The sequence below is a fragment of the Electrona antarctica genome, assembly GCF_951216825.1.
Source record: "Electrona antarctica genome assembly, chromosome: 15".
Taxonomy (NCBI): domain Eukaryota; kingdom Metazoa; phylum Chordata; class Actinopteri; order Myctophiformes; family Myctophidae; genus Electrona; species Electrona antarctica.
In genome coordinates this window covers 39,751,855-39,814,581 of record NC_136796.1, presented here as the reverse complement: position 1 = coordinate 39,814,581, position 62,727 = coordinate 39,751,855, and the positions used below count along the sequence as shown (strand labels likewise).

The 62,727-nt window shown below is 45.3% G+C and overlaps 2 protein-coding genes across 2 annotated transcripts; both read right to left on the bottom strand.

The window, feature by feature from the left end:
* Positions 1 to 8,301: 8,301 nt before the first annotated feature.
* On the bottom strand, positions 8,302 to 19,526 carry LOC306938527 (fibronectin type III domain-containing protein 5b-like). The gene is made up of 5 exons (XM_079522752.1): positions 19,472 to 19,526; positions 17,353 to 17,551; positions 11,551 to 11,640; positions 8,867 to 9,050; positions 8,302 to 8,687 (listed from the first exon to the last, which is right to left on the bottom strand). Exons 2-4 carry the CDS (start codon positions 17,534 to 17,536, stop codon positions 8,920 to 8,922), a joined length of 405 nt encoding a protein of 134 aa, XP_079378878.1. The 5' UTR covers positions 17,537 to 17,551; positions 19,472 to 19,526; the 3' UTR covers positions 8,302 to 8,687; positions 8,867 to 8,919.
* Positions 19,527 to 33,732: 14,206 nt separating this feature from the next.
* On the bottom strand, positions 33,733 to 34,593 carry LOC306938085 (mitochondrial basic amino acids transporter-like; the record flags this gene model as incomplete). Its single annotated transcript, XM_079522101.1, has 1 exon — positions 33,733 to 34,593. The coding sequence occupies one exon, from the start codon at positions 34,591 to 34,593 to the stop codon at positions 33,733 to 33,735; it is 861 nt and encodes a 286-aa protein (XP_079378227.1).
* Between the last annotated feature and the right edge of the window lie 28,134 nt (positions 34,594 to 62,727).

Here is a 62,727-nt window from a genome sequence, read left to right as displayed (position 1 = left end):
AATGCTTAAAACACCAAAAGGGGTTCCCGTACTGAATGGATTAATCCTACCCATCATCCATAATGGAACGGAGCAGCCGGATGGAGGAAATGGAGTGACATTGATTTTGTATTGTTCACAGTCTGGAAACGTCCGACCGATCTATTGAATGAGCTTTCAGAGACGCAGGCGACTGCCAGGCCTCATTTGTACTTCATCGTACAGCTGTGTTGCACGCCAATAAAAACAGATTTGCAGTTGAACGTCGTTTTCTCAAGAGGGGACAAAAGGATTTGAAGGACAGAGTGAGTGGACACAGGACACACACGCTCACGGCCCCATTAGCGTAAAAAGGTCACTCCGGTGCGGTGTGTGTGTGTGTGTGTGTGTGTGTGTGAGAGAGGGAGGGAGAGAGATACAATGAATGAATGAGTGAGTGAGTGAGTGAGTGAGTGAGTGAGTGAGTGAATGAATGACACACCAAAAAACAAATGAGCAGCGCGCCCGTCACAGACATGTGCAGAGCAAGTTCAGTCAGGAAACTCAGTGCAGTTGCTGCCGGCCGCACATTGGGCCGCCTCAGCATCACGCTATCATTCACATGATTCACTTCATCCAATCACACACACTCATTCCATCATCATATCGGCTATTTAAACTGGAAGTTTGCACTGCTCAATCTGCTCGCTTGTTTGCTGCTGCACACCGATACCGCTGCGCTGCTGTCTGCTTTAACTTTCGCTGCTCACCCTCCTCCACCCCAGCTACCACCTGTCGTTTTTGGATCTGCTGTTTAGGTACGGGGGATTCGGAGTCCCTATGGTTGGGCCTGATGCGCTTGATCTGAGCACCTAAAAAGCAGATCCAATTCATCGCCAAAGCATAATAAATATATTGCTCATTTTATATTCAATAAATATATATTCCATCCATTCTTGAGTTGTCCTGACTGAATTACTGCGTGTGTGTGTGTGTGTGTGTGTGTGTGTGTGTGTGTGTGTGTGTGTGTGTGTGTGTGTGTGTGTGTGTGTGTGTGTGTGTGTGTGTGACTGTGTGTGTGTGTGTGTGTGTGTGCCTGTGCGTGCGTGTGTGTGACTGTGTAACTGTGTGTGACTGTGTGTGTGTGTGTGTGTGTGTGTGTGTGTGTGTGACTGTGTAACTGTGTGTGACTGTGTGTGTGTGTGTGTGTGTGTGTGTGTGTGTGCCTGTGTGCCTGTGTGCCTGTGCGCGTGCGTGCGTGCGTGCGTGCGTGCCAGGCTGGTATCATCCCAGAATGATACCAGCCGCTTCATTAAGCTACTGCATGTCCAAAATGCTGACTCATCACATTCCCCCATTGTTTACCCCATTTGTTATGGAGCAAAAATTGCCATTATGAAAAATCCATTATTTAGTGGTTGTGCTTGTCTCTGTTTGTTTATGTAAATGGTTCTTCCAGTGTGTGGCTAAACACCTGCAGTGTTGCACTCTCTCTCTCTCTCTCTCTCTCTCTCTCTCTCTCTAACATAATTTATGTTTTTGGTTCCACAAGGTGCTCTGGGAGGACGTCTTATATTGATGCACCATGGCCTCATAAAGCAGCCATAAGTTTGAAGGCCCGGGCTTCATCCATCATAACCGCACCTTGTCATGGCCAATGTGTCACCCTCGTAGGGTATAGCATCCTTTTGCTATAAAATGGAGAAATATATTTCTGTCTGCATCCATCTTTCTCCTTGATGTGGTTGGGGGCAATCAATCTGATATTGCACATGGGCGTTGGCGTAGGCACTTAGTGGCATGGCAGATTCTTTTCCACTTTTCCAGTGGTCAATCAATCTGAAATTGCACATTGGCATTGAGCATTGGCATGGGCAGGGAGTGACAAAGCTGATTCTTCTTTTGCAGTTTATTAGCATTTGGGAAAGTCTGAGGGGATCTGAACTTTATTCAAGTTCTGAGCAGACTATGGAGAGCAGGTCTTGCACAGGGCGGTGGACTGGGAGAACAATAGAGAGCACATGAGTGAGTGTAAAAGAATCGAAATTAGCCACATTCAACCTGGTGTCCCAATTCTTGGCTTGTCATAAGGTGGACATTTGTTCTCAAACATCTTCAAAAACGTTCTAAAATAGCGAATAGCAAACCCCTATAGAGCGTCGCAGTCCCGCCCCCTACCCTGGACCAGGAAATGATTCTCCGTTCATTTTCCTCATAGACATTTCAGAAAGTATTTATTTAAAGACGTTTACGCCGCGGACAAAGCCAACTCGAGTCGTGACAAATCATGACAACAAACACAATTTTTTGGGCCGAACAAATAATTAGAAAGAAGAAGAAAACGGCAGGTTAAAACACTTTTTTTGTTGTTTTTCTTCTTTGTAATTATTTGTTTGGTCCAAAATATTGTTTGTGTTGTCATGAGTTGTCACGACTCGAGTTGGCTTTGTCCGCGGCGTAACCGTCTTTAAATAAATACTTTAAGAAATGTCTATGGGAAAAATGCATTGGGATTCATTTCCTGGTCCATGGTAGGGGGCGGGACTGCGACGCTCTATAGTCTCCCCAGCGGTGGGCAGGAACTTTACCCAAGTCCCACACGGACACCAGTGATGACTTAATTTACAAACATGCTTGTGTCAAGTGTCAGTGTGTATTGATATAAGCAGATTTGAAGGTTTCATTCAATACTGGAATTGGTAACAGATCATTTGTCATTTTAAATGGTAACCAAATAAAGATATTTTTCTGATTAGCCTACTTTCAGTAGCCTACTTTAATCAGATCAGAAGTAATCGGTCAAGGATTACATACATGCAAGTAATAAATTAGTCACCCGTAACTGACTAGTTTTTGACTGTAACTTTTAACGGCACATATAAAAGTAAGCGTACATAGACAGTACTTTGAAAATAGCAGGTATTTTATTGTTAATAATAAGTAGACATTTATATTTCCATAGAAATAGTATATACCTTGGGTGTGAACAATTAGCAGAGTCATGCTAGCCCTCATGAGTTTCGTCATAACGAACATCAAAATGTTTCAACACACACGTGATGGTCACATACATAAAACAGACTTATTTTCCTCGTAAATCCATGCGTACTTGGTTAAGTACAAATATATATTGTAAGTTAAACGGCCCTAGTAGGAGTATGCACAGGACCTCGACGTGATTAATCAGGGCTCATAAAATCCATTCAGCATAATAATATTTGAATACAAATCGGTCTACAACAGGCAAAAAACAAACAAAAAAACAAACAAACAAACAAAACAAAAAAACACTGGGAATAACATGTCCTTAATCTGATCAAAGAGCCTTATATCTGGAGGGTCATTGGATGATTCGGTATACGCATTAATTAAAGTTTGAGAGGGTTATAAGGCTGGGGCTACTGGGAGGCTCATCATGGCAAGGTGTAGCATCCTCGAGAAACACGACACAAAGGTATAATTATGCTTAACCCATACCCCGTTGTACGATGTTGTCGTGTGCCGAAAGCAGCTCATCCACAAGCTCACAATGAGTTAAGCTTGTAGATTGGCTATTTGCGGTGCACGGCGCACCATATACAAAGAAGTATGAATCAGGCTTTAGGGTCATCCATACACCACATTATGATACCACCTCCATGAGTCTCCATAACCTCTTACGTCCCTCGAAATATGGCCTCTTTGGAGAAAGAGTATATACAACATTATGCATAATAGCCTTTGACTTGGATTGTTTTGGCACTACGATATATGTTATTATCCAATGGAAGCAATGTTATATTGAGTTTGTGTGTTTCCTCGACATTTATGTATTAAAGGACCATTTCACCACTTTTCAACCACTCTTCATATAATAGGTCCTCACTAATAATCATGAAAAAATGGCGCAATTTTTTTCTACTCGGTCTGTGTCTCATAGGAGGGCTGTGGGCAGTTCAGAAACCGTCTTCCAGTGACATCATCGATGGGGAATACAAGCTAATAGAAACTGCAGGCTTTCTAGTCCTGAAAAGTTGCAATGCGAAAATGGAAGCCATCGCTCTCACGATAATGAAAATCGAAATATTTTTTGTAAAAAAATCTTGTTTAAAAAAACATCTCCCTCATGATGATGTCACTGGAAGACGGTTTCTAAACTGCCCACAGCCGTCCTATGAGACACAGACCGAGTAGAAAAAAATGGTGCCATTTTTTCATGATTATTAGTGAGGACCTATTATATGAAGATAGGTTGAAAAGTGGTGAAGTGGTCCTTTAATGAATTCAATTCCTTGGGATGCTCTCTCTCTCTCTCAAACTCTCTCTGTCTCTCTCTCAGTCCGTGCGGGCTGCGGACGGTGGGCTGCCCACTCAGTAGGCCTATCCACACATGCCTCATTAGACGTTCACCTTGAGCAGCTGCTGACTGGCCTCGTGCAGGCGGAGAGAGACACAGAGACAGAGCTGTCTGGACCCAATCTGCCTTCTGCTGCCTCCTCGTGTTGTCGGCTCCTGTTTGGATCAGAGCCATTTTAACACAACGGATTCAGGGAATCGGCGTGTGTGTGTGTGCGTGTGTGTGTGTGTGTGTGTGTGTGTGTGTGTGTGTGTGTGTGTGTGTGTGTGTGTGTGTGTGCAAAGTGCATGTGTGTTTGTGTGCACACGTGTGTGACAGAGAGAAAGAGGGATCAAAGAAGTGGGAGAAAATGTATTCAGATGTGTGCGTGCGTGCGTGCGTGCGTGCGTGCGTGCGTGCGTGCGTGCGTGCGTGTGTGTGTGCGTGTGTGCGTGCGTGCATGCGTGCGTGTGCATCTGCATGTTTGCGTGCAAGCCCAATATGCACAAGCATTCGTATCGTATGTGTGCTGTGCATGCAGTGCGTGTCTCACATGTCAGTGCATGTGCGTGTCGGTGTGCCCGTGTGTGTGTCTGTGTGTGTAGGCGTGTACGCACTACGCATGTCTTTCCCGGGAATGACGACAGCGTAGCCATTTGGGCCACATCCAGCTCTCTTCCAAGTTCCACGTGATCAAAGGAGACGAGAGATGACAGCGAGTCAGGATTCATGGTGGGGATTTAGAAATACAACAGGGTTTTGCTGACTGAGGACTGTGCTCTCTAAGCCGCTTCATAATACACCTGTTCCCTCTGCCCACATCAAGAAGCAACTAAGTACTGGCAAGATATGTGTGTGTGTGTGTGTGTGTGTGTGTGTGTGTGTGTGTGTGCGTGTGTGTGTGTGTGTGTGTGTGTGTGTGCGTGTGCGTGTGCGTGTGCGTGTGTGTGTGCACGCGCGTGCGAGCGCACGTGTGTTTTCTGCACGACTAAGAGTTAGTCGAGGAGCTCAGGACTACAGGGACATTTTCACAACAAAGTCTGTATTTTCTTTTCCCCGAGAAGCCAGTTTCGGCTCTTCTCCCCCGACAGCCAGGTCTCATTTTTTTTAACAACACCTCCGACAGACCCATGATCGGCACCACCTGCGTCTTCATCCATCGATCACACATATACTGGCTTCCTCGTCCTCGGTATAAAACCCCACCTCCTGTGGAGCATATCGCTATACGTATCATCTCTCTAACCGTTTTGCCTTTGTCCACTCACGCTCTCCTCTCCCGTCTTGTCCACAGCAGCTCGTTCAGGCGTTCCTCATCCTGCGCGGCCTGCCCGCCGCCAGCCTGCTCCGTCGCTCTGCTCCGTCTCTCTGCTCCCAGAACAGCTTAATTAGCATCATTAAGAGTGGAGAAATGCAGCCTGCCCAGCCAGACAGACCCCGGGGGGGGGGGGGGGGGGGGGGGGTTGATGGGGTGTGATAAATGAGTTGGCGAGTGACGACGGATAGGCAGGGGGGGCTGCAGCCCTGGATGAAAGAGTGTGAGGGGAAAGTCGACGTGCAAAAGGCGGAGGAGAAGGCAAAGGAACTGACAGTGGATATCGGGTGACAGAGAGAAAGGGTATAGGAGTCTGCAAATGCTGCCTGACGGAAGGGAGAGGCCTGCCGATAAGGACGGGGGACGAAGAGATGGGAATACAGGGGACATATTATACATGACTGTGAGGGAGCCCGGCGGATATTCGTGTCAGAGTACGGAGGGAGGAGGAAAAGAGGGTGATCTGAGCGTTAGATGACGAGACGTATAGACGCCAGGTCTACTGCATCCGTGAGAAGGATAGATGATGCATGGAGGAGATTAGGAACAGTCTCTCCTGACACTGGATCTTATTGAACTATGGAATAGCGGCGTTGCGATTGGCAAGGAAGTCCGAGCGGGAAAACTGCAAGGTGCAACACTGCATCAGGAAACCATTCCCCATCCATAACTCTGCTAGCTTCCTCTGGACTGGCATAATAATTGAATTGCAGACCCACTGGAGACATACAGTGTATTTAGTCAAATAGAGGGTATGCACGTGACATCATCATCATACCCGCCTTTAACCGAGTGGCAACAAACTACTTCCTGGCCTTGACAGCCCATACAGTTGGGTGCCACCGATATTGTCCCTTATCATTTGACCCATTTAGGCCTGACCTCAAAATTTTACAAAATCCTTCTAAATCCTCCAGTTTTCTGAAATAAATATTTTCACGATTTAAAAAAAAATAGCAGGCCTACAAGCTCGTAGCGCGCCACTCGGTGGCGCGCTATGAGCTTGTAGATCTGCTATTTTTCAATAGCTAAATTATAACAATGTTTAAAACACCAAAAGGGGTTCCCGCCCAAAATGGGTTAACTGTCCTTTTGCGCAGATCACGCAAACCTCAGCAAAAAGAAAAGGATAATATCGATGGCCTCCAACTGTACATCCAAACAGAAAAGTCCTATCTGATTGCATTAAACAACGTTGAACTCACTTTGCCACTCGATTTGCCACTCTCTATTATCCCAAATGAATGAGCTCAGTCCTAAAACACTGGCAAGAACACTGGCAAGAAGACTATGCATACTATGCATGCCCTGATGAAGACTCGTTTGAGTCGAAACATTTTAAACTTTAATAAAGTACCTTGATTTCATATCCGCCCTCTCCTCTTTTTTAAACTTGTTTGAGTGCTCGGATTGACTCTTTCTTCTGCATTATAGTCCCTTTGATCTTTGAAGCACCATCCGTACCTTTTTAACTTTTTGCACCTCCACTGAGCACCTATAGTTGATTTATAGTTGATTCTGTTGTTTCAACAAACGCCACATCACTGACTGCGACTGAGAGCTCACATTTTGCACGAGGATTCAGCCTCTCAGCTAAAGTTCCACAGTCTGCCTTCCCTCAACATCAATCAGCCAACTCCAGATGGAAATCACACGCGCATGCACGTACGCCATGCCACAGTGTCTACTGGGAACAAACACATATCTCCATCCAAAATTGCATGCACATCTGACTGCCGATTCCAGACCACGGATGTTACTGAATATGAATATGGGGAATATGAACAACAAGCCAAGACCCTTTCATGCTATGAAGTTAGAGAGAGATGCCCTCTAGCTGAAAAAACTTTTGGGGTTGGGACAAAACAGGGGGTGAGTCAGCCCTGTGATGAAGGATTGTGAGCCCCCAAAACGTGGCCTTCGTCAGGATCATGCTTGGATTCAGACAGTGTTTATTGGCTCACAGGACAATACAGGGCGCAGTAAAAATCTTGTCAGTTTTTATCCCCGAGGATGGATCGACTCGCACAAAAGTGACAGGGACATTAATGTGCCATCCAAGCCCAGAGAGGGGAGGCAAAAACATGACAATCATTTAGCTGGTGGCAGACAGGACAAGAAAGAGAGGAGAGAGAGCGAGACAGAAGGCGGGAACCAGACTGTTTTATACTCTTTTTCTGGGCCAAACGGTTCCCTTGGTGCTTGAGTTTAAATTGGGTTTTTGAAGACAAGCTATCACCGTCACCAACGGTACAGCTATGTGCTTATTAGAGACAGAGACTGGGAAAGTGAGGTGGAGAGATGGAAAGTGAGATGGAAGAAACAATGGAGTCTGGATAAAGAGAGACCACAAGGGGCAAAGGAGAGCAGGAGAGAGAGAGAAATGAGTTCCTAACTAAATGATTCCGAGCCAGAGGATATAATGAGAGAAGGGAGAGAGATAGACAATTAGACATTACCCAGTAGTCTCAGTGGGAGCTGTTCCTTTTTAACATTATTTACCCATTATACGAGAGTCAAATTGTAGGCTTTGGGTTCTCTCATGTGTTCTGCTGTGTGCTGTTGGGAGAGCAGGACCAGGAACCTGCTGGAGCTTATACTGCTTCAGCTAAACCTCACTGGCCACTGACATAAACTCTTCCCAATATAGGGGAAGACATTGCTCTATATATGACATCCGTTTCCATCGAACCGTCCCAAGGTTTTGGCAAGATCACATTTGAATTGAGTTAGTTTTTGCTGAGAAGGAAAGTCTCTCCCTCTTTGAGCAGCGCGCCTTCCATTTATTTATATGTCTTTCATGATGCAGCTTGAACATGGGATGCCCCTTGTGTCTTCATTCTGAAAGGGGCTTCAAAGGGCCACCACAGTTTGGTTTTCTCAGTTTAATTTTGGTCTCAATAAAAACAGAATCTACGTTTGTCCTCCGCGGTATTGCTTCGCCTTTGAGGCTGTGATTTCGCAAGTCCGGAAATGATTGTAGATGTGCCGTTTTTGAAACAGTTCTTCGTTGTTTTGGAGCAGAGGATCTGCGATGGTTGTTCCGCTCATCAGTCCGTCGATGGGTTTCTAAGAATGGCTTTCTGTTGTTCTCAGGATCTAAAACATAGACATTAGACACGTGTATGCAAGTGAGTTGCACAGGAGATCACTTTTTTTTAATCTTCCTCCTTATATAATAATAATTACCTAATGATCATGTTTAAGGGTGGACTCCATGTTTAACTAAAGAGCTATATCTAAATATAGTTGTTATTATGAAGCTAGTACATTCTCACCTGCCCTGGGGTCTTAAGTGAAGGTTATTGCAAAAGGCTATGCAGGGCTGGTCTTAGACATTGCTGCGCAGTAGCCCCCCCCGGGGGTGCTCTGGAGTACTGCACTCTGAGGAGGGCTTGGCTTTGGTGTTGGGCTCGTTGTCTTTGATGATGTCATACTGACGGCAGAACAAAACGATCACACCTGAGAGACAGAGACAGTCAGACAGACAGAGGGAGAGAGAGACAGAGAGACAGAGAGACAGAGAGAGAGAGACAGAGAGAGAGAGAGAGAGAGAGAGAGATATGTAGGAAAAGAGGGCGCATGCTCGGAGTGTCTCATCTCGTCTTGTCTCGTCTCAACTCGTCTGAGATCTCATCTCAAGAGGGAGACATGACATTGACTTTAAGGAGAGCTTTAGCGAGAGAGATGGAGACAATAAGCAGGAAAAGACAGTGGGATTAATAGACATATAGAGCATGACTGTGTGTGTGTGTGTTCCACAGTGCACAAAAGCGTGTGGTTCCTACAAAAAGGACCCCCCAGGAGGACCATCATACTCGAGTCGACGCCGAGTGATCGCCGATGATGATGATGACGGTGCGTGCGTGCGTGCGTGCGTGCGTGCACGTGTGCGTGCGTGTTTGAGGAAGAGAAGCGGGCCAACCGGTGGTTTGAGGCGGTCCTGTGTGTTCTGCTTATGTCAGCCTCCACGGCTGCACATCTCATCATTGAAAAGCAATGAAAGGCATGATGGGAAATATGATCACAGAGATGGCCGTGGCGTGGCGTGCCCTGCAGGTCCAATTAAAGTTACAATCTCTCCACCTCCATTCTGCTCTTTTGTTTTTCCTCATCGGCTGTGTTTAAAATGTTTTCCCTCCCGTTTTCTCCGTCTCCCACTCTCTCTCTCTCCTTCTCTCTTCCCTCCTGTTTTCTCCTCTCCGTCTCCCACTCTCTCTCTTTCCTTCTCTCCATCACCTCTCCAACAGCGTTGTTTTGCTCATCACCACCAAGATTTTCCTTTCATTCCCTTTGTCTCTTTCTCTCTTTTTTTCTTCTTTCTCTATATTTTTTTCTCTCGCACTTTCTCTCCCTTCCATTTCGCTCTCTTTCTCTCTCCCTCTCTCTCTCTCCCCCACCCCTCTATTTCTCTCTCTGTGTCTCTCTTGAGCTCTCCCAAGGGGGGTGGGTTCTCTGGTAATTGGCGAGGTAAAAACCGGGGCTCTGCACTCCCCCCAGTGAATCCCATCAATGTTCTAAACTGGGCCGTATTCGCGTCTCATTACAATGGGCGGAATTGGGTTAGCAACGGAATTTATAACTCCCTCTGTGTGTGTGAAAAGCACCGCTGAGGGTTGCACAAAGGAGGCGGCATATTTCCGCTCACGTATGCCCCACTAATGGAGCCGAGTTTGAAGCAGTCAGTTCCAGGCGCACAAAGTGGTAAATTCCACAGATGCTTGTTGTTGCATTTTAAGATCCAGAGGTGGCGATGTGCGTATATGCATCACTGGCCAAACAGTCAATTAAGACTGTGTGTCAGATTGTTGTAAATTATGGATATTTCATCATGCTACATAGACTACATATACGCTAAGGATTTTACCGTGTAGTATATTTTGTGCAGAGGCTGTGCTATGAAGTTTTACGGTTTTGTGTTTGCGTTATAGTTGCATTCCCTGTATGTGCTGAGGCGTGTGGAATAGTGTGGAATGCATTAAAATGAATATGCTGTAATCCTACGCTGGTTTTGTGCCAGACATGGTTGCCATGGAAACCCGGAAGAGAGTTTATCTGGGTGTAAAGGAGCCACAACACAGAGCTGATGAAAACAGCGACTTTTAACGGTTCACAGAATGTAAAGGTCAGTCTATGCTTGCCGTGATAAGTGTCGAATGACGCATGTGTGAAAGGTAGTCTCGTGCATCACCACGATATAAGTATAAGTATTTTGTCTTTCCAACCAATCAGAGCACAGTACGCAACATTTTACGAAGGCGACAGTGACCTTTCATTGTTCAGGTACGCGACGTCCTCTGCAAAGAAAGGTCAAAGGCAGAGGTGACACATTTTTTGTCGTTCTGACGTCGCTTTTTTGTCACACGGCATAATTCGACAGCAACTGTGACGCTGGCCATGTTTTCAGCGAAGTCCCTCCTCCCCACACGGTTGGGAAATGTTTAATGTTAATGTTTAATGTTTTTTTTTTCTAATGTCAATTCCTATTTAATTATATGTTGGAATTAACATTATGATTGTCTAATAATAACATTAAGTCAGGTCCAGAATTAAGTTAGACATTAAGTCAGGTCCAGAATTAAGTTAGACATTAAGTCAGGTCCAGAATTAAGTTAGACATTAAGTCAGGTCCAGAATTATGCACATACTTCTTATCACATGGGGCAGCAGTGGCTCAGGGGCAGAGTGACCGGATAGGAACCACAGGGTTCCCAGTTCAAACCCGGGCTCCCCCAGAGTTAGCGTCGAAGTGTCCTTGAGCAAGACTCCGAACCCCTAATTTCTCCCGATGTGCAGGTTGGTGCCTTGCATCATTGCATGGTTTCCTCCGGCATCGGTGTGTGAACGTGTGAATGTAATGCACAATCTCTGTGAAGCGCCTTGGATAAAAGACGCTAGATCAATGCACCATTGACTTTACCATTTACTGATGCTTTGGGATTGATGAGGAACAGCAGCATACCTGCCCACATGACCAGAACCACCACGATAATGATGCATTCTCCAGCCCTCAGCTGCGCTCCCTGCCCCATCTCCTCCATCGATAGCTCATCTTGAATGAGAAAATACCACACACACACACACACACACACACACACACACACACACACACACACACACACACACACACACACACAATATATATATACTGTGAGAAATCGGATCAATCAGTCCGAGAGTGGAACCAACCATGGTTATTGTCTCCACCAGGCCGAAGGCATGGGGAGAGAGTATGTTTTGCACTCCGTCCGTGTGTGTACTGTATGTGTGTGTGTACTCTGGCACCGTTGGCCCGGTCGATGCCAAACTGTGCACACACACTCCCTGGATGCCAACAACGAACCTCTCCACCAATTTTTCCACAACGGCCTGCCACCATGAGGCCCATTTTGCCAAAACACATTTCTGTAGATTACTTGTATACATTATATCCATACATCATGCAAATTGGTATACACTATATCTCCATAGTCATGTGATCAACACGATCTGTCCGCTTTCCGGAATTGGCTATAAGATTGCCTTCCAAAATTTGCATGATTGGTCCATTTTGAACAAAATGCCTCACATCATGAACACAGCATGCCATCTCCGTGAAATTATATCCCACTAGGCCGAGGAAGAATTGCCACTTAAAAATCAGCCTCATGGTAACCAATTTCTGTTTTCAACTATAACTGCACCGCTCTGTGTACAACTTTGTATGCACACTACTAAACATTTTGAATACACTGTGATTTGTATTGCCCTGATATATACAACCACCAGACCACAGATTATCGTTGCAAAACACATGTTATATTACTCCTACGCATTTTGTCCAAACATCACAAACGCTATTATCCTGGTGGAGACCTAGTTAGATCTGCGTTTCTAGTTAGATCTGCGGTGGCAGAGAGTGACAGAGAGAGACAGTATATCATTATTCCTAACAGCAAGTGAACATTTCCAGGGTTTTGTTCAAGTTGCAATGTGACTAAGTCTTTGTTCCCTTTTAATTGTACATAATTTCTCAGTTTTGATCGTTTTCATTTGACATTTGCTGTAGCAATGTAAATGTATGTTTTCTCGTGGCAATAAAGCTCCTTTGACTTGACTTCAATTGAATTGAGAGAGGGGGAGAGAGAGAGAGAGAGAGAGAGAGAGAGAGAGAGAGAGAGAGGGAGGGCGAGACAGAGAAACCCTGCGAGTGAGAGGGAACTCATTTTATTCCCGTGGTGACGGAGCTCAAGCAAGTGCAGCACGATGCCAACCGGGAGGGGGCTCAAGGTGCAGGACACTCTGTACAATAGCGTCTCTCTCTCTCTCTGGCACCGTGTCTGCCACAGCCAGGCACTGTGCCACCCTTCTCCCCCCTGGATCCCACTTACATCAGGGCTTCCCTGCATGGGCTTTGAAGAAGACCTGCCTGGTATTATCACCAGTGTTAATGGCTTTGGCAATAAGGCTATGGGCTTTTTCACAGCAATACTGACAGGGTTACTGTCCAGAGTTACACACAGCACTAGTCTCGGACGGAATGTGTACAACCTGTACGACTGTACGTGTTAATGCCGTATGTAAATATAGGATTCACTCACTGGATCATGCTCCCAAATTGTCTTTTTATTGATGGACCTACAGACACTTTAGGTGCATGATGATCGAGGCTGCGGTTTCTATATTTCTATTTCTTTTTTTTTATGATCAGTACTTTATTTGGATTTTTTACAGAAAACAGAAAACAGAAAAAACAAACACAAGCAACAACAACAACAACAGAATACGAATGCATGGACATTACATTACAGAAACATAGTATAAAACAAGGATAGACAAGATAAACAAATACAAATACAAATAAATCAAATTAAAAGTTTAAATTAGTTAACACGACCAAACACGCAGCATCATCAACCGTATCATATGTATACTAATACAGTAAACAATCAAAAGGGCACTGCCTGACCATGGATCACATCAAGGACCTGCAACATGACTGAGGAACACGTTCCACTTCGAATCATATTTATCCAACTGATTATTCATCTTAAAGGATTCTATATTTCTATTTCTAAAGCTGTTCTTCTGTCCAGCACCAAGGGTTTTATCGTTTGAATGTGCATTCTCTGTGAAAATGTTGCTTAACATTGTAGGTCCTCTCTAATCCAGATATATATATATAAAGAGTGCAATGACTTGTGGACGTTAACCACATGATATATATAGTCCCTACTCTGCGGCAGAAATAGCAGATCTACAATTTCACCCATGGGATCCAAAACAAAAACTATGAAAGAAAATAATCCACCCACTGCTTTACACCAAGGGGCCAGTGAGGCTATTCAACGTTGAAGCTCTCCTCCCTAGTGGTAGGAGGAGGGACTACAGGCGGACCCGTGGATTCATGACCGGGAAACCCCGTGCAGCTGGGCTTTAACATTGAGCGCTCGGTTGCACTTCCGCATTTGACCACCAAAATTTGGTGGTCAAATGTGGAAGTAGACGTTCTGAGACGGTACTTCCGGCAGTCTTCCGGGTGCTTCAAAACGCCACTGAGCAACTTCCACTGACATGAATAGCTGGGCCGGGGCGGAGCTTCGCGCCAGTTCAGTCTCTATCCTTTTATATACTCTATGCTTTACACCTGTCAGACTGTGATGTGACAAATACAAATAATTCTGATTCTGATTCGGCGGTGGTTCTGTGTCATGACATTGCACATGTATAGTTAGATTTGAGACCTGGCAGTAAATGCCTTGATAGGCTGTTAAATCTGCATCTAGCGTCTGCCACGCTAGACCAAGTCGTCTATTGTCAAATGCAACAATGCAATTGCCACAGCTGCTCGTACTGCATTTCTCACCCAGAGGGGAGTAACTGGTGTGTGTACAGATGCGTTTTGTGGACCGTAGCTCGGCATTCAACACAACACCGTAGTTCACTGCCAAGCTGAGAGATCTGGGCCTGCACCCAAGAGTGTGCAGCTGGATATGGGAGTCGGACATCCCGTCGGGCCATCGCCAGGTGGTGGTGAGAATGGGCGTCATGAATGAATGATGCATCACATCAGAACCACTAACCCACAACACAGAGCCCCCTCTGGGCTGCGGGCTGAATCCTCTCTTCTACTCCCAATTAGGGCTTTAAGCAACTAGTCGACTATTCTCAACTATAGTAACTCCACTAGTTGACCTCATTGATAGTAGGTACTAGTCGACTAGTCACCAATGTACACCGTTTTTAAATGAGTTAAACAACTCGTCGACTAGTCGACTAGTAAACTAGGCAACTAGTCAACTAGTAAAAATCACAAGAAATGAAAGCCCTGCTCCCTATACTACACCATCAAAAGCGTGGCTATATGCACAGCTACAACATCATCAAGTATGCTCACGAGCGGCGATGAGCCTGAATGTCAACGATGACGAGTCGGCCCACACAGGGTACGAGGTCAGGTCAGCGGCCTCGACATCAAATAGACAAAGAAGCAGATCGTTGACTGCCTTAAACAAAGACGAGAGCATGCCCCAATCTCAACTCGACAGTGTTGCAGTGGAGAGGGTCTGTGACTTCACCATTGAGAGCATCCTGGCGAACTGCACCACACTGGACCGTGGAAGAGCAGTACAGAGGGGTGGTGCGGACGGTCCAGCACATCATTGGAGGTGAGCTTCCCTCCCTCCAGAGACCTGTATTCCTTTAGCAATGTGTACAGCCAAGGCTATGAGTGGATCATCAAAGACACTCACCACCACCCCAGGCAATATTGCAGCATCAATGTCTGCAGTCATTAGAAAAGCAAGTTTGAAAGCAAGTTTGGAGGGGAGGCATACTTTGGTTCAACATTGGTTCGAAGGAGCATTGGTCCGAGGTGCGTTAAGGGTTGGGAGAGGGTTATGGTTAGGTTTAGGTGTGCTGCCCCGTGGGAGGTTAGGGTTAGGGTGAGGGTTTGAGATTATTAGGTTAGGTTGTCGTTATCGGACCTATCGGACATATTTCGGACAAAACGCATGCACCCAGTTTGGAGTCAAGGCCCTTAACCCATTTTGACCTGAGATCAGATTCTAAAAATGTCTTCTACACCCTGACAGTTTTCTGAAAAAGCTATGTTTCTATGTCAGACAGACAGACGGTCAGAGAGAGCAGCAGGAAATAAATAAAGACCCAAAGAAAGGGTGTTGTTGTGGTGACGCTGTGCGGCGCCTGTGGCCTTGTGAAACAGATGGTAACTGTGTGAAGCTGATTAATGTCCACTTAGGGGAGGGGAGGGGCGCAGTAATGGCTCGGAGATTTAATCAAGAGTACTAATGAATATTCCTCTAAACACAAACATACGCACGCACGCACACACACGCACACACTCGTGCGCGCACGCACACATCCAGTAACTTCTGACAAAGTCGAAGCAAACTAAATGAGACTTTGCCACCGCTTTGAGGCAAATTCTCCCCACAATCATCCAGACAGGTTGTCTTCCTCTGATAAAAAAAAAGTTTCACTCTATTGGCCTCACAGGGACGGAGCCAAACAAACCCCCTGAGGGATTTATCGGAGCGCTGGCGCTCCCCGGTGCTGCTCCATTGTTCCCTCCCTTATCTCCTGGATTGGGAGGAGGGCCTGGCATTTCCTCTCACTGACTGAGGCAGCTCTTTGGCACCGTATTTGGGTCACAGAGGAGATGATAAAACTGGAAGTGAAACGAGCCGCTCCAGATAACAGTCCGTGTGTGTGGCGGCGAGACGATGGGGCGGTCGCATGCAAGAGAATCTGAGAAGAATCTATTTCATTAAATGACCAAATGACTCTTTCTCTGTCCTGACGTAACAAAAACAAACAATGGGCCTCCGTGTGGCTTAGGGGTAAAGTTCCTGCTCGCCACCGTGGGGACTGCTGGGGTTTAATACCTTGATAGTCGCTATACGACTTGGCTGGTGCTTCAATGAACACAATTTCCGTGTTAGCGCATACTATTGTGCAGCCTATTTGTATTGTATTCAATGTTTTACTTTGTTATCCTCTCAATACATTCTGTACCATGCGCCTCAACATAAAAATACACAAAAGCACACGTGCAGGTTTTGTACACACGTACAGAAACAGTATAGCTTGCTCACTCTCTCCCACGATCTGCGCGGCCATAGCCGGTGCAGGTGCGTATAGTGCACAAATGCATGAATGTACATATATGCACTTAAGCAACTAGTCGACTATTCAACTAGTCGACTAGTAAATCCACTAGTTGACCTTGCTGGTACTAGATGACTAGTTGATAAGAAGAAAAAAAAGCCTCAAGATCAACTAGAATGCTAGATTATAGTCACCAATGTACACAGTTTTCAAATGTAGAAATATTATTACATAATAGGTAGTTAAACAACTAGTCGACTAGTAAACTAGGCAATTAGTCAACTAGTAAAAATCACTAGAAGTGAAAGCCCTAATATGCACATGTGTTCATGGGCGCCTACCAGTGTTGATTTTGTCGACTAATACTATGACGAAACATGTTCGTCGACTACCTTTTTTCATTGACAAAGACTAATTGGAAACTAAAGGAAAACTAAGCTATGATGACTAAAACTAACAACTGACAACTGTAAAATTAGTCATTACGACAGCACCAAATACATTTTACTACAGTTGATTTAGTCTTATGACATTTTAGTCAACTAAAACTATAACACAACATTCCGGGTGACTAAAATGTGACTAAAACTAATTTCAAGAGACTAAAACTAAAAATAAATCTAAATTTGCTGTCAAAATCAACACCGACGCCTACCGGGGCTCTTGGAGGCCAGCTTCTCGGACTCTTTGGGCGTTCTGAAGAGCAGGGGTTCACTGGGGGGGCTGCTGCCTCCCATGCTGATGCTCTGGACATGAACGATGTACTCCGTGTCCTCGTCCAGGTCCCACAATGCACAGGAGCGCGTGGTCGTGTTCACTTCCTGGATGAAGCGCAGCATGCGCACGTCCTTCTTCTGTAACCAATCAGAAGAGTCGAGAAGGAGCGAATGAGCCGCCAAGTGGACGTTTGAGATGTATTAACAAAGTATTATGTCTCTCCCTCATTATACCCGTTGCTGTCAGGAGGAATCCACCTAACTCCATTTTTGAGGTTTATGATTAATATTATTATTTGCTTTTGCATAAATCAGTGCTAACGTCTGTGTGTTGTTTCTAAAAGATAGAACCAATAGTAAAAAACGCTTTTGACAAAACCTCTTAAACTCCATTGGACCCTCAAACTGTCCCATGGGTCGCGACCCACGGGTTTTTGCAACTGAATGCCTGGAAAATGGAAATAAAGAGTTTACATAGTACACATAGTAAGTACATGCATACATTTCCTTAATGATTATATCTGGTTTCAGTATTAATTTATGATATATTTTTTCTATTATTAAGGTTATTTTTGCAGTACAAGTTTGTATTGGGGAGGGGGGCGGGGCGGGGGTCGCGATACATGGCCAAAGCATTTCCAGGGGTCCCCAGCCAAAAACGTTGAGAACCCCTGTGCTAAAGTATAACTCCAGCACCTGTCTCCCTCTCATGCAAGTAATATAAAGTCACCAACACCTACTTTGATGAGGCAGTATTGCTTTGTTTTCAAAATATAAGGTTTTCTTAATTTCTTGAAAAACGATTGTTTTTCATTTCCTGAAAAATGGAATTTTGGAGTTAGTAGTTTCTTCCCGCCAGCAGAGGTATATACTTTGTGTATGATGGATAGCAAAAATAGCTCATCTAAACTAAAGGCTCACAACACTTTGTGATGCAAATTTCTTAATGCAATTTAGAAGTTTAATGAAATGCCAAAAAGAGGAACACCATGTGCCTATGTGGTAATTACTTTAGCCGGCATCATGGTGACTCAAGCAGTGAATAGATATGGATCTAAATGCATCACCAAGGGTTCAAATCCAGCTCACGACCAATATATATGTGCTTGGTTTGATGATTACCTGTTATTCTAGTTACTTTGGAGCATATAACTGCTATTATTATTTGCATTCTAGTTATGTGACCATAATGTGTCGTCTATTGACTTAATTTACTCTGATCTTGCACTTGCATGTCACTCTGGATAAGATCTGCAAAATGCCTGAATTGTAAATTCTAGTTGTAATTACAGTATGTCTGCATTTACTGTACTAATTGTACCTCCTTCACGGTGTGGACAATAATATACAGTGAGAAGAAATACTAATACGATAAGAAGAGAAATAGTAAATGCAAAACAGCCGTATACTTACCGGTATGCTAAATATAGCACTGAAAACTATATTAACCCATCCAGGACGGGAAGGGAAGGGAACCCCTTTTGGTGTTTTAAGCTTTATGTTATACTTTAAGCTGTTGAAAAATAGCAGATCTACAAGCTCATAGCGCGGCACCAAGTGCCGCGCTTCGAGCTTGTAGATCTGCTACTTTTGAAAAATCTTGAAAATGTGGGGCAAATTCTTTCAGAGCGAACGTTTTTAACTCAAATCTTTGCTTCTGGAGGGTCCCTGGAACAACATATTTTCAGATGAGGGTCGGTGACCAATTCATAATTATTGGGGGTCCTTGACATGAAAAAGTTTGAGAACCACTGACAGAGAAACATAGGTTTTTCAGAAAACTGTTTTTTTTTTAGAATCGGCCTCAGGTCTAAATGGGTTAAACATCATTAGTATTCTAGGATTAAACATCCTACAGGTTGGAATTTGCCTGCTGGGTGTGATGTGAACATAATGTGTTCACAGCCCCGCAATGACTGTTTCTCTGCCAATAGTAGTCACTTGAAGACTAATACAAATTCAGTCTGTAACAAGTGCACACACACATGAATGCACATGAATGTACATGCACGTACTGTACTGCAAACTGTACACGCACGCACGCACGCACACAGGCACCTGTTGGGTAATGGCGAATCCTATGACGGGGTCTCCTTCCAGGATCTCCCATGTGACCATGGCAGAGTTGACCTCCAGTTCTGTGATGGTCACATTGAGCGGAGCTGATAGGAGGGAGTCTGACGCACGGACGGGCACGCACGCACATGCGCACACACACACACACACACACACACACACACACACACACACACACACACACACACACACACACACACACACACACACACACACACACACACACACACACAGAGAGAAGGGGAAGCACAGAGATACAGTGAGAGATGAATATTTGTTCGGATGTGTTGCATTATGCATTACTACATTGGGGGCGGCCATAGTCGTAGCCGAGTGGGTAGGGAGGCTGCCCAGTAATCAGAAGGTCCTCCCACTGATGGACGCTCATCATGACCATCTGAGCAGCTACATCTCTCTCTCTCTCTCTCTCTCTCTCTCTCTCTCCAGACTGTCTCTGCTTTCTTAATTATTCCCTCTGTTCTCAAGCAAATTAAGATCCCCTCCTCATAGGTCACCAGGTCTAATTAATCACACACACACACACACACACACACACACACACACACACACACACACACACACACACACACACACACACACACACACACACACCCCTCTTGTGTTTCCTTCGATAAACCTCTCAGCCCCCCCCCCCCCCCCCCCCACACACACACACATGTTATTATGTGTGAGTGGTGCGGCTGTGCTTCAGAGAGTTGTCCATGTATCCATTCGTAACTCATGCAGTTGTGCAAATGTAACCTAATGGACCCGTAACGGTCCGCTTGGTAACATTGTAGAACTCTCTTCTGAGTTAAATTACGTACAACCTCAGTGACCAGCGTAAGTGCTCTTCAACCATGAGTCGCTCTGGATTAAGAAGAGCGTCTGCTAAATGCCTAAATTGTACACAGGCTAGAGTTAGTAAACTGGTTGGCTCTGTACTTGGACCACTTTCTTTAAGTAGCTGATCTACAAGCTCACAACACCTAGCAACGTGGAGGACTGTGAGTTTGTAGATCTGCATATTTTTGAGTGGTGCAACCACTCCAAGGAACAGCAATGTCCCTATGTCCACGTACGTGTCCCTACACGTATGTCCCTATGTTTAGTACCAGTAGGGGCAAAAGTGGCACTGTTGTGCTAGAAACAGAGAGAGAGATAGTGTTCCACTGTTGCCTGCTAATAAGAGAGAGAGAGAGAGAGAGAGAGAGAGAGAGAGATGTCTGCTAATTCCCCCACACAGTAACTCTATCGACCGTTTCGGACGCGGGGTGGCTCGCCGGAAACCGGGCTAGCAACCTGGGCGCGTTCCTGTGGGTCTGGAATGTCTGGGGAGTGGGGACCCACCTGGGACCCCCACATGGAGTTGCACCACTCAGTTCACACGGGTGTGATTTTTAGCTATTGTTTGGTAAGTGGTTAAGCGATTCAGAGCCAGCGTTACAAACAGCACAGCTGTGCTATTGGTGCTGAGGCTGGTGGAATGTACACAGATACAGTCCCAGGCTGCTGCTCCCTGCATATTCTCCTCGGTGTTGGAAAAAGTATCAATACTGCAATATAGAAATACTCCTGTTTTGTCCAAATCTACAAGTAGGCCTACAGTTTTCAAATAATTGTGGTGGAGTAAATGGAGTTGGAACAACTGAGGTTCGGGAGGTTTGACCAAGCATAAGACAACCAAACACAACACACCGGCCACTATCAACTCCACCCTGTGCCACCCGTGCCAACCACTCACTCAGCTACCCTCAACTGGGCTGACCACTTCTACCACACCAATCACTGGTGTGGTAGAAGCAAGGTAAATGCAAGTTTAAAAAATGGCGGCCACTATACACGTGGTGATGACCTTAGATGATCACGCCGGCATGCCTGATGCCATTCATGCCCCTGACCAACTAGTGATGACCGATATTTTCGTCTGATGCGCTTGGGCTTTCCTATATAAAAGTACAATATTTGCCTCTGAGATGTAGTGCAGTAGTAAAGGCTCATTCATAGTCTGGATTTTCTGTGGTGGGGTGACCACCGCTCCGGTGGTGAGGTGACCACCGGAGCTGAAATAACGCTGAGCGGTGGTGAGTAAAAACAGAGAGAAGGGCTGCATGGGGCGGTGGTTTGCTCTTCACCGCGGCTCGTGACGTCATGTTGTAGTTCGGTGGTCACCTCACCACCGAAAATCCAGACTATGAATGAGCCTTAAGTAGGCCTGATGAAAAGTGGAAAAAATACTCCAGTAAAGTAAATAATACCTCAAAACTGTACAGTATGTAAATGTACTTAGTTAATCTACACCCTGCTTCTCCATATTATGCATAAGTCTCTGATCCGAATCGCTCTATGTTCAAATACACTCCTATTATAAAACAACAAACAAAGATGCAGCTGAAAAGCATACCCCCCCCCCCCCCCTCCATGCTAAACACTTCACTCCAGCACTGAGACATCTGTGGCCCTGGGTAACAATAGCTGCATTACAGGAGGAGAATGTACCCTCTTCTCCCTGTCTCTATTTCTTTGTTCGATGCTGTTAACACAATCAACAAAAGTAGAGCAGACGAAAGCGGGGAGTGCCGGTGAAATTAATTTATGTTACTGATCAGCTCTCTCTGAGCGCTGCCCCGGGCACACTCAGGCTGCATTAATTGACACAAAGTGTGTGTGTGTGTGTGTGTGTGTGTGTGTGTGTGCGTGCGTGCGTGCGTGCGTGCGTGCGTGCGTGCGTGCGTGCGTGCGTGCGTGTGTGTGTGTGTGTGTGCGTGTGCGTGTGCGTGTCTGTGTTTGCATGCCAGTTTCCTTGAGGCTTCATGGCAGCTACTGTACCTCTAAATCTTTTTGAGTGGTGTAAACCACTCCTACAACTGGCTTTGTTAGTTTACGTGTCTGTCTGTCTGTCTGTCTGTGTGTCTGTCTGTTCGTACCAAAAAATGAGCATGGTGCATTGTGATTGGCCGGAATGAGACATTACGTCAGTGACCACAGCTGATCAGGCTATATAAGACCTTGCAACACTCAGTTCACACAGGTGTGATTTTTTTATTGTTTAAATTGCTCTCTTAGAGCAGTGGTTCCCAAACTTGTTCATGTCAAGGACCCCCAAATTGACACTAATTATCCCGCGGATCCCCCATTTGAAAAGATATGACAGAGACCCCCATAAGAGAAGATTTTTACGGCTCTAGCAGTAATTCTCAACCGGTTTAATTTCAAGGACCCCCCGTTTGACATGCTTTAGTCTACAGACCCCCATTTAATGGCATTTCTATCTCTGGGACCCCCAATTTATATTGTAAAATCACTGTTAGTTTAACAGTAGAGATACAACAATAGAGAGTGTATAAATGGAACCATTTGTACTCTCTCAGAGTTACAGACCCATTAGGGTCGATTTGGTTCCTAACTATCATTTAGCTGGGGACCCCCTGGAACTCCCTCAGGTACCCCTGGGGGTCCCCGGACCACACTTTGGGAACCACTGTCTTAGATAAGAAGAAAGAAAACGCAGCACAGACAGATGCAACAAATGGGATTCTTCAGCCATTTGCAACAAAGTCCAAGTTGGCCAAAAGCATGCCTTCTCAATATTATATTAATTTAAAGTTTGATGAGCTGACATGATCTTTTCCAAACCAGCATGAGATTTTCACAAAGCTATAAATCTCAGAGGCTGTTGCACTTAATCACTGATATAGCCTATATCAGTCGTGCTACAATTGTTTGATGAATTGAACATGGTGGACCCTATTGTAAACAAGTGTAATGCTTAATTGGGTCGTCCACTCACAGTTAACAGCCTTTGTATTGAGTTTGCGCTTGAAATGTACTGTAATTCTGCAAACTGTTAATAAATATTTCAATCAATCAATTAAGGTGTTGCTTTGATGAAACTTATATGGTATATTATTACCCTTGCAATGTACATAATTATATCAACATTCAGTAAAAAATGTGAATAGTTGCAGTGGAGGTTCGTCCACCATGGGGGCGGTTTGAGCAGGTATATTGTGACCATAACTCATCTTCATCGTGTATAACTTCATAACCACCTTTGGACGTTGATGGATGGCGACGGTGTGCGGGGTAATTATCCGTATTCAAATGAGGCAGCACACACAAGCACCGTTACAGAAAGTCTGCAGCAAGTCTAAGGACATGCACCATGTATGCACACACACGCACACACAAAATGCACACAAACAGATGTTCTGTCGCACAGTCGCACTTATAGCCATAATAATGCCATAGCTTTTTTGAACCCAGCGTAGCCTACACACACCCACTTACAATGCAAAGTGTATTACATCATAATTATGTGTATCTCATATTATGAGATTATGATGTTGTTTTATGCCTTATACACGTCCAGTGCCTAATTCATTCCACGTCACTCAGTCCGGATCATTACGATCAGCTATAGTAAAGCGTTATTGATTGATTGATTGGTAGGGTATTGGCCTAATGACTGCTCGTCTACCTGTGTCCAACTCACCGGCATGAACGGAGGACATCGAGAGAAAGCCCACCAGGACCAGCACCACCGCAGAGAAGCCACGTTTACCCATCTTTCATCAAGGGGCCGTTCACATCCTGCACGGCCGGCCGAATGTCCCATTTACCCGCGTTATGAGAGACTTTCTTCTTTCTGGCGTCCACCACGGCCACGTTCGCCGTTTTCTTCCCGGCGCTAAAACTTGTTTTTTTGGTGTTGTCGAAACGCAAACGACAACCAGAGGATTCAGAACCATGGACAGTGCCTCTGCTGCTCCACACACAGAGACGGTTATTAATACAAGCTCAGCAGCAATAAGCAACACGACGGGATTCACCGTTCATCGATCCGTCGGTGACAACATGCTATCTAATCTATCTAACTGCTAATCTCAACAAACAGTCTTTGTTGGTATGGTTGAGAAGCACTGCTCTCTGCTCAAGTGCTGCAGAGTCGAGTGAAACGTGGCTGCCACGATGAATGGACAAATCTCTCTCTCTCTCTCTCTCTCTCTCTCTCAGAGAAGTCGGAGGGACCCACGATTCATCCCCAATATTGCCTCTACTATACTACAGATCGGCTCCTGCTGCCCTCTCTCTCACCTGTAGCAGCCTCGCCAAGTCGCCAGCCAGCCCATCAAAATTCAGACTCAATTATGGGGCGAACTGTCTACATGAGCTTATGTCTGGCTGTCTTTTTTATTTATTTATTATTATTTGGGGGGTTTTTGGTCGGAAACTTTGCCCAAATATGGAGTCATACATCATTATACGTCATAGATCGCTGGCTTCATATATGGCCACATTAAGTCGAAATCCACACGAACACTCTGTTAAGTTATTATACTCTTTTCCATGGGAAGGAATAGAGTATAGGAGTGTGATCACTGGCACACTGGCATAAGTGTGAGAAATGAGAATGTAATTTTGGTTTAAAATATTTGAAAAAATGTCCCTCACATTTGTATAATGTAAATTACATCCTGCACATAATTCCACATTCATTCAAACTCAGAGTCTAATAACAATGTGAAAGAAAAATATTAAAAAAATAGGAAAACGTTATATTCGTGGACAATATGTTGGATTTTTTATGTGGCGTCATTCAAATGTTGGCAAATATATATGGCACTTAATTAAAAGTGCCATACATAATCTACATACATAGTGTCTACATACGTAACATAATCTAACTTCTAATTGTGGTTTGTATGAACTATAACCTTCAGGGCCAAATGCATTTAATAACACAGATCTTCTTGGCACGTCAGAATATGTTCTGTACATGCATGTACATATAATGTATTTGAGCAGGGGCATGTCCCTGCAGTATAAAGGACCATGACTGCTCAGTGGTCACACAGGGATATGGCCCCAGGACAACATTCAATAGATTACACCACTATGATCGATAAATAATTAGTATTCCCTGCAGGAAGAGGTGAATGTCTCTTTCATTATAATGAGAAGGCAGAAGGGACTTCCTTTCTCTCTCTCTTCCTCTCCTCTTTTCTCTCTGTTGCAGCCCCTCTCTTCTCCCCAGAGGCGTATCTACAATAAGGCGAGGGCAGGCGTCCGCCTGTCCAAATCCATTTCTGGCCTGGCCAGAAATGAGAAAAAAAGAGGACAAAAACAAGACCTGAGAGCTATTAATGGACAGCTCATTGGCCGTCGCGGTAGAGCGCGACCCTCAATCACCCATTGGAATGTAAATGCATGCCTTTCAGCCTTTGTATCCTACTCGTCTGGCAGGTATATCTCTTTGAAAACCTTTAGTGCTACGATTGCGCAGGGAGACGACAATTAACACATGATCTTGCCTGCCCAAAACGTAATTCCTGGATACGCCACTGCTTCTCCCATGTTGCTCTCTTCCCTCCTTCTCCATGCATTATTATTCTGTCTCCTCTTTTCTTTTACCGTTCTCTCCTTTCTATACTTGTTTACTGTCTACTTGTCTTAAGTTCTCTCCTCTATGAATGAAGGTTAGGAAGAACATCCCGTTCACCTTGAGAGCGATTGCATATTCTCCTCTCTGGGTCCCAGACACTTTTATGAGTCACGTCTCCTCCAACTACCTGTTCTCACTACAGTATATGCACAACATTACATTAGTTCTTCGCCTTTGCACTTCTTGGCCCCATCTGTTATTTCCAGGGCCGAAGCAGCCTGTGATTCACGTAAGAAAAAGATGATTTATCCTTCTTGTAAATCCTTCCGGCAGAGGTTAATGTAACATTCGTCGCTCTTAAGAGCGGTGGTCGAAACGTCATGCCAGTTTAATGGCCGAGTTACTGTGGGTCCGGGAGTACAAGGAGAGAGTGATGGAATGACTGATGACAAGGCACAAGTGAAAGTCTGAAAGACGGGCCAATAACACAGTTTAATCACCACAAGGACCTCAAGAGAAGCACGTCCCCACCCAGGACTTTCCCTAAGCGTTAAGGTGTCACTGCAGACTACCACGTGCTGTTCAATAAAGTAGGCCTATATCAATCAATGAAAATCCACACACTCACACGCACATCCACGCACACACACATCCACAATCCACACACACACTCAAGTGCACAGACAAGCATAACCACACCTGGATTTGAACGTGCATGGTCTATACCGGCATGCATGACATGGGAAAACCAAACGCCTATCTATCACCCACTGGCCAGGGATGTATACGGTTTCTGGACTTCAGGCAGGACTACTCTGCTACATAAGATTTAAGGTTGAGCTGAGGGGAAAATCTGGTTAAGGGTTAATGTATAGGATGGCTATAAGATTAGGGTACAATCAGTTATGGTACAGGCTGCTTCAAATAGTCTATGAAGAAGAGGGGCCACAGGGGAGCATGAGCTGACCGTCAACCATAATCGCCACCTGTCTCCTGGAATTACCGTCCCCTGCACAGACCACCTTCAGAGGATAGCCTCTTCCAAGTGGGACCAGGTGGCTGCTGCGGCTGCACGACGCGGAGTTGGACATCTGATGACAAGAAGCCAGAAGAGGCTGAGATCAGTTATGGTTTTGTTAGTAAGACCAGTTATCGTTAGGGTTGTGGGTATAAGACTCAGTTATGGTTATACGGATCAGTTATACTTACTATGATACTGACATGAATTTAAATTTAAAGCTCCATCCGATCGGAATAACCTACTTAGACTTAAAATATTGAATATCCAAGTCCCCCCCCCAAAAAAACCCCCAAAACAATAGGTTGAGGAACACTGCTGTGTACAATAATTATAACAAAAAACATTGCATGGATGCACCTGGGACGTATCCTCAGTCCTCTGGGTTTCGGGTCTCTCGAACATCATACCCCTCACTCAGGTGACCCAGCCGGGGTGATCAAGTCCCAACTTACGTCCCAGTAGCTACCCTCAATCAGTCCCATTAGGGAAAAACCAGGGCCACACAATCCGTTGCTCCGGAACTACTCTGCCAGGACTGGGAGAACCAGATTCTGGTGCGAGGAAGGACTAGGCTCTGTGGGTTGACTCCTGTCCGGGCCCCTCCTACTGTACGTCTCACCAGGTCCACTCCTGGTCTCACTCAGGTGACCCAGCCAAAGCAAAGCAAAGCAAAGTTACTATATTTACCCAGGGTAACTGGACTAAGCATCAGATACTTGTTTACAGCCAGGCCCTGCTCATAGAACATTTCATGGTAGTGGTTCAATGCCTTGCTCAAGGGCACTTCAGCGGTGGTAATTTTAACGTGCCGGTCCGGGGATACGAACTGGCGACGTTCCGGTATCAAGACCGCTCCGCAGACCGTTCGGCCACCGCTGCCGGGGTGATCAAACCTACAAAGCCATGGATTGAGTGAGTGAGTGAGTGAGTGAGGGAGTGAGTGAGTGAGTGAGTGCAGTGTATGGGGAGGCCTGTTGAATTGATTACACGGTCCCCAAACGTTTTTGGCCGTGCACCAACTGACCTTGCTGACACACCCGGCACCCCCCCAAAACACTGAGTCACGTTGAATTTGGCCGAAATTTTTACCTTTTAAAAATATGATTATGGCAAATAATCACAGAATGTCACTGCACTGAGAGACATGCAGCTGATCTATACATCTCCTTACAACAGTCGTTTACCAGATTTAGCCGTTTGTGCTAAATAACCATGCATAAAACCGCCATTACCCTTTGCATGTCACGCACCCCCCTAGAGGGCGTTCGCGCACCACAAGGGGTGCACGCACCACAGTTTGGCGACCCCTGGATTACACGAAACTGCAGGCTTGTAAACAAATAATTGATCTTGCCACATAAAATCGGTCAAGGGACTACTTTTGGTACTTTCTCCGTTTCTCAGAAATAGTACAGTTCACATGAATATTTGATTTTGGCTCCACTAGGGTGCCCAGAGAGGCATTGTGCCATGTCCGTTTGCACCATCGACCCATATACGCAGCGTTTTCCAGGCCCTCTGACACAACTCTTCTACGTATCTCATACATTGCTGCTGTTCATTTTCATCAATCTCCGACGTGCTTTGACACAATTTGTCTCGAACATTTAGTAGACAGATGTTTGTGCCATTTATCTCCGTTAATGAATTGCCATCTGGTTGCGTTTGTTGTAACTTAATATACTATTCTTTCAATTAATTCACAGAATCTCTGCTGAGATCCTTGGTTCGTATCGACAACTACTGTTAAAGCCATGTAGGACACAAGAGAGGTTAATCCATTGAGACCTGGAACGCATCCATGTCACGTTAGCGTTTAACCACATTAACCATTAACCCATTTTGGGGCGGGAACCCGTTTTGGTGTTTTAAACATTGTTATAATTTAGCTATTGAAAAATAGCAGATCTACAAGCTCATAGCGCGCCACCGAGTGGCGCGCTATGAACTTGTAGGTCTGCTATTTTTTTTAAATCGTTAAAATGTGCCTCAAATCTTTCCGAAAATTGTCATGATTTAGAAAACTTTTTTTTTTTAAATTTCGACGTCAGGCCTGAATGGGTTAAGAGGCTGGTTCTAAATGCCTTCTGAATCGGTATAGTTTCAGTATGCACACTTTAAAAAATCACACCCGTGTGAAGAGAGGGGCGCTAATATATTAAAGTCTAACTCATGTTGATTAGGTGGTGTAATGGTGATGTAAAACAAACGGTGCCAACACAAACATTAAACGCCATTAACAATAAAGAGACAATATGACGTAAACGACACATTATGGCATACATTTTCCCTTTATTGTCAATGCGTTTACTAAACAAACTTTGAACTAAAGACAAACATCAAACCTATTTTGTCCAGCTTTGAGGGTTTGTGATTGGCCAGAATTAGATGATGTATGATGACGTATGATGATAAGAGCGCCCCTCACTTCACACGGGTGTGATTTTGTTCAAAAATCGTAGTGCGGCACAAAAAGCCAACACAACAATCTAAAATGACGATGTTTTCCCGCTTTTAATGCAGGGTTAACCCTGATGGGAGTTGCCAGTGAGAAGAGGAGTCCTTTTACACCTTTCATCCTCCTCCTTTGATTTGGTTCTTCAGATCACTGAACACCTGGCTGAAGAAGTGCGGGTCGCTGTTGATCCGCAGCATCTTGCCGCTCATGCGGTTGACGATCTCCAGGCAGCGGTCCCAGAACGCCTCCTGCAGTCCGGCCTCCGCCTGCAGGAAGGGCCTCGACGGGTAGGAGATCTCGTTGCCCACGCAGGAGTACGAGAGGTAGAGGCAGGTGAGGAGCGAGGTCCGCAGCTCGCGCTCCGAGCCGAGGCCACCTCGGCCGAGACCACCTCGCGGGCCGCGGCACAGGCACAGCATGTAGAGGAAGACCACGTTGGCCGGCGTGATGAAGTCCTCGTCCCCCCAGCCCTGCAGCAGCAGGGAGCGGTCCACGCCGCGGAGCCACAGCGCCGGGGCGGCGGGCGATAGGCGCGTGAGACGATGGCAGCGGCGGCGAAGGAACTCGCCCAGCCGGCCCAGGCAGCACATCAGCTCATCACTGGTCGAAGATTTCTTAAAGGCGTGTTTGAGGAAAACACTCAAAACTAAAAAAAAAATCACAACCAGTGTGAAGTGAACGGTGCCTTGGATTACGTAGGTCTAATCGTTACGTCACTGAAATAGACTTATTGACACAGTAACCACAGTAACCGTGCTGAAATAGACACCCAAATGTTATCAGTATAGAGCACCGAAGTCTGACGTCACTTTCAGTAGAGGGCACCAACACACAGGTTCATGTATTTGGTGCAAACCACTCCAACAACCAGCTTTGTCTGTATGTTCGTGTACCTGTCCACTCAAAAAAGGAGCATGGTTGCAGTGACGTCACTGCACCACTCAGTTCACACGGGTGTGATTTTTTTTAAAATTTGCATTGAAATCTCCATAGGGCGATTTTAGGTCGCTTCATATAACAACTGTGTTTGAAAAATAAACCGACCACCCCGGCCTTTCTGTTAGCGGAGTGGCTGTGCGTCGTTAATGATGTCCATTCATATTTGATACAGCCAGTTTCTGGAGAAAATGGAATTAATGTGGCCGCAAAGGCCTTGAAACTACATATGAAGGCAATGTCGCTGCTAATATACGTCACGCCCAGCTGTCAACACATTGCGTTCCTGAGATTCCTCGTTGACGTAAGCTCAGCTGGTGGTGACTCGACTCGTATTAACCACGAAACATTAAATATCAATAAAATAAAAATAAAAATAAACGTAATTGACATTCAGTTTCTGTTGTGCGACGGGCAGATGCAGCCACCCCCCTTACCCGGAAATGTAGTCTCTGGGTTGTTTGACTCGTTTCTAACGCTTATTTTGTTACTCTTTGGGTATATATGTACATTTCCACCTTCAGTCGATGCTTCATATCCATATGAGTGAAAAGGCCGGGGTGATCGGTTTCAGTTCTTATATGAGGCGATCTAAAATCCCCCTATGGAGATTACAATGCAAATAAAAAGTACATGAACCTGTGGACTGACGCCCTCTACTGACAGTGACGTCAGGACTTCGGTGCTCTATTCAGTGGGCGACTAGTATCAAATACCCATATTAAGTGAGATGGAGTGAAATTCTACTACATCACTGAAAATGCACTGCTTGTCTGCTTATATACTTATTTACTCTTGGCATCACGACAGGGTCACAATGACTCAGCCATGACCATATATGGAGTTCCATGTCAGTTGTGGCCAGATATATTGAGTCCATGATATGAGACAGAGAGAGAGAGAGCGCCCTTTGGAACCAAATGGACTCTTACGGGTCCATTTGGTTCTGTACAGTACACTCTCAGAGTTAAGAATGTTATAATGCTGTGTAAAAAAAGAAAAGCTAAAATTAGCCAGGGACAAGAGTCAAGACCAAGTCTTTGCCACGGACGTTGGACACCTCGTTTTTTCACATTGATTTTACAATATAAATTGGTGTCTCGGAGATAGAAATTCCATTAAATAGGGGACCGTAGCCTAATTCAGGTCAAACCGGGGGGTCCTTAGAGCCGTAAAAATCTTCTCTTATGGGGGTCCTTGGCATGTATTTTCAAATGGGGGTCCGCAGGCTAATGAGTATCATTTTGGGGGTCCTTGACATGAAAAGGTTTGCTGTAGAGCATTAATGTGGGGGAATCTCTGCCTCTGTGATTCCGATACACCATGACTTCGGCTGATAGAGTTTATGGCTTTCTCAGTAAATACATTAAATATACCCTATTGGCCTGAATATAAGACTATGTTTTTTCCAATGGAAAACGGGGTCGTATTATAATCGGGGACTAGACTATGACATTCAATGTTATTTTTCCACAAATGAGTCTTGAAAAATGAGGGTCGTCTTATAATCAGAGTCGTCTTATATTCGGGACAACACAAGTATATTTCCTCCAAAAGATAGCTCTTTTTAATACTTTATTGGTTAAATATTCATAAAACCCACAGACAGACATAACCACTTTCAAGCGGGTGTCCTTATTTTGGGCATGTCACTGTAGGAGAAAATTGTTTTCATTTATATGCACGCTCACTCATGATGTGACAGACAAAAGATAAGATGACATTATGGTCTATGGGATATTCATGGTTTAGGCCCGACAGCGACGATATGCTGCCAATTCCTTTGTTGTGATTGGCAGCGACACAAACTGCATGTGTGGACGCTTTCATATAAAAGAAAGTAAGGTCCGCACACTGGACTGAGCTCCAAAAGCTTAAGGTTTTATTTTCTCACCACAGGGACACAGGGACGCTATCATATGGCTTTCATACTCACCTTCATATGGGTTATAGGGAAATTTCATAGATCGTCTGAATATTGTTACTCCGTATATAAGTGTAGAGTGCAGAACCAGTGAACCACACGGGCAGATCAAGTTATTATGAAACTCATGATACAAGCAGCTGGCAATAAAGAAGGGCAGGACACATGACAACAACTATAAACTGAACTCAGGGAGGTTTAAATACACAAAGACTAACTAGACACAGGTGAAACAGACATACAATCAACACATGATTGGGTGAGACTGAACAGGACAGGTGACATACAATTGCAATGCAGACTGGTGAGACAAGACAGGTAGCAACAATTAGAGCAGACAGGGAACACTATAGGAACATAACTACACAATAAAAGTACACAGTTCATGACAATATAGGCATATGGAGCTATCCGACATATCTAACCAACCTATCTAAGTCTGAGAGAACAAGCTCCATGTTAGGACGTGGTTCCATATGGAGCCGACAGAGGCATCTACTGCTGACATCGTGCTAATGTAGAACTCCATCTACAGATATAGCTGACTCACCGTGATGAGCATCCAGCCAAGCACTATAAAGGGTTTACGCCACTCTTTGCCTATCAGACACGATTCATCCAAGCTATATTCACATTCAACCTTCAAGTACCTCGACCAGCCTTCACCTCCCGGAGAGACTTCATCACCTTCCGTACGAGTCAGGATATTTGGCCTCACAACTCTTACAAATCTCTGCATAGTGCATTATTTATATATCCACTCTTCCAAGCACCAGGGTTCACAGCCCGGGTTAAGTTCTTATCGGCTCCTAGACTCCTAGAAAATTACATCATGTGGCAGCCGAGCCTATGGACTTTTAAGATAAACGTTTGTTTAGATAAACGTAACGTGATGTGGCAGCCAGAGTTAACGACAACTCTGTTCACTGCACAGGGCCAGTCCAATGACGGCTCTTCTACATATAACTTCTATTGGCGTTTGTCTAAGAGTGACAAACACCTGAACCGGAAATTTACGGAATGCATTGAGTCTATGGGCTTTAGAGTGACAAACGTGTTACATGAACCACGTGACCGGGCTGTTTTCTGCCCCTCAACTGGCAGCCAAGTCTAAGACTTTTAATGTTTGTTTAGATAAATGTGACGAGGCAGCCAATTCTGGACTTTTAATTTTTGTTTAGAGTACAATGTTTGTTGAAAGGAGTGAGGCGCCCCTCACTTCACACGAGTGTGATTTTCACATGGAATAAGCTCTCTCTCTCTCCCTGGGTTATTACATGGAGGAAACAGGCTCTCTACTCCTTATCTTCTCCCTCTCTGGGTCAATAGAAGAAACAGGCTCTCTCTCCTGCTCTTCTCTCCAACTCCCTGGCTGGGTTATTACATAGAAGAATCCGGGCTCTCTACTCTGTCTCTTCTCCCCCTTCCCGGTTATTGCACGGCTGTAATAGGCCCCCACTCTCCTCTAAACACGATTTTACCTCGGCTGAAGTAGACCTCCTCCGTGGCCTCTCTTAGATCAGACTGGAGGGTGTGCACCTGCTGCCCCCACCCCCTGGGCGTACCTCAGGAAGAGCGTGTACGTGGCGAGGGTGGCCGCGTTGACGGGGAACGCCCGGAGCAGCGTGGAGGTGAGGCCCCGCGTGAACACCATGTAGCCCTCCTTGCTCACGCTCTGACGCACGCAGTCGGCAATGCCGCCGTAGCGGTTGACCCCGCCCACCCCGTCCGCCTGGAGGCGGGACTTGATCACGTCCGCGGGGTAGGTGACGAGCCACGAGGCGATGCCCGACATCCCGCCCGCCAGCAGCAGCTTGGGGATCACGCCCACGTCGCCGGGCGCGCAGCCCAGCGAGCGTTTCAGCACGTCGTATGTCAGGAAGTACACCCCGAAGCTGGGCGTCTCGCGGATCAACGTGGTGACCATGCCGCGGTTGACCCCCCGGACGCCCTCGTGCCTGTAGATGTGCGACAGACAGTCCAGGGAGTTCCTGTACAGCCTCTTGGAGGACTTGCTCTGCATCTGCAAGCGGGTCTTGGCCAGCTCCATGGGGCAGCAGACGACGCACTGGAGGGCGCCCGCCACCGCGCCGGTCACAAACTGGTTCGTGGGAGTGTCCCGACCCAGCAGGCGCATGCCCTTGCTCTGAACGCCGAACACGATGGCGTTGATGAAGCTCAGGCCCATCATGGGGGGTCCGATGCCTTTGTACAGGCCGAACGCCGACTCCTTGCGCACGATGGACTGGAAACAGTGGAAGGTCCCGCGGTACCGAGGCTTGTCGACATTCTGGACCTGCAGCCTCACTTTAACCGTGTCAAATGGGTGACCCACTAACACTCCGGAAGCACCTCCCACGCAGCCAGCAATTAGATCCATCAATGGCTGTTCACATAATAATCAAGGAGCTGGTTCCTAAATACTCAACCACTGTTTATAAATGCATGTAGTTATAGGGTTAAATAGGGAAAAATCACAGTGATGTCTACTTGTACAGTAGGATCTAAAGGGCTATGATGTGAATACCAGTGGACTAGGTTGGCTAGTGGGGTTGGGTTGTCTTTGGATTCTCTGGTGGTCAAGCTGTTCCTCTTTAATGAGGGGAAGGCTTGTGTGGTCTTGTATAATGTTCCTCTGGAAAGTCGTGATGGCTTGTGAAGGTTCTATGGTTCTACTGGTAGACGATGAAGGTACGCGTTAATTCAAAGTCTGGCTGTGTTTGATAGTGCCCCAATGCATGCGTTCCAGTTTTAACCTGCCAGCTTCAATACTCAAATAATCGGTATGATGTCACTATTATGTCAGTATGATGTTACTACCGGTATATCAGAGAAATATAGGTGGGGTGATCCTAGACCCCAAATGCAGTATATTGTACATAAAGGTCCAAAAAGTTTGTGTGTGTGTGTGCTTGTACGTGTACGTGTACGTGTAGTCGTGTACGTGAGTGTGTGTGTGTGTGTGTGTGTGTGTGTGTGTGTGTGTGTGTGTGTGTGTGTGTGTGCGCGTGTCGTGCCACCCACCACAACTATTAAGCAAGTCTTTCAAGTCAGCATAGGCATTAGGCAAAGCTCTCTTTCCAAAGTTTAACCTTAAAAACCATACTTTATTGTACAAAGGTGGCGTGCAAAAATACCAGTAACAGCCCGTCTGGCATCAGCTATCTTCATTATCTATTACTATCATCTTTGATAGTATTTGGAAAACAAATTGAAACTGAACTAATAAAAGGCTCTGTGAGAGGAACTGTCCACGGGGTCTGTATGTGTGTGTGTGAGTATGTGCGCCGTGCGTGTGTGTGCATGTGCGTGTGTGTCTGTGTGTGTGTTTTGTGTGAATTTGTATCTACTGTCATTTGTATCTACTCTATCAATGTGTATCTCTCCCTGCATCAACTTGTGTGTTTGTGTATTGTATTAGGCTTGAGAATATGTATAGGTGAGTCATGGCGAGGGCACATTATTCTCGAAAATTGGACTGAAAATCAGCTGGGAAAACAAGAGAGAGAGAGAGAGATGCTGAAGAATGACTTATTTCTCCAGGGGGAGAACAGGAGGATAAATAGAGGGGAAATGCTCAAATAAGAGAATTGAGAAATAATGTAACGTTGGCAGTGAAAAGTGTGAAGCATTGTGATAGAAAGATTATGAAAAGAGTTTTCAGCAGGCCCGGCGCCCAGATTTAAGTAATTTTGCCCGGGCCATTACTTTTTGCACATGCCAGGGGTTCCATTTAATATTGTGCAGCACTGTGCATGTCTGACCAAAATACATTTCCAATAGACAGCCTATTGTGCTTTTGATTTGATGACCCCCCCTCCCCTCCCCTACGTGTAGCCAACATGAGATAAATTGACCATCACCATAAGAGTCTCTTAAGGTGCTCTTACATTTCTTATTAAGAGAAAAGGCACTTCCACAGTGCATATTGTGTAGGTCACTCACAGCCATATGGTAGGGAAAAATCACACCTGTGTGAACTGAGTGGTGCAAATCACCCCCCCCCCCCCCCCTCTCTCTCATTAGCAGGCAACAGTGCAGCACTATCTCTCTCTCTCCGTTTCTGGCACAACAGCGCCACTTTTGGTACTCATTGGTACTGGTGCTCATAGTCACATACAGTAGTCACACGCAAACATAGTCACACACAAACATAGTTGAACACGGACATTGCTGTTCTTTGGAGTGGTTGCACCACTCAAAAACTGTAACACTGTCGTACAATTAAACTATAGAATAGGGCTTGTTAATTCAGTGTCAGGACAGATTCAGTAAATATCAGACTATATCTGATATCCAGTGTATTAGATGGACCTTAAAATAAGACTAAAGCTGGCTACATGCTTCAGCCGACATCTGAACTTAGTTTTGACAGGGTATAGAACAGCAGCAATAAGAACAGGACTTCCGTAGTACCTGTCGGAACTTTATTCAGCTGTTTTTGCACCTCTGAGATGTTCTGACAGAACATCATCTGTGATTGATCAGATAGTGCTCGTGATTTACACTGTTATTTCTGTCAGCAGCGTACTTATGGAATGTTCCGAGGAAAGGTTACCTGCAGATAATTCCTCTCTATGTATTGAGCATCCTCATATAGCCGTCTGTATTGGCCCTCCTTGCTCTTCCACATGGTCAGAAAAGAAACTCGGATATTGTATTTTGTATTATTCTTATTGAGTATTCTCGTATTGTATAGCACTCGTCTCAACTGATGACACATGATCTCACAGACAAAATGTCAAGACAATGGAGTGGGCTGGAAATAAGCCGGGAGTGTAAACAGCACTCCAGTTCTGTACAATGCCAGAGCCATTGAGATAAGAGTTGCGTGAGGGGTCAGGAACACTGTGTCTCTGCCTCTGGCCCGATGGGAGTGAACAGTGAACAGAGATGGCACAACTCCTGTTGACCACTCTATACAGTATATGTCTATTCTATTCTATTACATGGCTCTGTCTGTACAATGCTTCAGCAAGCTGGAGTGGGCGGGGTCTAGCGTTCAGAACTCAGAGCTCATAGGGTGACTCTCAGAGCCCAGCCCACATTAGGCCACACCCACAGCACCTAGCCTGCAGGGTTCCTCCGCCCCTCATTGAACCCTTCCCCCGAACCCCCCAATGTTAAACTGAAGCTGTTCAACGCAGCATATAGGCAAGGTTTCTCTTCCGCAATGTCATGCCAAAGAATATAATGACACACACACACACACACACACACACACACACACTCCAACAAAGAGCTGACATCATCGGATGTCCTCTTGTTCATCTCATTCCGTTTCTGCACACTCACCCACCTTGGCCATGCACACTCACCCACCTTGGCCATGCACACTCACCCACCTTGGCCATGCACACTCACCCACCTTGGCCATGCACACTCACCCACCTTGGCCATGCACACTCACCTGACTCATACAGTCAGCTCTGAGTCTATACCTGCCCCACAGATCACCACCGTGGGGTGGAAACATTGTCGGAAAAACTGTAACTTTTCAGGAAATGGACAAAAGGATCCTATATATTTATTTTCATAAATAAATACTTTTATTTGGTTAGATATTGGTTAGAAATTTTGAAAACCTCCAGACAGACTGACAGACTCACTTTCACATTTTTTCAAAAGTACCCCAAAATAGCTGATGTGCAAAGCTCACTACGCGTCGCTGTGCAATGTGTTGCATTGCGATGCGTCGCAATGTGTTTTTGTCTTTTTGAGCATGTCGATCGGCTATAGTTTCGCTTACTTTGTTTCGGCACTCTTGTATCACGAAGTAGGCCAGGGCATCGATTTACAAACACACAAACACACACAAAAAGTTGAAATGCGGAGAATGATAAAAAAAAAAAGTTGAAATGCAGAGAATGATAAAAAGTTGATATGCGGAGAATGATGCAAGGTTTGTGTCCCCGACAGCGACAATATTATGACAGGTGAGTGCACTGCAGCAAGCAAGAGTGCTGCTGGCAGATGCCTCAGGGCTCCACAGCGTGAGGTGACAGCCAGGAGGAACACGCTGCAGGAGAGATGAAGCCATACGGAGCACTGCCGGCCTCTCCTCTGACCCGGCAGGATGCTGCAGCATGCTCCTCCCGAGCTGTTGTTCCACTCTCGAGAACAATTTTAAGAATGTTCCGGACCCCCCTTACGGGTCCCCTTATGGGTCCCCTCATGGGTCCCGGAACGGAGAGTCTTTCTTCGAGGGGAACAGAGGGACATGGGGGTGCAGAGCAGAGGAAGTGTATTTCCCTAAGTGCTTCTCAATGCGGTTCTGGCATCGGGTAGAGAGGATGTCCTCGCTGGCAAGGAGGGACAGAAAGGGAGGGAGGGAGAGAGACTGGGTTGTACGTACAGTACATGGCCGTTGTTCTGACGTCAATGTCTTTTCTTAGCAGTTCTGACAAGGACATGTCCACTCGGCCTGGTGCTGAGGGTGCAAACCCTCTGTTACCTAACAGACAGGAAGGAGACATGGGACAGTGCTACGGTACAACAGCAACACGCACGCACGCACGCATGTGCACACTCTCTTATGCTGCGACTTGATGTTTTATGTCACACCTGTCACCATATTAATGTATATGTGCATGCGTTTGTGAAAGCGTACGCATGTGCGTACAACATGTGTTTATGTGAATGCTGTATATGTCTGTTTCCATCATATATATTGTATGTAATTGTGATTTCTGTTGTTTTTCTATGGACCTTGAGTCTGCAATAAAGATATTCATTCATTCATTCATTCATCCATCCATCCATCCATTCATCCATCCATCCATTCATACATTCATTCATTCATTCATCAGTGTCTGGTCACCTCTCCACATTCTGCATGCCTTTCAGTTTTGTTTCTCGTCAAAAGAATGCTTCCGCTATACGCGATCAATTTCTCTGGCTCGATTGTTCGCTTTAGATGTAATTGCCGTGAAGTGTACTGTCACTGCTCAACTGTTGGGCTGGGGAGGATGTACACAACATATAGTATTCTCAGCAGGGATGGTACAGCCTCCCAGGGGGCGTACAGAGACGTTTGGGGGTGCTGGTATAGTAATACTTTTTAAAGGGGGGCTGAGATGCTCTCTTGGGGGGCAGCAGTTTATTCAAGTGCACATTTTCTTAATTTATTTTTCTATTAGGATGATGATGGAAGATTGGCTAGATTTGTAAGCATTGAATGTTTTAAATTCTTTTTTTAGGTGGAAGCATATCTGGAAAGGCTACTAAAGTGAAATTTATACTCTGTTGTAAAATAACAATTTACAAGAACTCTTAGACGAAGAGCGTTGTTGGCTATAGACCCGTGTGACCCATCAGGCTGTGACAGAATCGGACATCCCTGTCACAGGGATTATGGGATTTATGATACTGACCATGATACTGAAATGATACTGACTAGTATTGTTACTTTTACTTAAGTAAAACATCAGAGTACTTCCTCCACTATACTGATGCAGGCATGCACGTTTCTACAGCGTGTGTTTTTAGCACAACGCTCTGGAATGGTGCCAGGTCTTTACAAAATAAATCACACCCGTGTGAAGTGAGGGGTGCTATTATCATCTTACAACATCGAGGACAAAACAAACATGGACAAAACAAACATTAAACTCTGTTCATTGTTAATGGCATTTAATGTTTGTGTTAGTGACAAAACCAACATAAAACTCTGTCCATTGTCAATGGCGTTTTTAATGTTTGTCTAAGGAAAAACAAACATTAAACCTGTAGGCTATATAGGAGGGGCTAGCACCCCTCAAAAACAGTCCAAGGACCCGTTAGCTGCCAGGGAGAGGGAAGAAGCAAGGACCCCCCCCCCCTCCTCACTTGTAGATCTACAAAAAGAAGAAAGAAATATCACAAATATTTGGTGGCCCCCCCTAGTAGTAATTCTGAGGATCCCGGACCACCTGTTGAAGACCCAGGCAGTCTCAACAGAAAGATGTCCAGCAGAAAGATGAGCAGTGGAGGAGAGGCATGCTGAGGATCAGAAGAGAACGACGAGGGGGAAAAGAGAGCCTGGAACGACCAAGGCTTTGATAAATAACTGCGGTACAGCTATTGACAACGCTTGTGTGTGTGTGTGTGTGTGTGTGTGTGTGTGTGCATGCGCGAGCGTTCGTTCGTGTGTGTGTGCGTGCACACGTGTGTGTGTGTGTGTGTGTGTGTGTGTGTGTGCATGCACGAGCGTTCGTTCGTGTGTGTGCGTGCACACGTGTGTGTGTGTGTGTGAGTGAGTGTGTGTGTATTTCTGCACCTGTGTCTGTATCTTGTGCATCTAATTCCTGTACTGCAGTGGCTCGAACATTTTCATCAAGTAACCCCAAATTCATTTGTATTTTGCCTGCGGACACCCTGCATCTGAAAAGGTGGGTGTCATGGATGTCCAATGTCCATCGTTACAGGCTGTTCAGCCGGAACCGTAGCCATTATTAATGTTCCAAAAAGGCCAAATCTACCATCTACAAATAGTCGATCTACAAGTTCACAACGTGAGCTTGTAGATTGATTGCGCTAACTGTCTCTGATGAATCTGTCTCATGTTGTGTACTAGGGATGTGCCGATGAGACATTTTGGCCGATATCGATATCCGATATAATTAATTGGTGTTATGGCCGATAACCGATATTACCAATGTCGATATGATCTCATTCTGTATTGAAAAATGATAATAATTTTGTCCATTCTGAAAAATACATGTAACAGGGTATCTGCACTGCAGGCTTAGGCAAGTCAGATTTAACCTAAATACCTTTATGTTTATTATTGTGAGCTTGTAGATCTGTTCAAGCTGTTACTTTGGGCTTGTTTATCTGTAATCGGTCTGATTGATTAATCGAACCGATGCCGATTAATCTAAAAACAACTAGAATCGGCCGATGCCGATCGATGTGTTTGCCGATTAATCTCCCATCACATATGTGTACGTATGGTATGTCTATTACATGAGAGGGTGCTTTACCGTGAGTTATATTGGCACGACAGCGTTGCTGCAGGAACAAGGCCGAGTTCCTATATTATATGCCACTTTGTTGAAGTACATTCACAGCACAGACAAGATGTTGTTGAATCCACAAATTGATGGAGCCACACACTCTCTCTCTCTCACACACACACACACACACACACACACACACACACACACCTCGGTATGCTGCCTTACCTCCAGACTTTTGTTAGATTATTGCCAGTGTGCTCTCATTAGAGGGAATGGGAAGACATTTACCATCCTGACTGGAGGGGGAGAGAGCACAGTTCTCTGTTCCCTCTCAGTTTCTCCTCCATAACCCCTTGAAATGAAACGCTCATATACTCATTAAAACCTCTTCTCTCTGCTCTCTCTCTCTCTCTCTCCTTCCCAGAGTTCCCCTCTCTGAGTCACCTGGCTTCTTTTATTGCAGTCGAGCCATCCACTTATTGTTCCCACAATCACCATCCCAGTGTTTCTTCTAATCATTAAAGGCTGTCTGTCCGTGTCCGTGCGTCATATAGGCTAAGAACCAGCATGTGTTCCAAAAATAAACAATTCAGCCCGGCAATTCTGTCAGGTAGTGACTCTGTGTCGATTAGGATATTGACAAAAAGGGCATTTTATCAGGTATTTGACCAATCTGGGAACTAAATCGTTACCAAGACATTTCTTCACCAATGTGTTTCTAAAGGTGTCTAATAACATGTACTAAAAGTTTGAAATTCAACTCCCGTGGGAAAGTTGAGTTATTAGCATAATATGTGACCATACCCTTAACATCCTATATAAGGCAAAAAAGTCCAAATTTCATCATTCTTTAAGTAGCATGTGACATATGCAACTAGGGTGATTTCATGATTCTGAATCCATTCCAAGCATTAGTTTTGTACAAAAAACACTCCTTGGGCTAAATTAGGCCATATCCACTTGACCAAATGTGCTGACCTCATCACGTTTGTGTGGCCGTTTTCCTCCCAAGGAGTGTTTTTTGTGCAAAACTAATGCTTGGAATGAATTCAGACTAGAAACACATTGGTGAAGAAATTTCTTGGTAACGATTTAGTTCCCAGATTTTCATAGATTTCTCTTACTAAACGTCTGTGTTTGGAGAGATAGTTGTATCAATTCAGTGGCGGTACCGGGAAGTCAGTTAGGAAAGTAGTACATAGGGGCTCACCGTCTCACCGTCTCCACTGAAGCACAGCATGCTCCGTCAAAATCCTTCACCAGATTTCGTGGCATTAGTTATCAGTGTGTGTAACTCCTGATTGACAGATATATATGTAGCCAAGTGGAAAATAGCATGTTCCCAGAAGAAACCACTAGATGGCACTAAACCCTCATGGGTGTTCCCTGCAGCCAGGAGTGGCTCAGAGGAAGTTGTATACTTGTATTAGAGGAAGCAGGAAGTGAATTGTCTTACTGCCACTGTCCATGATGGTATAGAGTTGTTGATAATTCTAAAACATGGTAAATATACATTATCTGTTCTTTCTGTACAAAATGATCAACAGAGATGCTTTAACATATGTATGGAAGGTATAAAATGTAACGTTTGTCAAGGATGGTCATTCTATGCATTGGATGTTTACAGATTGTGTTCACATGCACTCACATGCATCAATAGTCAGCAGAGGAGTGTTGTACAACTGTCGTGCTGAAAGCATTGTAAGTTTCTTTCTAGATATACAAATGTTTATCTTATTTGTATTGTTTGATAATGTGTCATTTGTGCATTATACTGAAAGTATATTTGTTCTCATTGTGTAGTGCTGAGGAAGGTTGATGAAACCTGTGTTTCATGTGCTGTCTGTGTGAGCATCAACAATTTCATGTAGTGAGTACATTCTTAGATGTGTTGAGTCATTTATTGCATATTAATGTACCAAATGTTTACTGTTCTTTGTAAAGTAACTGTATGTGATTGTATTTGTTTTCTTTTATGTTTGTTAACAGAAGAGGTATCACTACAGTTATTTGTGCACATTAGTTCCAGTTTAGAATTGTCACTGTATTGTGAATTGAATTCTGACCCAAGCCTGTGGTCAAGGACTGTGATCGCTACTGGACTGTAACAAGGACAGAGTATTGTGAACAAAGACAAGCTGCTCTTTTTTGTTTTACCTTTTTTTGTCTGTTATCAACACAATCCTTTAAATTGGGAACTCTAAAAAATAACCTTAAACTGTCCTCAAATCTGGAGGGCAGTCTGATAATAAACGACCCCAAATGCAGTATTGTGTCCGGTGTCATCCATATCACCAGGTCACATTTTGGTACCAGGAGTGGGGTTATCATTTTTTTAGGGTTTTTTTAATAGATTAGACAGACTTGTGAAGTGCATAAATAACTGTAGTGGTATCGGGCGGCCCGGTGCTGGAGCGGATCTGAGAAGGTGACGGCAGCCTGGAATTCTTGTGGAGAGCCAGTGACCGGACCGCTGAGATCCACACGCCACTGAGGACGTGGAGGGAGAAGATCATCGTAGGAGAGGGAGACGCAGTCAGCAACCAACCTCAATCTGCAGCGCTGAAGTGACTGAGTGAGTCATGTCTGGACAGAGACATTCCACCATGTCCACCAGGAAGAGGAGACGAGACAGGAGGAGACGGGAGAAGGAGACGACAACAACGGAGGAGACAACGGAGGAGACAACGGAGGAGACAACGGAGGAGACAACGTCAGCGGAGGACGCCAGGAAGAAGAGACCACTCCTGTTGAGCAGTTGCAAACCCAACTTTCTGAACTGAGTAAGAAACATGATACTGCCATGGAAGCAATTGCCACTTTAACTGCCTCAAACAGGTCATATGTTTATGTGCCTACACTGCCTAGAGAGCGTCAGATTGAGCCCTTTAGTGGCGACCCAGACAAAGATGGTCGCTCAGTGGAGGAATTCATTGAGGAAGTAGATCGTGTAATCAGGACCAGAGGTCAGAGTCCTGCAGACAAAGTTGATTTCATTCTCTCCCTTCTAAAAGGGTCTGCATTAGAGGAGACCAGATTATGCAGTGATGGGGATCCTAAAGATCCTAACGAGTTGTTTAGTTTGCTACGTGAGGCTTACGCAGAGAAGCGCAGCGTAGCGCAGCTGTTACAAGCGTTTTATGGTCTGCAGCAGAGAGAGTGTGAGGATATTCAGGAGTATTCCCATGCACTCTCCCAGATTCTACGTTTGGCCCTGAAACAAAAACCAGATGCTGTATCAGATGCTAAAATGGCAGTGAGATCAATTCATTGAGGGTGTGCAAGATTCCGCTCTTAGAAGGGAATTGCGCAAGATGGTTAGGGAGAAGCCCCAGTCCACTCTGTTAAATGTACGTGAGGAGGCTATTGCCTGGTCCCTTGAAGAGAAGGCCTGTAACACAATCATGTTTGTTCACACAAACCATCAGCTGGACATAGAACAACCATAAAACAACAACATGCACACTGTCCCAGGCAGCCTACTAGTATTGAAGTAGTAGTAGTGTTGAGTATTGAAGACTGCAACAACGAGTGTACAAACAAACAAACAAAGAGTGTAACAACAGCTAGTTTCTTAACTCACTTCCAAATTACAAATTAGCAAGATATAGCACCCCATAGCATAGCAGCACACAACACAATCAATGAAAATCCATTCAGCAAAAATTACAATTAAATTATGACCTTTGATGTCTTCAATCATGTAGTAATCCATAATCAAGGGCGGACGCTGTTGTGGAGTTGCCCAGTAAAGCTGCATTTTCAGGATACAACTGTTGTACAGTATAGGCTTAGGCTAGCTCCTCTAGGGACTGCTGACTTCCTTTCTTTCCAAAAACGTTTGACATTGTGAGGCTAACATTTAGGATACACTCAGGCTTCTCATTCATATTTAATCATAAACAAAGACACATTACATTACATTACATTACAGTCATTTAGCAGACGCTTTTATCCAAAGCGACTTACAATAAGTGTATTCAACATAGGTAGGGAACAAAAACTACTAATCACCAGAAGTCTTTAGTGCATTTTCTGCAAAAACAAGCAACCAAGAGTATACCTAGCGCTAAGGTAAAAGTGCAATATATCAGCTACCTATTTCCTTAAACAGATGAGACAAAATAGCTAAATCAAATGAGCATGAGCTAAAACAATTAAGTGTATCGACTAAACAAGATCCAATAAACAATACAACAATAGAAAACAAGCGTTCGTACAACTAGTTAACAACAAGTAGGTCAGGCAGAGAGGAAGGGTAGTGTTTCCTGAAGAGGTGGGTTTTCAACCTGCGGCGAAATATGGGCAGTGACTCTGCTGTCCTAACATCAGTGGGGAGTTCATTCCACCACTGTGGGGCCAGAACAGAAAAGAGTCGTGACCGTGTGGATCGGCCAGAAGGACCCTTGAGTGACGAGGCAATCAGTCGCCCCGAGGTGGCAGACCGAAGTGGTCGGGCAGGGGTGTAGGCATCGACCATAGCCCGGAGGTAGGAAGGAGCTGTTCCTTTCACTGCCCTATAGGCTAACACCAGGGTTTTGAACTGGATGCGGGCCGCTACGGGGAGCCAGTGTAGAGAACGGAGAAGGATGGTTGTGTGGGAGAACTTGGGGCGGTTGAACACCAGACGAGCCGCAGCTTTCTGAACAAGCTCCAGAGGTCTGATGGCAGATGCCGGAGCACCAGCAAGGAGGGAGTTGCAGTAGTCCAGGCGGGAGATGACGAGAGCCTGGATGAGCACCTGGGCTGCCTTCTCCGTGAGGAAGGGGCGAATCCTCCTGATGTTGTAGAGGAGGAATCTGCAGGACCTTGTCACTGATGCGATGTTTGCCGAGAACGTCAGTTGATCGTCCAGGGTCACACCCAGATTTTTCGCAGTCCGAGTTGAGGTCACCACAGCATTATCAATGGTGATGGCCATGTCTCGGTGCGGACAGCCCTTCCCCGGGAGGAACATCAGCTCGGTCTTGTCCAGGTTGAGCTTCAGGTGGTTTGTCGACATCCACGCCGAGATGTCAGCCAGACAAGCAGCAATGCGTGCCTCCACTTGGGTATCAGAGGGGGGGAATGAGAGGATCAGCTGGGTGTCATCGGCATAGCAGTGGTAGGAAAAGCCATGGGAGTGGATGACAGCACCCAGAGATGTAGTGTAGAGAGAGAAAAGAAGAGGACCCAGAACCGAGCCTTGGGGAACCCCAGTTGTGAGCCTGTGTGGTTCTGACACAGACCCTCTCAGCATCACCTGGTAGGAGCGACCCGTCAGGTAGGATGCAAACAGGGAGAGTGCAGAGCCTGAGACACCCATCCCCTCGAGGGTGGAGAGGAGGATCTGATGGTTCACCGTGTCGAACGCTGCAGACAGGTCCAGGAGTATCAGGACGGAGGAGAGAGAGTTCGCTCTAGCGGCATGGAGCGACTCCGTCACTGCCAGCAGGGCAGTCTCTGTCGAGTGACCCACTTTGAAACCAGACTGGTTGGAGTCCAGGAGGTTGTTCTGGTGGAGATAGGAGGACAGTTGTTTAAAGACAGCACGTTCGAGAGTTTTAGATAGGAAGGATAGAAGGGAAACCGGTCTGTAGTTCTTGATCTCAGAGGGGTCAAGTGTCGGTTTCTTCAGGAGGGGGGTGACTCTGGCAGTCTTGAAAGTAGAGGGAAAGTAGCCAGATGTCAGAGAGGTGTTAATAAGGTGGGTTAAGAAGGGAAGAAGTTCAGGTGCAATAGACTGCAACAGAGTGGATGGGACCGGGTCCAGAGAGCATGAGGTGGGGCGACTAGAGGTAACAAGGAGAAGGACCTCGTTAGGGGAGAGGGGAGAGAAGTGGGATAGAGAGGGGATGGGGGGGGGAAGAGGAGTAGATGAAGGTAGAGAGGGGGGGGTGGCAGGCAGACGGGTGTGGGTAGTGCGCAGGGCACCAGCCGGGGGAGGAGGGAAGGAGGATCGGATATCGTTCACCTTCTTGTCAAAGAAGTTGGCGAAATCGTCAGGGAGGAGGGACGAGGAGGGAGGAGGGGGTGGTGGTTGTAGGAGAGAGGAGAAAGTTTCAAAGAGTTTTTTAGGGTTGGAAGCAGAAGCCTGAATTTTAGTGCAGAAAAAAGCAGCTTTAGCAGCTGATAGAGAGGAGGAAAAAGTAGAAATGAGAGATTGGAAGGTGAGAAGGTCCTCCGGGAGGTTGCCATTTCTCCATTTGCGCTCAGCCGCTCTCAGGCTCCGTCTCTCAGTCCGCACTGAGTCCGACAACCAGGGGGCAGGTGGAGTTTGGCGTGCAGGCCTGGTGGTGAGGGGACAGAGATGGTCGAGAGAAGAGGATAGAGTAGAGAAAAGAAGATCTGTGGCGGTATCAGGGGATAGAAGAGCAAAGGATTCAGGGGCAGGGAGAGCAGAGAGAACAGAAGAGGAAAGATCAGTGGAGGAAAGTGAGCGAAGATTGTGACGTGAGGAAATCATGTGGGTAGGGAGGGGCTGTGAGGGGGGAGAGGAGAGAGAGAGAGAGTAGGACATGAAGTAGTGATCAGAGAGTTTCTTACCCTTTTCACTGGAAAGAGGAGTGACAGACAGGTTAGCAATAGAGCAGCCTCTGGTGAAGATCAGGTCCAGTTGGTTGCCCGCCTCATGGGTAGGAGGAGATGGGGAAATAACTAGGTCAAAGGCGGCGAGAAACGAAAGTAGTGGGTCTAGCTGCTTCTCAGTCGGGAGGTTGAAGTCACCCAGAAGGATGAATCCAGAGCCATCGACAGGGAAGTGGGAGACTAGATGGTCCAGCTCCTCCAGGAAGCCACCAGCAGGGCCCGGTGGGCGATAAACAACTGCAATGGTGAGCTTGACTGGATGAGAAACAGTGACCACATGAAATTCAAATGAGGTAGGAGAGAATTGTGACAGTGAAACAGGAGAGTATTTCCATTTTCTAGAAATTAGCAGACCAACCCCACCACCTGTCCGCACGGCTCTGGGAGTGTGAGAGAAAGAGTACACATCTGACAGAGCCGCGGGCGTAGCAGTGTTTTCTGGTCTGATCCAGGTCTCAGTCAGAGCAAGGAAGTTAAGGGAGAGCAAGGATGCGTAGGCTGAGATGAAAGCAGATTTGCCTTCCACCACAGCCGAGTGGCAATTCCAAAGCCCTCCCGTTACCACTTGCTCGACGTGAGTTGAAAGAGTAGGATAGATGAGATTAGTTGTGTCGCGACATCTGGGTGTAACCCAGTGTTTGTGCGACCGCCAGGAAGAAGAGAGGACAGGAATAGGAAGAAAACACATTGTAGATCACTAAACATATACTACAATACACTACTATATCTATCACACTACTATATATGTCACTAATCAATGCTACAGCTTATCGTTCAGTGACGAGTCGGACTTTGACAAAGTCGCCTGTCGCCTTTGTTCGCCTGGCCTTCGTTTGCTGGACGCCGCTTAAAAGCTGACGCTTTCAGCTGGTGGTATAAGGCCACTCCAACTGATTGCTAATCGTCTGCCAGGAGTGCTGGCTAAACCACTCACTTCACACTTCACAAGGAAATCAAGTGGGCTATACTACTTATCAAGTGGACTATTACAGGGTGAAACTAATTACACTAGTCCAAAGTGCCACTAGCCTACTGTTTGAACACAAACAATACAACTATAAACTACTGACTACCACACAAGCTAATAATATAATACTAATACAAAAGCACTTAGAGTACCACTACCAGCAGTTTGCTAAAATACAAAATAATGCTACTTACTCAACTAGACAGGTCAGGAGCTCCGTTCACTTCAAATGTTGGTTACACACTGAATAGAATACTCCCAACCTGGCTACTTATCCCTTGAGCTGTGCTGGCTAAACCACTCACTTCACACTTCACAAGGAAATCAAGTGGGCTATACTACTTATCAAGTGGCCTATTACAGGGTGAAACTAATTACACTAGTCCAAAGTGCCACTAGCCTACTGTTTGAACACAAACAATACAACTATAAACTACTGACTACCACACAAGCTAATAATATAATACTAATACAAAAGCACTTAGAGTACCACTACCAGCAGTTTGCTAAAATACAAAATAATGCTACTTACTCAACTAGACAGGTCAGGAGCTCCGTTCACTTCAAATGTTGGTTACACACTGAATAGAATACTCCCAACCTGGCTACTTATCCCTTGAGCTGTGCTGGCTAAACCACTCACTTCACACTTCACAAGGAAATCAAGTGGGCTATACTACTTATCAAGTGGCCTATTACAGGGTGAAACTAATTACACTAGTCCAAAGTGCCACTAGCCTACTGTTTGAACACAAACAATACAACTATAAACTACTGACTACCACACAAGCTAATAATATAATACTAATACAAAAGCACTTAGAGTACTGTTAGGAGAATATTAATTCTCCTCTTGCTAATATACAATTAATTCTCTATAAATTTTCATTTTAACATGTTGCTCTCATAATGTAAATGCTGACTGCAAATAGCTCTCCAGTGGGCCCCTCGTATCATAATTAATACCATTTGACAGACAGACACACACCCCCCTGCCTTTTCACTCCCCTGCCTTCTCCAAGGTCGGGGCTCTGTTAAACTTTGAACGATGAGCAACCAGTTTGAACCAGTTGTTATCTTGTAAATTAGGACTTGTCATGATTAAGACCCACCTACTTGTGGATTCTGGGTCATTCATATAAGCACTGAAAGTGCATTTATTCTTTATGTCTACCCAGCGTCTCGTGTCGAGAGGTTGTGTGGCATCATTTTGTACAATCTTACCATGGAATAAATATACCATCTCAGACCAGACCATTTCTCCAAGAGCTTTTAATTGTCATCGTGTGCATAATTAATCTTGGTCTAACAATTGGCGCGGCGAGCAGAGGTCATCCAGGTCACCGCCCTCCAGGCCCTTCGGGTGTTTTGCCGTCGGCTGATTAACCATCTCGGAGGCTTTCTGCCAACCGGCCCCGGACCGCACATAGAAAACAGCGAGGGGGAGCCGCGTTTCCAAACACCCGGAGGGGCCAGGAGCACAGCGGACTGGATCTCAAAAGAACAAACAAGACATGCACACGGTGAGGTTTTTCTAAAAACTATAAATCTTGTTCCTGTGAATCGGGGGGGAATATTTAAGGTTGTAAAGATAAATTGAGTATTAACTCATATGTCGGGACCGTGTTTACATATGTCGGTCTGAACGGAGGTCCGTTCCAGAGGTTAGTCTAATGGTCTGTAAGCATTCGAGGTAGTGGTGAAACAGAGATTATTCTAAGGTCCGCAAGCATTCGAGGTAGAGGTGCTGCGAAGGTCAGGTTTCTGATGGTTAGTTAATGGTCTGCAAAGCATTCGAGGTAGTGGTGCCAGCAGAGGTTAATCTAAGGTCCGCAAGTGTTCGAGGTAGAGGCACGCGGAGGTCAGTCTTAATATTTAAGGTGTTCTTGACACTTTAAGTGACTGAGGGTATTTATGCTTGTTTAACCCACGGTATAACCAGCCTAGCTAAAGAAATTTAACTAGAAAAGGTCACTGAGATCGTTATCAGTGAGGAATAAAGATGGGCAACCATCGGTCATCATCAAGATTAGGTGATGAGGGACATGAAATAAAACACGGTCCTGTAGTTTTTTTTAGCTGTCTGTCTGAATGGTATTTTATGGGTTTTTGACTCACTGGCACTGCTATTGTCATGCAATGGTCGGATAGGGCGTAAAACAGTGAGGGACGCGCTGTATGTGCGTGTTAAAAAGAGCCAAGGGCAATTTATGGGTTTTTCTGAGAAAGGTACACTGAGTGTGTGAACCAAGTGATTAAACTTGGTGAAAAGCTAACCCAGACAAAGTTGAGTCTCTCTAAGTAAAGAGAGCATAGACAAAGTCAAACAAAATAAAAAGTCCTAAATGTGCAAAGTTGATGCAGAAAGAGGCAGTAACAAGAGAGATACTGGATGAATGTGTAATGTGATCTCCATAAAGAAGTGTTTGCAATGTGGATGAAGGAAGAATGAGTGGATGACGGAGCAGAGCTCAGACAGAGAGAATGATGTGAAAGTGATGTCTAAAATAGAATCAGTGATGGATGAGAATTCGCAACCTCCCTCTTTACATTTTTATGGGAGCCCCTACTCGCATGTGTTTTGTCTGTATCACCTCTGCAGGCACTGCTGCAGATCGACCCAGATCTTGGTTCCCCCCCCCATACCAGCCATTCTACGCCCTGCCTGCCCTGTCCAGCAAAGCAACCAGCATTCCAGCACGAGCAGAGCCCGCAGCCCTCCCCGCTTCACAGCAGCAGCTGCACCCCAAACGATGCCTCTGCACAAAGTGGACAGCAGCAGCCCTGTCAACACACATGCCTGTGACCTCTGCAACCCCACGGCCTCCTACGCCATATCTCCATATCGACGACCCTGCCCACTCTGGAAGAAACACAGTCTGCACAGATGTGTGCTGCCCTCAGCCTATGGACTTGATTCAACTCAATGACGCAGGCGACACCCAACGCTCGTCCTGCACTGACATTTCAGACCCAGTGCTGTCTAAACAGTGACAGTACAAAAGGGCACACCAACATATTCGACTAACAGCCTATAGAGGACTGGCACGGTGCCCCGATCACAGGGCGCCTCACAAACGTATCATCTGCCAGGTGCTGGGCCCGCCTCAAATGAACTGTATCCTGACCCATGGGCCCAGCAAGAAGAGGAGGATGAAACCAACGTACCACCGGCCGACATGCAGACAGCTGACGACAACGAGAGTGGTGAAAAGGGAGGTGAAAAGAACCAACAGCTGAATGGAGAGCGGCTTGCCCGTTACTGAGGGGGAACAGAGGTCAGGGCCGCACGGGGAGGGGTCAGGCGACTCCAAGGGAGACCACGGAGACCAGGGATGATGGAGATGACGGGCGCTGGGCCGGATTGTCTGGTGAGGGGAGGCGGACGAGAGAGCTGGGGCCGATGCTGCACTGTGCGTTCAGACGTCGAGTCAGTCACAGGTTAAGGTTATGCACTCCATACACCCACTCAAACACTACATAAACACGCTCCAAAAGGCACACATACATCCCCACACGACCTGAGAAATAAAACATGTCCCATGCCGTCACGCAAACAAACATCCTCTGAGCCATTTTCATTGCACTATACCACACTTAAATTGCAATCAAGCAGATCATAATCATGCCTTAAAAACACCACACGCAAACAAACACCCTCTGAAACATGAATCACGACCCCACGCCTCATTTCATTCATACACCCCCTGTGCCATGACAATGCACGACACCACCACTTAAGTCTCACACAGAGAAGATTGTTTTTTATTATTATTACTATGTGTTTTAGAATGTCCCTTGTCCACATATGCCTCACAGTGTTCGTTTATAAACTGCCCATGTATTTTTGACCTGGTGTTCAACTGCAGTTGAGGGAAACAGTACTCAAATGTTTAAAGTAAAAGTATCGATACTGCAAAATAGAGAAAAAGGTACATGTTGTTGGAAAGATGGCGAGAAAGGCCATTTTGTTATGTATTTAATGATACGTATTTACCAACATGAATATGAAAAGCCCAATACCATAATGTCGGAAGGGGCAGCGTCTTAAAGCTGCTTTTGGAAACTAAGGGGTTAAAACAGAAAACTCCAAATACCATTTTGGCGTGTAGAGCCATAAACTATTAAGATAACCTTTGAGTTATCAACTAATCAATCATCTGGACTCTGGAGGAGTCCCGTTGAGGAGAATTTGTAAGAAGGTAATAGAGTACAAGTACTCAAGCCAGGACTGTAAAACCTCATTAAACAAGTGAATATTAACTTTATCTTTAATGTTAATATGTTAAACTGTAAATCTATATTAATATCTTTTAAGGATGAATACTTTAGAGGAAAACTACAATACATTGGTTGCTGTCCCTGTCTGCAGCCCACTGGGGCACACCCCCCACACTCCTATACAGCAACGATGCCCCCAAGTAGAAAACACACACAAGCAGCATTCTAACTGTTGTCTGTATTTCTGTTCAGTCTGAGTAAAAGTATCAGAGTATACCAGAATACCTTAGAATGAGTTTGACACAGACGATGAAGGCCAGGAGAAAACAATACTTTATCTACCCGCCAGCTGGGGGGAAGAATTAATACTATCTGTTTTACGCTGGGGCAGAAATGAGATGTAAACTCATGGCACACAGGGCAAAGTTATTGGGAACATGTAACCAAATCCCACAAAATAACAGATCTACAATAATTCAAAATTATCCATCACATGTACTCATTTTGAGTTTCAGATGGTTTATACATGAGGTTCCAATGTCCTAAATGTATTGTAATGGTTAAAATATACTACGCTTTGTGATAAATATGAAGCTGGAAGTAACTGAGTTTCAGTATAATGTTAGGTAGTGAAAACTGTGGTTTAAATGTTGACAGAAATGTAGGTGATCAAAGTGTGATTACTACCCTCTCTGGGTCAAATAAATTAATAAATAATGACCATTGTGTCTTTAAGGTAATTAGTAAAATTACATAACATATGTTGCAACTAAAGGGAGGAAGGCCTACAGCTGATTCAAGACACATTTTAACCCCCCATTGTGGTAGGGTACTACCCTACCTATCGATGTGTCAAATTAAATTCATATCTATTCCAGCTGGATGATTCTAAATTAGCTTACACACTGCTACATTTGTGACACGCTCCACAGACATGTTTTCGCACCGGTTATGTTCTTCATAGCCACACGGTGACCATGCTCTGGTGTCTATTATTATTGTTAATATATATGTATATATATATCTTTTAGATTAATTCCCTTGTCTTTCTTGGCTGCCTGTGCGTCAACATGCAGAGCAATATATTAACTGTTATCTCATAGGAGTATAACCCCCCCCACGCATTCCTGTGGGCTGCAGGAAAACTGGACTGACTGAGGGGACCGTGCAGGCGTGCACAGCCGTGACTGACTGGCAGGTTATACCAGGATCTTGACATTTTATTTTGTTTTAATTCTCCAACGCTTACACGTATGGCGCAGGCAACATGTGCTTTCCTTGCTTGTTTTATCACACCATTTGACAGGCGGATGCATGCCGACAGTGGCAGACTTTGATGGGCACGTGATCATGACCGCTCCTTGAAAACTCCCATGTCCTCTCTGCTGACATGGCGTCCACCAACAGACGCAGTTTTTATTTACGGCTTTGGTGTTTTTCTACTTTCCTTTTCGTCCGCTTTGTTGACAAAATGAGAAGATCGCAGCTGTGTCTGCTTGTGAGACAGCTGTACTGATTTCAAATTACTTTCTCTACCAACTCTTGACTTACAGATCCCGTATGCTCACTTCCTGCTTGAGCAGAAGAAACCTACTACATCCAGTATCTATAGGTAGGTATTGATTAGGTAAGTTATGCGCAGGCGTCCACATTATTCCACAGGCATACCACTGGAGCCAACCAGGAGGAAACACCGGAGCAGAGGCCAAACCCTTGGCCTCGGAGCTCATAAGATATTTGTTCTGCTATAACTAAAAGTCTTTTCAGGATGAATATTGCCCTGCCCACCCAGGGGCCACAGCTGTCTGCATCTCCAACCTGATGACCTCATATTCAAGGATATCACCAAGATTAAAAATCTCTCCCGCGCCCTATTGACCAGCCCATCGGCAGTATGAGCCCCAGAAAGAGAGACATGGAGTCATGCCACACACTACAAAGGATTCAACCCAGGCCTTCCGGTGATTGACGGCTTCATCGACGAGGAGATTCGTTTCTACTACAACCAACCTGGCCCAGACCCCTGCCCATCCATCCATCTTCAACCGCTCATCCGTAGTCGGGTCGCGGGAGCAACAGCTCCACCAGCTCACCAGTCAAGGAGCTACGATCTGGCTACTGGCTCCCCGACACGGAGGGCCAGAGTAGTGGACACCCCTTAGTGGCCAGGAGGCTGATTCGACGACGAGGTAAAGTTTGCGCTGGAACAACACGACCAGCTGAGGCTTTTTGTCATTGTCTCCAGTTGAGTGGAGCCTTGTTGTCATACACACATAACTGCCTACCTCTGAATGTCTACCGTCTCTACCTCTCATTGGCACAACCTTGCACATGTATACATACACATGCACACCCCCCAACTACCTCTCACTGAACTACCTCTCACTGGCACGTGCGCACACGCACACACGCATGTGCAAGCCTCTACTGCACACGGAAGCACTCGTGCGCTCATTGGATTTCCACACGCACGCCGACCCGGACGGACCGAACCTAACAATATGTCACTGGGATGAATGGTGTACCTTCTAATGTCTTAATTGATGTTTGCATGCATGTCACATGTCCACCTGTAGCTCTGCCTGGATTTGGTATCTTGTTTATCTGGGTTATGTCAAAGGTGATGAGGGAGCGGGCCACATGGCCACAAATGGTGTTTGAGGGTTTTTGATTCAAAGTGATTTCACAAATGGTGGTTGAGGGTTTTTGATTCAAAGTGATTTCACACATAGGGCAAATTAATGGGCGTCTTCTCGCTAACCGCATGCCAATTTGTTCCGTTTTTTTCCACAGGCCAGACAATGCTGCTGCTCCCGTGTTGTGGGTTCACTGTCTGACTTTAATCTAACTTAATGCTATACTCCTTTCCTTGGTGTTAGACAGGAGACAGGAAGGTCATTGTCTTCACAATGCCAAACCTCCCTGTTTGATATCTGCAAACGGTGTTTGTTTCCCAGGTGGAGATTTACAATGGACTACTGTACGTAATCAGAATTCTCACTATTACCTCCCACTAGGTTCCCGGTCTGAACGAGAATTTGTGTTGGCAGCGGGCTAAAGGGAGGCCTGTTGTCTGGCTGCTGGTGATAAATATGCTGCTAGGGTGATGATTTCATTCGATATAGGAAAACTTGCACTTTGTACGAGGTTGCACCTTTACGTTGGGTACTCTGGTTGTCTTTTGTGTTCCATTTTACATTTGGTTATTGTTCAAGTATTTTGATTGTGATGTATTTTGCTTTGCTTGAAAACGTGTGGGTGTCCTCTCTTGGTAAAATCAGCCTGAAATGTCCAGCTGTGATTGATGTGCTCTTTTGCAACCATTGGGGGGAATTCCACTGATGTGTGTCCTACGGCAATCTCCGTTGTAATTGTATATTCACATTTGATTGTTTAGTTTAAGTTGTTTAAATAAACAAAAGGGAGGATTGTTAGGAGAATATTAATTCTCCTCTTGCTAATATACAATTAATTCTCTATAAATTTTCATTTTAACATGTTGCTCTCATAATGTAAATGCTGACTGCAAATAGCTCTCCAGTGGGCCCCTCGTATCATAATTAATACCATTTGACAGACAGACACACACCCCCCTGCCTTTTCACTCCCCTGCCTTCTCCAAGGTCGGGGCTCTGTTAAACTTTGAACGATGAGCAACCAGTTTGAACCAGTTGTTATCTTGTAAATTAGGACTTGTCATGATTAAGACCCACCTACTTGTGGATTCTGGGTCATTCATATAAGCACTGAAAGTGCATTTATTCTTTATGTCTACCCAGCGTCTCGTGTCGAGAGGTTGTGTGGCATCATTTTGTACAATCTTACCATGGAATAAATATACCATCTCAGACCAGACCATTTCTCCAAGAGCTTTTAATTGTCATCGTGTGCATAATTAATCTTGGTCTAACAGTACCACTACCAGCAGTTTGCTAAAATACAAAATAATGCTACTTACTCAACTAGACAGGTCAGGAGCTCCGTTCACTTCAAATGTTGGTTACACACAAGTTTCTGGTGTGAAGAAAAACAAATCTGCCACATTCTAGAAACAAGCACATGATGACAGGCATCAGGCAGGCATGACCAATCAATCCGTGGCTTCGGATCCAAATAGGAAAAGATGAATAATAATGCACCCACTGCCATATTTTGCTAAATTGAATATATTGAATTGAATATATACTCTATGGGCTCAAGTCACGGAGGACTTTCACTGTTCAGTGTAATATGTACGGATTTGAGGTTTTTCTAGGCGTACGGACTACGGAATTGCCAATCCGGGCTATTTCACTGTGTTTGGGTGAGACCGCGGGTTCACAGTCACACACACATGTGTGCAGCTGTCAACTTGTCTCTTTCACATGTTTTTACCTTTTTTTCACCTGATGAAGGCCGTTCACGGCCGAAACGTTGTGTCTTCTCTGTATACATCTACCTTTTGTGCAGCACCAGCAAAGAACTGGGTGTGTGCAGTGCAAGCCACCTGCTTTTTAAACTGTTGTCCAAGTACAGACTTGCATATGCGTGCAAGATGCATATCAGATGTATGTGGAGAGTCTGGCAAACAGGCGGATTTAAAACATCATCTCCTTCCTAGACTCCTAAGATGCTGTTTCATGTTTGGGGACTAGGTCTACTACAGATGTCTCTTATCTCCCTCTGTTCTCATATTATTTAATCTCTTCCTCTGGCTTCTTCCTCACCCCTCCCTGCTTTCAAAGTGCCCTTCAACACTGCTTTTAAGTCTGAGCTATAAGTAAGGGCAACCTGCAGTCTGTCTCAAGAGACTAAGTAAAGGGCATCCTCGTGCTGTTTGAGACAGTAAAACTGCTGTAGTTCAGGGTCTTAGCCACCAGGAGTTGTCGGAGGTGTCGGATACCTGCAGCGAAGACCAGTCTCTCACCAGCAGCCAGGGCAGAGGGAGAAGAGAGGAGAGATGGTTTTCCATGTTCACAAATGGCTAGTAGTGTCCAACAAGGTAGATTTCAACTCTATTTATATGCCACACTACACAGCATGGATTGAGATCAAACTTAAAGTTCTAAAAATTGCCTTCGGCTGTGATAGGAGTCTGGCCAAAATGCCAGAGGCTACTCTGGGGGACGGTACGTAATTCCGAAGGAGCATTAGTCGGACATGCTGTTATGGTTAGGTTCTACTACATGATAAGAGAATATCATATTACATAGTATATTATTATACTTTAAACCTGGCTGGAATCCCTATTGTGGACAGGGAATTGCATAACACCGTGAAAAGCCAAAACAGACAGGAAGAGGAATTTTCTGTCAACATGGGTTAATTGCATTGTATATTCATTGTTGTTTCTATAGAATATTACAATGAATGAACTGAAATGCAAACTTATGCCCCCGGTGCATTCTCTGGCTACTGGTGCCGTAATGGTCTCATATACTAATACTGATGTTTTTGGCAAAGGCTCATTGTCACTGGGAAGCAGGGGCTCCTGGATGCTGGGAAGTTGGGAGAGTTGGCGGTGGCGGAAGCAACGACGATGACGCCCCCTCGCCTGGTGTCCCCTGACTATGGCCAAACGAGACCCAACATACGGACCTGGGGCAGCAGATGTCTCAGTATAGATTGGCTCAGGGAACACCCGCTCAACAGGGGCAGGTTCAGGACAGACAGCCTGGAGACCCACAAACCCCAGCCTGATTGACTGGGGTGCGGGCAGGAGTGCAGGCTGGAAAGCAGGCTGAGGGCTGGCATGGAGGTGGTCAGAATTAGACAGGCTGGCTGGTGGCAAAGTAGACTGAAGGCGTGAAGACTGGACACAAGCAGACAAGGTAGTCCAAACATTTTTAACTGACCCTGCAAGGTCCTCCGCCAGGCTGGGTCTGGAATAAGCCAGCCGGAGGGCCCCCTTCAAGGCCTCAATCTTCTGCTCGAGGCTGGTGGAGGGCTGTGCACTTAACTCCAAGCAAGTGATCATGTAGTGCAGTAACTCCTTTAATCCAGCTCCAGAATTGATGCCCGCTGGGTCCATAACTGGTTGGTTCGTACTGTCAGGAGTGAGTACGGATGTGGACCCAAATGCAGGCGACAGCAGGCAGAGCAATAAACTTAGAAGGATTTATTAAATAAACTGAGGTTCTTCCATAAACAGGGCAAAGAAGGCAGGAAACATCACCGAAAACATACAGGAACTCACACAACAGGGAACTACGAACCAACAAGAACACACTGCAAACACAGGACTTAAATACACACAGGATAACAGGGCACAGGTGGAACCAAAATACAATCAACACTAGGATAGGCTGGGGGACTAAAAGGACACAGGTGGAAACACTGACAATTTACAAGGTAGGTTAGACAAGGTAACTAACAGTAACTAGGAAGACAGGAAACACTAGGAACAATACTACAAAATAAGATACACAAAACCAGGGCAACAACAGAGTAACAGAAAACCAAAACCAAAGAGAAACAGTCAGGAACACATGCGCAAATACATCCAAAACATACTGAAAACAGTGAAATGACAGAAATACATATTAAAGTCCAAAATCTAAATAAGGACAGTCAAAGTTCACGGTCCGAGGAGCGGATCGTGACAATTACCTTTGCCTGGGTTAAATCTGCCTGGGCACAACTTTGGCATGAATGAATGAATTAAATTGTTTTAATTATTTAATACTCATTTTTGCATTTCAATTTCCTAAAAAACATTAAGTCAGGTGTCTTAGAGATTGACAGGTGTAATGGCAGGCTGTTACAAGACACTTCATCCCATCACATTCCCAAAATGTTCACACAAACATTCAAAGCTGGCCATCCATTGTCAATGGCATTCAATGTGTTTATTAACACAATCATGTTTGTTCACACAAACCATCAGCTGGACATAGAACAACCATAAAACAACAACATGCACACTCTCCCAGGCAGCCTATACTAGTATTGAAGTAGTAGCGTTGAGTATTGAAGACTGCAGAGTGTAACAACAGCTAGTTTCTTAACTCACTTCCAAATTACAAATCAGCAGGATATAGCACCCCATAGCATAGAAGCACACAAGATGGGCACAATCAATGAAAATCCATTCAGCAAAAATTACAATTCAATTATGACCTTTGATGTCTTCAATCATGTAGTAATCCATAATCAAGGGCGGACGCTGTTGTGGAGTTGCCCAGCAAAGCTGAATTTTCAGGATACAACTGTTGTACAGTATAGGCTTAGACTAGCTCCTCTAGGGACTGCTGACTTTCTTTCCAAAAACTCTGCGATAGACGTTTGACATTGTATATTATTATACTTTAAACCTGGCTGGCATCCCTATTGTGGACAGGGAATTGCATAACACCGTGAAAGGCCAAAACAGACAGGAAGAGGAATTTTCTGTCAACATGGGTTAATTGCATTGTATATTCATTGTTGTTTATATAGAATATTACAATGAATGAACTGAAATGCAAACTTATGCCCCCGGTGCATTCTCTGGCTGCTGGTGCCGTAATGGTCTCATATACTAATACTGATGTTTTTGGCAAAGGCTCATTGTCACTGGGAAGCAGGGGCTCCTGGATGCTGGGAAGTTGGGAGAGTTGGCGGTGGCGGAAGCAACGACGATGACGCCCCCTCGCCTGGTGTCCCCTGACTATGGCCAAACGAGACCCAACATACGGACCTGGGGCAGCAGATGTCTCAGTATAGATTGGCTCAGGGAACACCCGCTCAACAGGGGCAGGTTCAGGACAGACAGCCTGGAGACCCACAAACCCCAGCCTGATTGACTGGGGTGCGGGCAGGAGTGCAGGCTGGAAAGCAGGCTGAGGGCTGGCATGGAGGTGGTCAGAATTAGACAGGCTGGCTGGTGGCAAAGTAGACTGAAGGCGTGAAGACTGGACACAAGCAGACAAGGTAGTCCAAACATTTTTAACTGACCCTGCAAGGTCCTCCGCCAGGCTGGGTCTGGAATAAGCCAGCCGGAGGGCCCCCTTCAAGGCCTCAATCTTCTGCTCGAGGCTGGTGGAGGGCTGTGCACTTAACTCCAAGCAAGTGATCATGTAGTGCAGTACCTCCTTTAATCCAGCTCCAGAATTGATGCCCGCTGGGTCCATAACTGGTTGGTTCGTACTGTCAGGAGTGAGTACGGATGTGGACCCAAATGCAGGCGACAGCAGGCAGAGCAATAAACTTAGAAGGATTTATTAAATAAACTGAGGTTCTTCCATAAACAGGGCAAAGAAGGCAGGAAACATCACCGAAAACATACAGGAACTCACACAACAGGGAACTACGAACCAACAAGAACACACTGCAAACACAGGACTTAAATACACACAGGATAACAGGGCACAGGTGGAACCAAAATACAATCAACACTAGGATAGGCTGGGGGACTAAAAGGACACAGGTGGAAACACTGACAATTTACAAGGTAGGTTAGACAAGGTAACTAACAGTAACTAGGAAGACAGGAAACACTAGGAACAATACTACAAAATAAGAAACTCAAAACCGGGGCAACAACAGAGTAACAGAAAACCAAAACCAAAGAGAAACAGTCAGGAACACATGCGCAAATACATCCAAAACATACTGAAAACAGTGAAATGACAGAAATACATATTAAAGTCCAAAATCGAAATAAGGACAGTCAAAGTTCACGGTCCGAGGAGCGGATCGTGACAATTACCTTTGCCTGGGTTAAATCTGCCTGGCCACAACTTTGGCATGAATTAATCAATTAAATTGTTTTAATTATTTAATACTCATTTTTGCATTTCAATTTCCTAAAAAACATTAAGTCAGGTGTCTTAGAGATTGACAGGTGTAATGGCAGGCTGTTACAAGACACTTCATCCCATCACATTCCCAAAATGTTCACACAAACATTCAAAGCTGGCCATCCATTGTCAATGGCATTCAATGTGTTTATTAACACAATCATGTTTGTTCACACAAACCATCAGCTGGACATAGAACAACCATAAAACAACAACATGCACACTCTCCCAGGCAGCCTATACTAGTATTGAAGTAGTAGCGTTGAGTATTGAAGACTGCAGAGTGTAACAACAGCTAGTTTCTTAACTCACTTCCAAATTACAAATCAGCAGGATATAGCACCCCATAGCATAGAAGCACACAAGATGGGCACAATCAATGAAAATCCATTCAGCAAAAATTACAATTCAATTATGACCTTTGATGTCTTCAATCATGTAGTAATCCATAATCAAGGGCGGACGCTGTTGTGGAGTTGCCCAGCAAAGCTGAATTTTCAGGATACAACTGTTGTACAGTATAGGCTTAGACTAGCTCCTCTAGGGACTGCTGACTTTCTTTCCAAAAACTCTGCGATAGACGTTTGACATTGTATATTATTATACTTTAAACCTGGCTGGCATCCCTATTGTGGACAGGGAATTGCATAACACCGTGAAAGGCCAAAACAGACAGGAAGAGGAATTTTCTGTCAACATGGGTTAATTGCATTGTATATTCATTGTTGTTTATATAGAATATTACAATGAATGAACTGAAATGCAAACTTATGCCCCCGGTGCATTCTCTGGCTGCTGGTGCCGTAATGGTCTCATATACTAATACTGATGTTTTTGGCAAAGGCTCATTGTCACTGGGAAGCAGGGGCTCCTGGATGCTGGGAAGTTGGGAGAGTTGGCGGTGGCGGAAGCAACGACGATGACGCCCCCTCGCCTGGTGTCCCCTGACTATGGCCAAACGAGACCCAACATACGGACCTGGGGCAGCAGATGTCTCAGTATAGATTGGCTCAGGGAACACCCGCTCAACAGGGGCAGGTTCAGGACAGACAGCCTGGAGA

Coding starts and splice junctions, on each gene's coding strand:
- LOC306938527 (XM_079522752.1), bottom strand. CDS start 17,536: ATGCTGCGCTTCATCCAGGAAGTGAACACGACCACGCGCTCCTGTGCA. Junction 11,641..17,352: donor GCTGGCCTCCAAGAGCCCCG/GTAGGCGTCGGT, acceptor TTCTCATTCAAG/ATGAGCTATCGATGGAGGAG. Junction 9,051..11,550: donor GGTTCTGGTCATGTGGGCAG/GTATGCTGCTGT, acceptor TCTGTCTCTCAG/GTGTGATCGTTTTGTTCTGC.